At 40.4% G+C, this 72089-nt stretch overlaps 2 protein-coding genes and 1 non-coding gene across 7 annotated transcripts in view; 2 read left to right on the plus strand and 1 right to left on the minus strand.

The window, feature by feature from the left end:
* Nucleotides 1-8015: 8015 nt before the first annotated feature.
* On the minus strand, nucleotides 8016-47015 carry ACTR3B (actin related protein 3B). 5 transcript variants are annotated; one of them, XM_039348645.1, is made up of 13 exons: nucleotides 46813-46943; nucleotides 39518-39718; nucleotides 38087-38142; nucleotides 37465-37589; nucleotides 28046-28156; nucleotides 27303-27398; nucleotides 26040-26147; nucleotides 24533-24676; nucleotides 22736-22909; nucleotides 20046-20138; nucleotides 11993-12118; nucleotides 10789-10872; nucleotides 8016-8518 (listed from the first exon to the last, which is right to left on the minus strand). In XM_039348645.1, exons 5-13 carry the CDS (start codon nucleotides 28136-28138, stop codon nucleotides 8312-8314), a joined length of 1125 nt encoding a protein of 374 aa, XP_039204579.1. In that variant the 5' UTR covers nucleotides 28139-28156; nucleotides 37465-37589; nucleotides 38087-38142; nucleotides 39518-39718; nucleotides 46813-46943; the 3' UTR covers nucleotides 8016-8311. The 5 variants fall into 5 exon arrangements, with proteins under 5 accessions (XP_039204579.1, XP_039204576.1, XP_039204577.1 ...); XM_039348642.1 differs by lacking the exon at nucleotides 39518-39718 and having other exon boundaries at nucleotides 46813-46969; XM_039348643.1 differs by lacking the exon at nucleotides 39518-39718 and having other exon boundaries at nucleotides 8016-8522; nucleotides 46813-46969.
* An 8896-nt stretch (nucleotides 47016-55911) lies between these two features.
* LOC120310335 lies at nucleotides 55912-56018 on the plus strand. The gene has a single exon (XR_005557325.1). It is a non-coding gene; the product is annotated as a U6 spliceosomal RNA (small nuclear RNA).
* Nucleotides 56019-63418: 7400 nt separating this feature from the next.
* Nucleotides 63419-72089, plus strand: part of XRCC2 (X-ray repair cross complementing 2) — a 10851-nt gene continuing 2180 nt past the window's right edge. The window contains exons 1-2 of the mRNA XM_039348647.1: nucleotides 63419-63620; nucleotides 71678-71759. Coding sequence (XP_039204581.1) covers nucleotides 63582-63620; nucleotides 71678-71759 — 121 coding nt within the window. The 5' untranslated portion in view covers nucleotides 63419-63581. The remainder of the gene's footprint in view (nucleotides 63621-71677; nucleotides 71760-72089) is intronic.

Consider the following 72089-nt stretch of genomic DNA (forward strand, 5'->3'; position numbering starts at 1 on the left):
TTCTTTTCATTTATTTAAATACATAAAAATGATATTCATTTCACTAATGTTGTTATTACTACTACTGTTACACATTATAACAATAGGGAAGGGAGCAGACGTTCATCACAAATGTTTGTCAAATTGGAGAGCAAATAACTGCAGAACTCCATCATTAGTGTGATGACGTCACGCAAATGGCACAATTTATGTCATTTGCATTCTTTTCTTCATTCTTTCACAGAAATGACTTCTTTACATATATAGCACCAGTAGCTCACACATGCAGACTGCTATGTCAAGGTCTTCTAAATGAAAATTTGACTATATGATTAATTATTTCACTCAGTTGCAGTCTTATGCGGCAGAAGGGTAGTATCAAAGTTAGTACTGCTTTATACCACTTTGGTAACATGACACTTAGAATAATGTGTCCAGTTTTGGTTACCACGATACAAAAAGAGGATGTTGAGATTCTAAAAAGATCACAGGAAAGAAGAAAGATGCTTATGAGAGAGGAGGCTAAAACATATTAAGAATAGTAATAGGAATTGGGTAGGTCTAGTCTAATGAAGAAAAGGAGAAGAGGTGACATGAAAGCAATCTTCCAATCTTTGAGGCGCTGTCACACAGGAATCAACTTACTCTCCGAGCCCCAGAGAGCAGGAAAACAAGTAACTGATGGAGTTGGATCTCAAAGAGAGATCCAACTTAGAACCAAGGAGAAATTTCCTGACTAGTGAGAACAATTAATCAGTGAATGTGGTTGCCTTCAAAAATTGTGGGTGTTCATCACTGGAGGTTTTTAAGAAGAGATTGGACAGCCATTTGTCCAGAATGGTATAGGATCTCCTGCTTGAGCAGGGGGTTGGACTAGAAGACCTCCAAGGTCCCTTCCAATTCTGTTATTCTGTATTTTGTATTCTGATTAATTGATTCAGCAGACTGCTCAACTCAAAACTAATTGACCTTAAACAAAATAGACCTTTCACAACCATATTCCAAAGCAAGAGTTCGTAGCTTTGTTTCCCACTCTCTAGTGTTATGTAATGCTTTTCAGTTGACAATTAAATTGCAGATTATTTATTCCTGTTTCTGTTGCTCTCCAGAGTGAATCTGAGCCAGCTTTTCGCTTTAGTGCCTTCAGACACTCGTTTGGCACCCCTGTGCTCTTTTTCTAGACAAGAGAGAACAGCGTGATCATAAAGAATGAATTATTTATAGGAGGATCAGCACTTCCCATCACGTCAAAGCTTTGCTAATTGAGTCTAATTGAAACTTTGATGGTGAGACATATGCACCACATTTTTCAAATTTATCACAAAGAACCCCCAGGGTCGTTAAATATTTACCAGTGAGGCAGCCTTGGGGATAGCTAGTATGTGGAAAGCCAATCAGATATTTCTTAAAAATGTCAAATCAGGATGATTAAACAAAAGTTATTATGTGCACATTTTTGGCTGACTCATCCAGTCCTTCCCATTCTTGATTATTGCACATCCTTAGAGTAAAACTGGGTAAGATCAAAATCCCTATGTTCCTGTTCCTTTAACTCTGAATAATAAGGCCACACAGCTTATCTTCACTGCCTTCAGTTCCATTCATCCAGCGATGGGATCCCACAGTAGTAAACAACAGCAATTGTCACTAAGAGCTATACTCAGCTTTAATTATGCAATTCAAGCAACCCAATATAATATATATTAACATTTCAGAATTTCAGAATTTATATCCAATACTGATATAATCTTTTTTAATCTTTAAAGGTTTAACTTACCTAAACTATTACAGTGTTAGCAATTTTTAGTTTATTTACTACCACAGTTCTTGTGTCTGTTTGTGACCCTCAGCTGGGGAAAACAGCACATCATAAAGCAGTGGTTTTCAACCTTCCTAATGCCGCGACCCTTTAATACAGTTCCTCATGTTGTGGTGACCCCCAACCATAAAATTATTTTCGTTGCTACTTCATAACTGTAATTTTGCTACTGTTATGAATCGTAATGTAAATATCTGATATGCAGGATGTATTTTCATTGTTACAAATTGAACATAATTAAAGCATTATATGTAATTATATATTGTGAAATATTTATTTCTAATTACAAATAAATGAAATTTTGTCTTGAAGCATGGTGTAGCATGGGTAACAGTCTTAATATAACAACAGTAAACTACATTGCTACCTTTTGCGACAGTATGCGTAAAAAGCCAACATCAGTGCGAAGGTTGAGATTGCTTCTTTCTCACCAGATCAGAAATTTTCGTGGCAGTCTTTGCAAGAGCACAACGAAAATGGCATGAATGAGAAGTATACAAATCCGTATACTAAGTCAGAATATCAGCAAATAGCCTGAGCCTGCAAAGATGAAGTGAGGAAAGCATCATTCAGATGCTTGACAATTAACTCGTATTTATGACTGTTACAGGGTCCTGGGTTCACGTGAACCCCTTTTGTGACCTTCTGACAAGAAAAATCAGTGGGGAAGCCAGATTCACTTAACAGCTGTGCTAGTAATATAAGAACTACAGCGATTCGCTTAAATGTGGAGAAAAGTTGTAAATATGGGGCAAAACTCACTTAATGAATTTCTCACTTTTGGGCTCAATTGTGGTTGTAAGTTGAGGACTACCTGTATGTACATGGCAGGCACTGCACAGGTCAAGCAGGATGTGTGGGAGTGCATGAGAGGTGCCATGTGGATCAGGAAAGGTGCCCAAGGGCAGATAAGAAGCACATCACGGGTCAGGGAAGGTACACAGGTTGCATGAGCACAACACAGGTTGGGATGGTGCACAAGACTGCAAGGGAGGCATTGCTAAGGTCGGGGGGGTGCAGCAGTGGCCAAGTTTTGGTCTGCTTCCAGTTTTGGTCACCACGATGCAAAAAAGATGTTGAGACTCTAGAACAGACATGTCAAACTCGCAATGTCACATGATGTCGGGCAACATATCGGAATTTTTTCCCCATTGCCGGCAATGGGGTGGGTGCGGTTTTGTGATGCGTCTGGCCCATAGGCCGGCAGTTTGACACCCCTGCTCTAGAAAGACTACAGAGAAGAGCAACAAAGATGATCAAGGGACTGGAGGTTAAAACATACAAAGAACGGTTGCTGGAATTGGGTATATCTAGTTTAATGAAGAGAAGGACGAGGGGGGACATGATAGCAATCTTCCAATATCTCAGGTGTTGCCACAAAGAAGAGGGAGTCAAGCTATTCTCCAAAGCACCTGAAGGCAGGACAAGAAGCAACGGATGGAAACTAATAAAGGAGAGGAGCAACCTAGAACTAAGGAGAATCTTCCTGACACTTAGAACAATTAATCAGTGGAACAACCTACCTCCAGAAGCTGTGAATACTCCAACACTGGAAGTTTTTAAGAAGATAGAAAAATGTGGATTAGACAGCATCACCACCAGATGGATCCGTATTTGGCTGACCAGCCATACTCAGTGTGTGGTCCTCAATGGAACCGCATCTACATGGAGGGAAGTGTGTAGTGGGGTGCCCCAGGGCTGTTCTGGGCCCAGTGCTCTTCAACATCTTCATCAACGATTTGGACGAGGGGATAGATGGGGAAATCATCAAATTTGCAGATGACACCAAGCTGGCAGGAATAGCCAACACTCCAGAAGATAGGCTTAGAATACAAGAGGATCTGGACAGATTTGAACACTGGGAGCTATCTAACAAAATGAAATTCAATGGTGAAAAAAGTAAGGTTCTACATTTAGGCAAGAAAAACCAAATGTACAGGTATAGTATAGGGGGGTACCTTGCTCAATAGTAGTAACTGTGAGAGGGACCTAGAAGTCCTAGTGGACAATCTCTTAAATATGAGCCAGCAGTGTGCTGCAGCTGCCAAAAAGGCCAATACAGTGCTGGGTTACATTAACAGAGGGATGGAATCAAGATCACGTGAAGTATTAATACCACTTTAAAATGCCTTGATAAGGCCACACGTGGAATATTGCATCCAGTTTTGGTCACCATGATGTAAAAAAGATATTGAGACTCTAGAAAGAGTACAGAGAAGAGCAACAAAGATGATTAGGGGACTGGAGGCCAAAACATATAAGGAAAGGCTGCTGGAATTGGGTATGTCTATCTAGTTCAACAAAGAGAAGGAAGAGGTGGGATATGTTAGCAGGGTTCCAATATCTCGGGGCTGCCACAAAGAAGAGGGAGTCAAGCTATTCTCCAAAGCACCTGAAGGCAGGACAAGAAGCAACGGATGGAAACTAATAAAGGAGAGGAGCAACCTAGAACTAAGGAGAATCTTCCTGACACTTAGAACAATTAATCAGTGGAACAACCTACCTCCAGAAGCTGTGAATACTCCAACACTGGAAGTTTTTAAGAAGATAGAAAAATGTGGATTAGACAGCATCACCACCAGATGGATCCGTATTTGGCTGACCAGCCATACTCAGTGTGTGGTCCTCAATGGAACCGCATCTACATGGAGGGAAGTGTGTAGTGGGGTGCCCCAGGGCTGTTCTGGGCCCAGTGCTCTTCAACATCTTCATCAACGATTTGGACGAGGGGATAGATGGGGAAATCATCAAATTTGCAGATGACACCAAGCTGGCAGGAATAGCCAACACTCCAGAAGATAGGCTTAGAATACAAGAGGATCTGGACAGATTTGAACACTGGGAGCTATCTAACAAAATGAAATTCAATGGTGAAAAAAGTAAGGTTCTACATTTAGGCAAGAAAAACCAAATGTACAGGTATAGTATAGGGGGGTACCTTGCTCAATAGTAGTAACTGTGAGAGGGACCTAGAAGTCCTAGTGGACAATCTCTTAAATATGAGCCAGCAGTGTGCTGCAGCTGCCAAAAAGGCCAATACAGTGCTGGGTTACATTAACAGAGGGATGGAATCAAGATCACGTGAAGTATTAATACCACTTTAAAATGCCTTGATAAGGCCACACGTGGAATATTGCATCCAGTTTTGGTCACCATGATGTAAAAAAGATATTGAGACTCTAGAAAGAGTACAGAGAAGAGCAACAAAGATGATTAGGGGACTGGAGGCCAAAACATATAAGGAAAGGCTGCTGGAATTGGGTATGTCTATCTAGTTCAACAAAGAGAAGGAAGAGGTGGGATATGTTAGCAGGGTTCCAATATCTCGGGGCTGCCACAAAGAAGAGGGAATCAAGCTATTCTCCAAAGCTCCTGAAAGCAGGACGAGAAGCAACAGGTGGAAAGTAATCAAGGAGAGAAGCAACCTAGAACTAAGGAGAAACTTCCTGACAGTGAGAACAATTAACCAGTGGAACAACCTGCCTCCAGAAGCGGTGAATGCTCCAACACTGGAAGTTTTTAAGAAGAGACTGGACAGCCATTTGTCTGAAATGGTATAGGGTTTCCTGCCTGAGCAGCGGGTTGGACTAGATCAGGGCTTTTCAATCTTTTCACCCATTGTACCACTTTTAGAATATGGCAGTATCCCAGTACCACCAGTCGCCTAGCAAGGTGTCAAAAATTTGATGACCAAAAAAAAAAAAAGTGATAAAGTACAGGTAGTCCTCGACTTACAACAGTTCGCTTAAAAGTTACAATGGCACTGAAAAAAGTGCCCCCCCCAAGTCACAGCTGAGCAAAACACCTGCCTGCCCACCTGGCGGCGCTCTTCCTCCTGTCCAAGGTTTTCATTGTTGTGAGCATTTCTGTTGAGGATTGGCAGTGGGGGTGGGGTGGGGGGGTGTTTGGTTTTTATTCCCCCCATCTGCTGGGTGGTTGCAGCAGGTTTTGATCACTTCACATGACCCTGGAATACTGTGACCGTCATAAATATGAATCAGTTGCCAAGATCTGAATGTAAATCACAAGACCCTGGAGGGGCTGCAACATTCCAGCTGACTGGCACTTCTTCTGGGCTCAGCAGAGGTGCCAGGATCAGTGCTGCTTTCCAGCTGATTGGTGCTTTTTCAGTGCTCAGCAGAAGCACCAAGATTAGCGCCGAGCTCCAGCTGGAGCCTAGTGCTGATCCTGGTGCTTCTGCTGAGCCCTGACAGCCCTGCAGCTCCAGCCATCTCTCGCTCAGGCTTGTGCGGTGCTGCCACTGGTTCAGCTCATTCCCCTCCCCCACTACTTTTCTAGGATGGTCACATACCACCTTCCAGGTGCCAATGTACCACATCTAGCCCTGAACTAGATGACCTCCAAGGTCCCTTCCTACATTATTATTATTATTATTATTATTATTATTATTATTATTATTATTATTATTATTATTATGTGCTAGGTAAGGAAACAATCTCTGAAACTATGATCCAATGGCTCATGGGTTTTCGACTATTACATAAATATCACTGTATGCGGCCCATGTCTGTATTTCATAATGAAGTAATCACATCTTATAATAATGAAATAATTCTGGGGACAGGTCTTGTACTTGACTAAAGGGTTGGGAAGTTACTACAGAGTTCAAATATTCATTGGATTTTAGTATAATTCAACATTTTGCTTGCTCAGCATCAGTTATTTTGTCCAACCAGATCCAATGAAGGCATGGATGTGTCAAGCTAGCCTAACTGAAAGAAATTGCAAATACATGTTGTAATTGTCCTCTTACAGCCTGATTTATTTAAAAAATAAAAATAAAAATGGATTCCACTAAAGAATCCAGGGACAAAAGATTCTGTCTGCTTTGAACTGCCCAAGACCAGAAATTGGAATAATCTTTTAGCAGAATTTGCTAAGCAGAGGGAAAGAACTAGGTCACTGAACCTGCTGTTTGTACAAATGTGGTGAACGAGTGCTAGCAAATGTTCACTCACAGCAGGTGTGGGCAAAGCACAGTTCCCTTTCACAACACCCAGACTACAGTGGTGGGATTCAAATATGTGAACAACCAGTTCTCTGTCTGGATGTCGCTTCCGGAAGTCCATTCTGGGCCTGGGCAACAAAAAATTAGCTACCAGTTCTGCCGAACTGGTGCGAATTAGCTGAATCCCACCACTGCCAGACTATCTCTGTAATATACTGCCAAAATTCATTGGCAAAATGACTGCATTCCAGCCACAATTTTAGTCGCCAATTTAAAAAAAAAAATGTCAGCACTGGGTTGACTCTTTACTCAAGTGCATTAGGTTCTTCCTGAAATTAATCAAAAAAATCATATTATATCTTCTCCAGCAACATATTGAGAAATTAGCCCCACTCTATAGCAAAATATAGACTATTTTAAATGGAGAAAACATTTAACAAGATAGAATATAACAAGTACAGCTGTTTGTGAACACATTAACTGTTTTTATTTCACCATCAATTCCCATTTTTAAAACTTTTTAAAACAATAACCCCCAAAATCAAATAAATAGCAGTAATAAATCTTACAAATTAATTCCAGAAGCAGAACATGTTCAGCCCAATATAAACATTGCCATTAAAAAAAAAACCGTAACATCTTCAAAGAATGATCTTAGGTTTTATACTAGTGGCAAGGAAGACTTATTATTATATTTATAAGCTGCTCATCTCACTCTCAAATAGCACTGGGTAGCTTGTTAACATGATATTACAGGCCTTACCTAAACACTCAGATCACTTCCAAAAATTGGGCATTATGATACTTGTACTCTTATGCAGAAAAACCAACCACAAACATAATCATGAGTGTAAAACTTTCAAAACCTTTGTATATTGCAAATGTGGGATGTTTTTTTTTTAGTGAAACAAGACACCAATTTTACAATGGCTAAGCTTTCTTCTTGCCAAATTCACTATAACAGTCAAGAATTCTGGGAGTTGATGTCCACCCAGGTTAAAATTGTCAAGGTTGAGAAATACTACAATATAAGGTTAAAACCAATGTCAGATTCAGGAGGAACAAAATCACATTCTGGGTTCTTATCTGGATTTCTGTTCATCTAGGCCAGGGGTCTTCAAACTTGGCCCTTTTACGACTTGTGGACTTCAATTCCCAGAATTCCTCAGCCATCATGCTTGGCTGAGGAATTCTGGAAGTTGAAGTCCACAAGTCGTAAAAGGGCCAAGTTTGAAGACCCCTGATCTAAGCTATTGTTTCTCAACCCTGGCAACTTTTAAGATATCTGGACCACAACTCCCAAAATTCTCCAGCCAGCATGGGAAGTTGCTGTCCACACATCTTAAAATTGCTAAGATTGAGAAACATTGATCTAAACAGTTTCTGCTTTCACCCTTTCTAGCAAAGCGAATGTTATATACTAGAAGCTAACTTGCAGAAAGGAGTTAATTTAACAATCAAGTTGAGTCATTTTTCTCCACTGAGTTCTAGCCGCTCCATTGCTTTGAAGTCCCTGATTCTAATGCACATTCTAGGCATCCACACTACACCAAGTTTTGGTATTTGCACCAAGTCTCTCTCCTCATCAGCAGAAAGTTCGCCATCAGACCCCAGAGTTGCACCATGATGCTGCACTGTGATGATGCTGCACTGTGAATCTTATGACATAATTCCAAAAACAGGATTGTGACGGCAAATGCCAGGACCATATTCCTCGTAGGCTTTCTTGGTGTGACACACGTCAAAGAACTCTGGCTGAGAAAAAAAAAATTAAGGATAGATCAGAAGCTGCTGCACGTGAAAACGTACGATCAAGAAAATGAACCAGTCCAGAGAAAAATTGGTGGTACATGATCACCTTCACAGGTGAATTCACTACACAGGGCAAAGATGGGAATGGCAGTTAATTTTGAAAGAAAGAGACACATATACTTAAGATATTTTTTTACCAAAAGCCCTTTGGACAAGGAACAGAAATTTAAAGAAAGCAATACAGAAAGACTTTGTTCCATTTCTAGCAGACGTTATACTATGATGCAAAGTGACTACATGTATGAAAACTTGCTGAAGTCTACTCTTACACCATGATTTCTCAAAATAGATTAAAATAGTTTATCTCCCATGCCATAACTCTACTAAACAATTAATTCCCACAACACTGTCTTATGCCCTGGAATGTCAAACCATGTAATACTATTATCCTTCTCATCTTTCCTATTACCTATTTCTTTAGCATCTTATGACTATAACACTGTTGTGTGTATCTTACATTTTATGTTGATTGCTTTTATTTAATATCCTATTATGATTTGATTGCTTATTAAGCATCCCATGACCACCCCTGAATATTGTATCTTATGATTTATGATGATTGTATTTTATGATTATGATCATGATTTTTCACTTCTTGCTTGTATGTATATGAGAGCTTATACATCAGAGACAAATTCCTTGTGCGTCTAATCACACTTGATCAATAAAGAATTATGTTCTATTTGTCAAAAGTCCTATCTGACCTACTATTTTTGCTTCTGTTAAGTTAGCACCAGAAAGAGCTGGTTCTGAACTTGGAAGTCTCAGAATCGGCTCGAGGCTATTCCAAATTACAGACTGAAAAGGTGATGCACCTTTCTGAGTTTTTGTGAACTGACTACAGAATTGTAAAAAGTGTTCTATGACAGCAATTCAGTACACTGAGCAGTTAGCCAAGACTCAAGGCTGGAGAACTTTCAGTCAATCAGAATAGAGCTGGAAGGGACTTTAGAGGTCTTCTAGTCCAACTCCCTGCTCAAGCAGAAGACATATATCATTTCAGATAGATGGCTATCCAATTTCTTCTTAAAAACCTCCAGTAATGGAGCATCCACAACCTCTGAAGGCAAGCTGTTCCACTGGTTAATTGTTCTCACTGTTAGGAAGTTTCCCCTTAGTTCCAGGTTGCTTCTCTCCTTGATTAGTTTCCATCCATTGTTTCTTGTCTTGCCTTCTGGTACTTTGGAAAATAGCTTGATTCCCTTCTTCTTTGTGGCAGCCCCTCAAATAGTGGAATTTGAAGCAGAGATGCTGGGGAACAAAGGCAAATATACGTGTCCCAGGATAATGCTGAAGGAACCAATCTGGGTTAGTCACTGGAACCAGAGATTTAGTCTTCCAAGCTTTCAGACTCCTGCTGTAGCCCGTCCTCAGAGAACGTCTCTCTATCAGAATGTCTGCTTTGGGCCATTCTATGCTTCGTATTTATGTGGTCCTGGGCTTTGAAAGCAGCAATTGCCAATTGCAAACATCTTAAAATGTTTAGGATTACTTCTTAAATGCAGATCATCTGAGTTTATACCCTACAAGAAATCCTCAACTTATGACCGGAATTGAGTCCGGAATTATAAGATTGTGGTTGTAAGCCAAGGCATCACATGATCAGTTTCAGAGTTATGACTTTTCTTTTAAGGAAATGTTGCAATCATTAAGTAAATGCCATGATTGTTAAACAAATCTGTTTTTCCCCAACAGACACTTTTTGCTGAAAATTGGAAGTAAAACACTAGAAACAGGCCAAAAAAGTCACCAATCACAGTTATGTGACTGTGAGACACTGCAAAAAGCTACAAAGGTGAGCAGGTTGCCAAGTGCCCAACATACAGATCATGTGATGTGATCACTATAGCTCTAAAAATGAGTCATAGGTAGCTATGGGGAAGTACACTGGATGGTGATTAAGCAACCACTTGTGAGAATTACCTGTACGTTCTTTGGATGTAGACAAATCTAATCAGATAACTTTAGCAGTCCCTAATTCTTTTTTTAATTGAGAAATGTGATTTTTTTTGCCAGATTTTGCCTAACAAAATTTGTTCTCTCCATATTGATCTTATTACAGTAATGCAAGGTGTAAGTCTAACCAGCAATGGAAAAAACAGTGAATTTATTTGCTGGTGGGAACAATAAAGAAACCAATTCCTTGCTTAGGAATCAAACAGATGATGTGCAATTTTCCTGGGACCAGCTGATTTAATAAAAGACATACCGTCGACGCAAGCATAGATCCGCCAAACCAGACGGCATAACGCTGCATGTGATGACTGATCACTTGAACTTCCACAGGTTTCGGCTGCAAAACACAAAACAAAAACAGAATATTATCAGAACACAACACAGGCTGAATTAACCAGGCCTACCAGTTGGAACAGCACACTGTGTTTAATGAGTTATTACGGGAAAAGAGGTTCTGAATAACCATCTGTTCGGAATTAATAAAGCTGGCTCAGATTCCAGCAATGTGGGTTGCAAATCTCTATGGCCCAATACTCAAGATTTGAGCTCTCCATTCCTAATGCAAGAGACTTTATCATTCTACTAGAAAGAATGTAATTATACTTGCCAAATTCAAGCACCCGCCTAAAATATTGTGAGTTCTGCTATTTCTTTTTACACTGTTGCTATAATCCCAGCATGGATATATATGGTCCAGCAAAGAGAAAATATTGATCCTCTTTTCTTTCTTTCTTTCTTTCTTTCTTTCTTTCTTTCTTTCTTTCTTTCTTTCTTTCTTTCTTTCTCTCTCTTTCTTTCTTTCTTTCTTTCTTTCTTTCATTCTTTCTTTCTTTCTTTCTTTCTTTCTTGTCTCCTTCCTTTCTTCCATCCCTTCCTTTCTTAACTTTAGATCTTTCTATTTCTTTCTTTCTTTCTTTTTTCCCTTCCTGTCGTGACTCCTGGCAATTAGCTGGACAAAATCCCTCAGTTTTCTTGGCAAGATTTTCAGATGTGATTTGCCATTGCCTTCTTCTTAGGGCTGAGAAAGAGTGGCTTTGCGTCTAAGGCAGAACTAGAACTCACAGTCTCCCACTTGTTAGCCTGATGCCCTAACTGCCACACCGAAATGACTCTCATTCATCCCCTATTAACCAGAATGAAATCCTTTGAACTAAATTTTTGCAACCAGACCTTTGACTGCCAAAAATCTCACTTTTGTTACAAAATAATAAGCTGAGCTGAAAATGTTCTAGCATTTTCTGGATATTGGACATTTCTTTAAACCTGAAGAATTCAACTGACTATCATCATATAAATAATATAATGTTCTTCTTTGTCAATCATTTCCGAGCAGGATACTGGCCCGAATAAATGCAATTAGCATGTAAAAATGTCATCTGATTTATAGGCCTTGCTAATCAGCTCAGGGCTCTCCCTTTGTTTGTTCAGGCATTTAATGGGAAATAAAATCAATTTACCTTTATTCGACCACCGCTGAGTTCTTCACTGATTTTTAGTCGAGCATCTACTGCTCTTTTCAAGTCCCTCTGTAAACGACGACCAAAATCTCTAAACATTGTAGATCCTCCTGAAAGCACCACATTCTACATGACAAAGAAACATTTTTGGGCTTTAGACAATACAACCAAACTTTTTTTAAAACAATCAGATCTATAGATCTTCTCTCTCTTGGCTATTCCTTAAGGAATAGCAGGACACAAATGTGATAGGTCAGGTGCAGTCATACAGATAGTTCTCAACCTACAACCATTATTGAGCCTGGAATTATATTTGGAAGGTATTGCAGTCATTAAGTGGGTCACTACATGTTAGGCCTAATTTTATGACATTTTTGTGGCAGTTGTTAAGCACATGCCATGGTCTTAAGTGAATCCATTTTACCCCAAGGGCAGTTTTTGCTGAAAACTAAAACAAACATCAGAAACCAGCAAAAAAACATTGAAAACCACAATCATGTGACCAACGACCATAGCAATCAGCTGTAAAAATGAGATGGTTGTCAAGTCTCCAAAATGTGATCACATGACCACAGGGAGGGAGTGTATATGTGGCCACGGGCATCATAATTTCAAAATCAAGTCATAACTATCGTTGGGGGGGATCTATGGTAACTACCAATGATCACTAAGTGACCAGTAGTAAATGAAGGACTTCCTGTATGACATGACTGATCTACTGATGGTCATTCTGCAGGGAGATCAAAAAACTAAGTTGGTGACCATCATCACTGCACAAAGTGCAATCAAATTTTCACAAGCATTTCACTTACGAAAGTTTACACGAGTTTCTAGTGCAAAGATGCCATTTTTTGACACAGATACCTCATGGATGCATCTACCTTCACACTGAGCGTCCACTTACTTTTGACTTGCCTGGGCTGCACTGAAAAGGAATTATCTTGGGCCGCATATAAAATATATAGTATAGTTACTGTATATAAATCATACAATCATATAATTATGTGATTTATATACACTAACTATATTTTACTATAAACTATACCTAACTTAACATTATTATGTGACTTATATACAGTAATTACACTATATATTTTATATGCGGCCCAAGACAATTCTTCAGTATACTTATCTTGGGCTATATTACTAGCTGTCTGTGAGTTGCACAGAATTTTTATCAAATTCTACTCTACAGCAAAGGCAATGAAAACATATAAATGCCCATCATTAGGAGTGAAAGTTAACTCCTGTTAATCTCAGCAAATTTGCTCTCAAGTACAGCCTTCTTACTGCAGCTGAGCAACAGTTGCCCATTCCCAAATCTCTCAAAATTATTTTAATCATAATTTTCCAACTATGTGTGAGGTAACTCTCTTAGCATTCAAGATATAGCTTAAAATAAGGATCTCCATTACAAAATGAATCGAATCAGAAGTGAAAGAAAGCAGCAGCTAGATTGGAAAAGGAACAAATTAATTTAAGCATGGACCAGTGTTTCTCAATTTGGCTACTATAAGATGGTTGGACTTCAACTCCCAGAATTCTCCAGCTAGCTTGTGGGAGTTGAAGCCCACACATCTTAAACTTGTCAAGTTAAGAAACAGTAGTCTAAACCAACAGCTATAAGATCTTAAGTGGGCATCTGAAGATAGGGTGAAAATTAATCAGATATTTTAGAACAAAGAATTCCAAATTTCCATAACTGAGAAGGTCATAGACATTTTATCTCACCTCATAATTTACCTTAGTTTATAGAAGGGTACACATATGTATATTATTTATTATGTTAAATAGATTTAAGGCCCAATCCTTTTCCCTCACATGGCAGATTGCAATAATGAGGGCTAATTAAACCGATATGGATTTTAAGAAAATGGTTGGTTTACTTCTTTCAAATGACTAGAAAGGCTAATGAGAATTAGCCTTTATTAATTCCTTTATCTCAGCTACAGCAATACAGGCAGTCCTCTGCTCATGCTCATGAACCTTAGACCATGGCTGAAAACACGTTACTTACAACCGGTCCTCACATTTACGACTGTTGCAACATCCCCACAGTGACACAAACAAATTCAGGTGCTTGGCAATTGACATGTACTGTATGTATGAAAGTTGCAGCATCCCAGGGTTACGTGATCACTATTTGTAACTTTCCCAACCAGCTTCTGACAAGCAAAGTCAATGGTGGAAGTCGTATTCATTTAACAACTGGGCGATTCATTTAACGCCAGCAGTGATTCACTTAGCAACCATGGTAAAAAGATCACAAAATTGGGCATGACTTAACAACAGAAATTTTGGTTCTAATTGTGGCCATAAGTCAAGGAACATAGAAAATTTCTGCTACCTAATAGCAAATAAATCTAGAATGGTTAATAAGATCAGCCTAAACATTGGAGAAGAGAATCAGAGAATTTATTACAGCATATATAAACCCAGTTGATGATGGAATATGGGAAACTGATGAATTTTGATGCAGAAAATAATCTTCATAACTTCTACATTGAATTGTAAAAATTATTTGAATAATAATGTACTATAAAATTGAAGGTCAGAAATGAAACTTTTAGATGATCCATCCATTATTCATGGAGAAAAGTTTGCCCAGCAGTTAATAATAACAAAAGGGTAATAAAGTAGGTGTTAATGTTAACTAGAAATGCCTATATTGTGTATGGTACAACAAAACTAATTAATCCACAAATACGTTATGGCTAGAAAGCAATAGTAAATACCAATGTAAGGTATACAAAAAGGGCTTTCATTTGAAATTCCTTTTATGAAGGTATTTTAAGACAAAACGGTATTGCTTCATTCATGAAATCAAGAAGGGGTCTTCTTCTTCAGTGGACAAATTGTTTCCAGTTTCCCTTTTTCATTCTTGATTATGATAAAATGTCAAGATACCCAAGAGAAAAAACTGGAGATTATTCCAAAGAAGATGACCCCAGAACACTATAAACATGTGCTCTTTGAGATTGGTTCTTTTCTTGCAGCCATTTCATTACCCAACTAGGTAACATAATCAATGCAAGTACAGGAGCAATCCCCACACTCACTAACACTGATGATGTTAGTAAATTGGATAATAAAACGTCTGCAAGAAAACAACCAAATTCAGAGAGCGCCAAGGACGCCAAAGTTCAACCATGAACGACAAATATTCTCTTCTATTGTTAACACTATAAAATCTTCAGAGTGATTTATAGCCTGCTCCAAATGTCATCTATGGATAGTGATGAATGAGTGTCAACAAAGCTGAACTCTCTTTACTAAGGATTACTTCACTCAATAATCTACTAACTTAAATTTTTTTCATTAGCTACCTTTTGAACATTTGAGCTTTGCTCTTCAGTTTTGGAATTTGTACATTTATGTTTTTAGAATTCAGAAGCCCAGCCCTATTTATTTTTACAACTGACTCCTTTTTTCTAGTGTTCAAGAATTTAACATTTTTTAAAATAATAGTTTTAAAATTATAAATTTGCCTATAGGAGGGACATGGACAGTAGCAAACTACAGTAGATTTGATTAATATAGCTAGAAAGTTTTTAGCAAAGGAAATAATTCTTATATTTTATTTTACTCTTTCTAGCTCAACAAGCATCACAGATTGATAAAGAAATGGCATTTTCAATACAATTTTACTAATAATGATTTTTACTAATCTGAGAACAATTTATTTTTATTGTGATTCTATTTATCTTATTTTTATTTTATTTCCTGCAACCAGGTTATATTCCTAATGCAAACAGCTTTGTTTCATCTGCAATTATTTGATCAAATTTTTAAATTCTTTTTTTTTATGAACTTTATGAGATTGTTTTCTTGCCACAAGGGGGGGCTCCAAGATAAGGAATAACTGCTTGGGGGTTTTCCATTTTGAAATTAAATTTAAATTAAGATAGGCAGACAGAGTTTGAGTTTTAGTATAAACAGTATTTTAAAAAACTTTTAAGAACTGAATGCTTAGAACTAGACTGTAGTCTTCTTTTAAGGGTTTTCATTATATCTGTTTTCTCACACTATTATCTGGAATTTATATATTATATCTATGTATCATTTTTTAAATCTTATTCTTAATTGTACACAGGTAGTCCTTGGCTTACAACCATCCATTTAGTGACCATTCAAAGTTACAACCACCCTAAAAAAATAAGTGACTTATGACTGATATAGATCAAGGACTAACTGTCCCTTGATCCATTGCTTTTTAATGAAAAAAAATTCTGGGTACAATTAAAACAGGATTTTGAAATAAAAATGGATTCTCTTAAAGGTGACTTTATTGATAAATAGGACAACTGAATGGCCAAGTTAGAATATCAGGATAAAGAAATGAAAAAGATCTGTAGGTGGGATACAAGAAGACATCATTAATTCAGAGAAATTGAAAATGCTAAATATTTTGTTTATTTATTAAACTTCTATTCCAAATATATTGGAAGCTAAACTGGAAATAGTGAAATAGAATAGTAAAAAGTACTTTATCAGGGTACCTAAGGATTGGGTGAAAGAAAATCTCAAAAGCGAAATGGAAAACTTGCTCAACACTTATCTTCAATTGGAAGTAAAGAAAACTTTGGACATTAACGAAATCTACAGAATAAATTCATGAAAAAGAAAATTGCACATGATGTGCTTCTCAAGGGAAAAAAAGCAGTAGTGGAATTAAAAGAAGTCATGTTTCCTTAACTCTTAGAAACACAGTAAATGAGATTCTACCAGAAGTATCTCTAGAAAGAAAGAGGAGATTTTCTGACACAACAAGATAGATCAATCCTACTTTATTGTAGGGCTACATTAATAGAATCTTGCAAGTCTAAGGGTAAAAATTTCCCAAAGTCTCTTTTAGCTGCTTGATCCAGTCATAAGTAAGTGAAGGTGGGTTTTTGCTATCTGTGGCCATTAAGCTACTGAGGGCACCTCCCCTTCTTGTCTGGTTGTTTATTTTATTTTATTATTATTTTATTTTATTATTTTATTTTATTTATTTATTAAATTTTTTATTATTTTATTTTATTTATTTATTAAATTTCTATTCCACCCTCTAACAGAATAACAGAATAACAGAGTTGGAAGGGATCTTGGAGATCTTCTAGTCCAACCCCCTGCTTAGGCAGGAAACCCTATACCAGTGGTTCTCAACCTTTCTAATGCCGTGACCCCATAATACAGTCCCCATGTTGTGGTGACCCCCAACCACTTATACATCACCGGGTGCCAGGGGCGTGGCCAAAGGTGAAAAAATGGCAGACAGCCTTGTTTGGCGACCCCCGTGAAATGGTCATTCGACCCCAAATGGGGTCCCAACCCACAGGTTGAGAACCACTGCCCTATACCATTACAGACAAATGGTTGTCCAGTCTCTTCTTGAAAATCTCCAGTGTTGGAGCATATACAACTTCTGGAGGCAGGTTGTTCACTGATAAATTGTTCTAACAGTCAGGAAGTTTCTCCTTAGTTCTAGGTTGCTTCTCTCACTGATTAGTTTCCATTGCTTCTTGTCCTGCCTCAGGTCCTTTGGAGAATAGCTTGACTCCCTCTTCTTCCAGCTTACAATATAGTGGTACCTCAGTACTCATCGTTAATTGGTTCCAGGAAGCACGATGAGTACTAAAAATGATGAGTACCAAACAAATTTTTCCCATAAGGAATAATATAGTGAGTCACAAGCAGCCAACACTGACAAGTTCTAGCTTCTGTGTACCAAACAAACTAAACAAACCAAACACCAGTACCAAATCAACAATGAGTACTGGGACAAAATTTTCATGTCAAAATGTGTTGAGTACCAAATTCAATGAGTTTCAAAGCAGTTGAGCTCTAAGCCAGTGTTTCCCAAACTTGACAATTTTAAGGCATGAGGACTTCAACTCCCAGAATTCCACAGCCAGCGTGGCTGTGGAATTCTGGGAGTTGAAGTCCTCATGCCTTAAAATTGTCAAGTTTGGGAAACACTGCTCTAAGCTATCACTGCATAGCAAAAAGTTTAAAAGAACTTAAAAAATTAAAATTTGAATAAAAAGATTAAAAGTTAAGAACCAAAATGATGGGCAGCCTTAAGGTGAGAATCATCTCTACTCTGTCAGCCAATCGCATTGTATCAGGGCCCAGACCAAGCAGCACAGCCAAGTTTTTAGAGTCTTCCAGAAGGCCAGGAATATAGGGGCAGATCTCACCTCTGATGGGAGAATATTCCAAAGGCTGGGGGCCACAACAAAAAAGGCTCTTCTCCTGGATCTTGCTAGCCAAATTTCTGTGGCTAACGGGATCCACAGTAGGCCCTTTCTGCTGGAATGAGTGGGACGGTTAATACCATTGGGGTAAGGCAATTCTTCAGATACCCTGAACTCACGCTATAAAGGCCTTTGAAGATGATGACCTTGTTTTTTGGCCAACATATCTTCCCCCTTTTCCCCAAGATTATCCATGCATTCCATTACAAAAGGTTTTCTCTTCCCAGGTCAGGAAAGAGACATCACAAAAAAACGTATTTGAACTCTGTTGACACAAAATATAATAGCAGAATCTTCAAGCCTGCCTAAGAATCTTTCTCCTCTTTATACTAAAGAGAATCAAGACAGGGAAATCTTGAGTGTTTATCTCACCCTCTCTACCTAGGCTAAGTAGATATTTACATAGTAGTAATGGATTGCCTTCTTCAAGACTATCTCTATCCTTGGCATCTTTTGTTCAAGCCACTGATGAGCCATTAGAAGAAAAGAATGAAGGAATCCAAAGATAACAGACAGAACTACTATTTCTTCATAAGTGGACTTGATAATTAACATCATGCATCAAATTAAAAGGCTCTCAGCTGATCCTAGTGGTTCAGCAGCCCATTTAAAAGGGAAAAAAATGAAGCTAATAAAGCTAAAAAATAGAGCTATTATATGTCTTTAAGAAAGACATAGGAAAAAAGAGAATGTTAACCTGTTGGGATGTAAGTAATCAAGCAAAAGATAAGTACAATTCAATATAAGTAAGTATAAAATGATCCATAATGGAGCTAATTATCCTAACTTAATATAAAAAATAATTTAGGAAGGCCTTCAAGGCACTTCCTGGTAATTCTAGGACTGTCATAGTTTTTGATTGGCAGAATCCATCGAGGCACAACTTAAATGAAATATGTACCTCCTTACTTGTGTGAAAATGCCAACTAATGTTTAATCACAGCAAGATAACTTAAGGGTGCTAGGATGGCTAAGAAATAAACTAGCCAAGAACGCACAGATATAGTAGACAAGGAAATTTAAATGAATCTTTTCCTGCTAAATTACATTACCATTTTAAATATGTTTATCTCTACAAGGTTTTTTTTAATACAAATAAAAGAAATAAAAATAAAGCTATGTAAGACAAATTCCTTGTGTGTCTAATTGCACTTGACCAAATAAAATATTCTATTCTTTCTACTGTTCTGTTCTATTCTAATTCTATTCGACTCGACAAACATACGCATGGATTTAATTATTAAAAGGTTATTTTTAATAGCTGAAATTTCATGAGATCAGTAAATCTCATATTTTCAGAATTATGAGGCTACCAAAAGTCGGTGGGGATAGGCCATCTCCAGCAACTAGAACTATTTAATATTTTTATAGTATCTTCATTTCATTTTTGCCTATATCAATGGTCACCTGCCATATTTTGTGGGTCATCAGTGCCTCTTGGACCATAAACCAGGAACCATCAAAGTAAAATTACCTTATCAGTGAGATGAGCAGGTTCCAAATTTGTTAAGTATAATAAAACAAATAAAAAATAAATGTGTGATTTTTGTCTACTTCTCCAAGGACTGGTGAACTGTAAAAGCATGAGAAAAGCTGAATCCATAGCTGGACACCTAATAATGTTCAGAAATGTTCAGTGTTGGAATAACACGGAAAATAAAAGCAGCTTTACCAAAAGTATGTTTTCAAGATCGTAACCTATTTCTGTTTATCCCTCTATCTACAAGCTACTAATCAAACCAGCAGGAAGACACACATGGTATGAGACTTGAAATTTCACCTGAATGTCATTTAATAATTCTCTCTCTGTGTACCTTATACAAAGGACGTCGAACATCAATGGGACAGTTCTGTATAACTTCATCCACAACATTCGAAATAGAGTCCATAAAATCTGGATTGGCAAACTAAATAAATAAGAGAGGCAGATAATCAAGTAATGCACATATAGAAAGCACTGGAATTATGAAAACTGGTTTAAACTTATAACAGCCGAAGTTATAACAACTGAAAAAAGTGTGCTGGTAATTCTCATATTATGGCCATTGGTTTAATGACCCTCCAAAGTTACGCTGCAGCTGAAAAATGTGACTTATGACTGGTCCTTGCATTTACGACCGTCACAGCATCCTCACTGTAATGTGATCAAAATTCTGGCACATATATGTACAATAGTTGCAGCATCCTGGTGTCATATGATTGCAATTTGTGACTTTGCCAGTAAGCTTCTGACAAGCAATGTCAATGGGGGAAGTGGATTCACTTTATAACCATGTGATTCATTTAAGAACCATGGCAAAAAGGTCACAAAATCAGGTGCAACTCATTTAACAATATCATCACATAGTGGCAGACATTCTGGTCCCAATTCTTGTCATAGGTCCTTCCTTGGAAGCTGACAAGATCTGTTGTAGGTGAGCAAGAGAAGTGACATGCAACCAATAATAACAAGGAACTGTCAAAGGTGGGGGGGGGACCTTCTCTGGATTCTATTCTGATTTATAAAAACTTACATAGAGCTCCTGAAAAACAAAGCCAGCTGAGTTTGTCAATAACAGCTCTTACACTTTAAATTTAATCAAATGACAGAGTTGGAAGGGACCTTGGAGGTCTTCTAGTCCAATCCCCTGCTCAAGCAGGAAACCCTATACCACAGGTCGGCAACCTGCGGCTCCGGAGCCGCATGCGGCTCTTTGAGCCTTGCCCTGTGGCTCCCAGCCTCCTCTGCCTTTGCAGAGAGAGAGAGAGACAGAGAGAGGCAATTGCGCTTCCCTGCTTCAATCTCTCTCTCTCTCTCTCTCTCTCTCTCTCTCTCTCTCTGTGTGTGTGTGTGTGTGTGTTTGTGTTGTGTGTGTGTGTGTGTGTGTATGTGTAAAAGAGAGTGCACTCACAGTGTTCTCCGAGGAGCTGAAAAGCTTACTGGGTGGAGCTCCTCCCTTTGCTGCATCTCTGCAGGAAGCAGGAAGGGCAGGAGAGAGCTAGTTAGCCCAGCTAGGCTGACTCAGGAATTCTGGGAGTTGAAGTCCATGAGTCATAAAAGAGACGAGGTTGCCTACTCCTGCGCTTGTTGGACAACAGCTTGAAACTTGCCAGGTGAGCAGCAGATAGAAGAGAGGGGGAGAGAAAGAGAGAGAGAGAGATGGAGAGAGGGAGGGAGAGAGAGAGGAAAGAGAGAGAGAGAAAGAAAGAGAGTGGGGGAAGAGGAGTGGTAGACCAAGGGCAGATAGAGAGGGAGGGAGAGAGACAGAGAGAGAGACCCTCTTGACATCTAAAATGAAGATAACACTGCATATATCCTTTTTTAACTTGTGTGTGTATGTGTATGTGTGTGTGTGTGTGTGTGTGTATACACATACATACATACATACATATACATACACACACACACACACACACATACACACACACAAATACCCCCACACACACAAACACACACACCTATAATAAAGGTAAAAAAGGATATATGCAGTGTTATCTTCATTTTAGATATCAAAAGGGTTTTGCAGCTCCCAGTGTTTTGTTTTTGATGGGAAACAGGTCCAAGTGGCTCTTTAAGTGTTTTGGGTTGCCTACCCCTGCCCTATACCGTTTCAGACAAATGGTGGTCCAATCTCTTCTTAAAGAGTTTCTTACGGACAAGATGACCAACCATTTTCTGGTTTTCTTGGATCATCTCAGTTTATGTTTATTATGCTAGCATTCCATCTGCTTTAGTGTTTGTCCTGGATTTTTCATTTTTTAGTGAAGTAGGATTGTTAATAACAGTTGTTTAGCAAGGCCAGCACTTTGTGAGTGCAAAATCAGCCCCAGACACTCTCCACTATTCCTCCCTTGCAAGGCTGCTAGCCAGATGCCCCCTTCTTCCCCAGAGCAACTAACTCATAAGCCTTCCACGTCTGTTTCCCTTGAGCCTTCATTCCCGGCTAGTTTTTCACCTTTCCCCGCACAAAAGGCCCCCGTTGGATGATAAAAGATAGGGCCATACTACATGTGGATCTTAACCGTAGCCATTAATTCTGCTGCTCAAAGAAGAGGTGGCCAAAAGAGATGAACGGCCATCTGTCCAGAATGAACATCATGTCAGAAACAAACAAAAAAAATAATTTGATGCAGTTCTACAGTACTTAAAGCAACTTTTTTTTAAATTTTGGGAACTTTAGAATGGGTGGATTTCAACACCCAGAATTCCTCAGCCAGCCTCCCTTCAATTCTGGGCATGAAGTCCACACATCTTAAACTTACTAAGGTTGAGAACGACTAATCTATATCAAGTGGAAGTTGTGTATTTTCTAACACTGTTAGAAAATAATTTGGCCATAAGTTGGTGCCTTACACCCATGAGTACCATTGCCTTCTTTCCTTCCTGCCTGCCTCCTGCCTGCCTTCCTGCTTTCTTATTACCACCCTTGCAACTACTACTACCTACTGCTGCTGCTGCTGCTGCTGCTGCTGCTGCTGCTGCTGCTGCTGCAATGACTTCTACTATAGCAATCTTGTCTCTTACCTCTGGATGAAAGAAAACCTCCGGCCCAAGGAATCTTTCATAGCCGACATCTATCGTAAATGTGTTTTTATTGATGGCATTGATCCCTGTGTATTGCTTAATCCATTTGTGGGGATCAGCATCATACTTTGCAAATTCTTTTACTATGTCAGGACAAATATAACAGTACTTTTCCTGCAAAGGATAAAATAAAGAAGGAAATTGTCTCACTGGATGAAAGAAGGTAAGATTAAAAGTATAACTTCTTTGGAAATGATCGGCATTCCAACTGCTCATTTGGAGGTTCTATATTGTACAATGTTGAGAAAAAAAATGTTTATTATCAGGACCTGAAAGCCATGAGTAAAAAAAAAAAAATGATCAAGAGACCTGGTGAGCTATGTTGACTTAATGGGATTGGGCAATATTTTGCATTTCAAGGCTGCCCCTTCAAACTGCTGTCGCTCTTTTCCTAAAATCACATGACAATTGCATCATGCAGGGCCTGCTGCATAGGCAAAAGAAGAAATAAAACACTTTTTAAGCCATGAACATCCACATAACATTCAGATATGGATCAGGCAAATTCTCCCTTATTCACCGAATTATAGGGAGGGCTTCTGTCATGGTTCCGGCAGATGAAACTCTTCAAAGAACTGAGGCATTGTTTACCTTAAAGAATCTATATTCAAGTAGCATAGCATCAGCATGTACATAGGCAAAGCCAAAATCTGAATTCCCCTCCCCTGAGCACAGAGTATCAAAGCACAATCCCCTCCTCTAATTAACAGTCATAAATCACATTCTCCAATTAGTTTGAAATGCAGGCTTTCCTTCCAGTTCTTTGACCCACCATTTCTTATCATCTCTTATTTCAAAAAACCTTGGTACTCACACTAGTTACAATATTGTTATGTCTAACTAAACTCCCATGCACATTCTTCCTCCCCCCCCCCAGTATCATCTAATTCTAACTCTAATTCTAAGAGTACAACATAAGAAGGAAAATGGCTGCATCTCCATATATTGTCAAAGCAAGAACATCCAATGTTAGCAGCATTGACAGGCTTACAGCTCAATCCAATTTGCAAGATTCTGTTATTATATCCAATCTCAATCAATGTAGTTTTAGTTTTGATTTCTTGGTCAAGTCCATCTAGTGAGGCTGACATTTATGTTCATTCCCCAGTGTGCTGGGAGCTGAAGTCCAACTATCTTAAAAGTTTTTTATTATTATTATTTAATCCTACCTTTACTATTTTAAAAAATAATTCAAGGTGGCAAAGATACCTAATACTCCTTCCTCCTCTTATATTGCCCACAACAACCCTATGAGGTGGGTTGAGCTGAAAGAGACTGAGTGACCCAAAGACATCCTGCCAGCTTCCATGCCTCAGGTAGGACTAGACTGGTGATTGGCCCAAAGACACCCAGCCAGCTTTCATGCCTAGGGCAGGACTAGGACTCACAGTCTCCAGATTTCTAGCCTTAACTACTAAAAACACTAAGCATTTCCTTGTCTCCAAAGGCAGCCTTCACAGAAGATCCCAGTTCGTAACCAGGCTATTCCAAGGATTTTGGAAGTGTTGGAACTAATTGTTGGAATGCTTCTGTGAAAAACAATCTGTTTTGAGGCTGGAGCAACCTATTCTGGGATTGAGGTATTCTGTGACAGAATGTTTTACAAGTCCCTTGTACCATCATTTTAAAATAAATGGGATATCCAGAAACCATGGGGAGCACACTTTACATTTCACCCATTTCCCCCACAATCTGTTCAGTATTTCTAGAGAATTTAGAGAAATAGAAAGTATTTACCTTTATAGCCTTTGCTGTTTCCAGGGATTGCTCTGGAGGGATCCCCATCTCCCTTTCCCTTAGGAGTTGCTGAATAAAATATGTGATGTCTCTTCCTGCAATGGGGATGTGCTTGATGCAGCTGCCAATTACGTAACCTTCTGCCTTCCAAAGTGGGGGAGAAAGTTACTCAGCTTTAGATGTCCAACAGTATAACCAGTTCAGAATCTGGGGCTGAGTGCATCCTGCTTATCAAATAGTTACAGTAGTCCTTGATTTACAGTTGGAACCAGAATTTCCATTGTTAAGCAAGTGTTGCTGTTAAGTGAATGTAGCTTGCTCCATTGAGCATGTGACCTCAGGACATGGCAACCATCGAAAATACATTCCAGTTGCCAAGTGCCCAGGTTTTGATCAAAAGCCCAGATTTTGATCAGTTAATCATGGAGATGCTGCAACAGTTGTAAGTATGAGCACTGGCTGTAAGTCACTTTTTTCAGCATTCCTGTAGCTTCAAATGGTCACTAAATGAATGGTTATAAGTCAAAACTATCTGTATTACTTAATAGAGCTTTAAAAGCAAAAAAAAAAAAAGTCAAGATGGCACACCACCTTGCAAGAATAGAATAGAATAGAATAGAATAGAATAGAATAGAATAGAATAGAATAGAATAGAATAGAATAGAATATTGAATGGAATGGAATGGAATGGAATAGAATAGAATAGAATAGAATAGAATAGAATAGAATAGAATAGAATAGAATAGAATAGAATAGAATAGAATAGAATAGAATAAGGAACTTTATTGTCACTTTAAATGTACACTAATCAGCATACATTAAAATGAAATTGTGTTGCATTCAGCTCTCAAAAAAATAGCATTATGCATATACCTACACACATATATGATACAGAGAAACATCACATCTAGTCTGAATGTATACATATACATGGTGGGGAAAAAGAATCCTGCAAATTTACAAGATTGATAATAAATTCTATGGTTTCAGGCATGACGCAGAAGCTTCTGGAAGCAGATGTGTTTGCTTTAAACAGCCACACACAGGTGTTGTGTTCATGTCTTCCCAAGTACATCCTCCAAAGCCATTGCACTTAATACATTTCCTCACCTCTTTAGACCTAAAACTTACGTTCTGATGTAACTAGCAGTACCCCAAAACAAAAACAAAAAACTAAGAGCATACAGGTACTCTCTTAACTTATGACCCCAACTGAGACTGGAATTTCCGTCATAAGTCATTGCAGTCAACTTGGACTCAAATTTATGACAATTTTTGTAGCAAACATTAAGTGCATCACTGCACTTGTTAAGCAAATCATGTTAACCAAATCCAGTTTTTCCCAATGGACATTTTTGTTTGCCAAAAATCAGCATAAAAGATTGCAAAATGTGATTGCGTGATTGTAGGACACTGCAATCACTCATCAATGAGAGCTGGTTGCCAAGCTCCCAAATTGTGATCCCATATGATCCTAAGTCGAGGACTATGTGTACATTGTACTTACCACTGGAATGACGTGAGTCACCCCATCACCACTGTCAACAACTGTGCCAGTTAAGGTACGGTTGCCAACTTGTCGTGAAGTCCAGGATGCAGCTAAGGCTAGCACTGCCTGTGAAAAGTAATTTGAAAAAATACGACAGTAATATAGAATTTCTCACCAATTTCCCAAAGAGTTGGTAAATTCCCAGCCTAAGTGGGACTCCATACAATCAATCAATCAATCAATAAATAAATGTCTTTCCTCTTTTTAAAAAAAACCAAAGAAAAGAAAACCTAAAAAACATTTTAATAAAATAACATTAAAAATAAAAGCACTTTCTATGCCTTCTGTAGAATGGCAGACTGGTCTTCCTGAATCAATATTTCCTGGACCAACTTTAAGAGCTGTGGACTTCAATTCCCAGAATTCCTCAGCGAGCATGCCCACTGGGAAATTCTGGGAGGTCTTGCTAAGGTTGAGAAACACTGTCCTAGAATAATGCCTTCCACTTCTACAGATGTTCTCTCTGGTCCCCATGCTAGTTAGTCCACAAACCAAAATAATCACGAGACTATGTCAGATTCCTGGAGCAGTGTCTAGACAGGAAAGGAACAGGGCTGCCTTGATTCAATAAGGCACTATTTGTGGTGGAAGAAGAAACATCTTTCCAAAGAATTGGCCCCAAACATGTTGATAACATTAACTGGAACGAACAGTTTCCCCTACTCTTTGTGAAGCTATGAATGGAAGGAAGGATGGATGGGAGGGAGGGGGAGGGAGGGAGGGGGGAGGGAGGGAGGAAGGAAGGAAGGAAGGAAGGAAGGAAGGCTAAAATTATGCAATAATGCAAAATGGAAAACATTTGGAAAAATAGTTCAATAAAATATTTGCTACAGAGATGAAATATAGTGAGATCACAGCAAAAGCCTTCCTTCCTTCTCCCCTTCCTTCCTTCCTTCCTTCCTTCCTTCCTAAAATCAAATTGACTTTGTAAGAATGACATCGCTTCCTCTTTCTATTTATATAAGATCAGATCTTTAGCAGTAACGTTCTCTATATCAATTACAGAAACTTTTGCTGGGAGGTTTAAAAAAAGTCAAGATGGCACCTGCAACTGCATGATCCAAACTCTGTTCCTTTTTAACAGATGTTGCAACTGCCATATTTATCTTTTGGACACCCTCTTCCAGAACATATTTTGAAAAAAACAGAACTAAATGCCCAGAGAAGCCTCTGTTTCCAGTGCCAAAAGCAGCATCCCAGGAAGAACCAATTTGATTTTACCTGCACAGCAATGTAAAGTCCAGGTATGTTAAATGATTCAAACATAATCTCTGCAAGATATTCTCGGTTTTCAGGTGTGTTCAGTGGAGGTTCAGTCTATTTTCAAAAGACAGAGTTAAATAAAGAAGATACCAATCACATATTTTATCAAGGTTGATAGATAGCATGTGTGTTCACTGAAATTCTCTCTTCTGACAGCTAAAAGTTTGACAAGAATATAGTTAGCAAACTAACAGCTAAATTTTTTGGAATATATTGGCAACAATTAAGCTAGTGTTGAATATTTACTGTCTCTTTTTTGTTTCCTTTATTGCTTAACGTAATATTCTGCTCTATTTATTCTCTCACTCTGGCTCTCCTGACTCTAATAAACTTTTTATAGAGATTCTTAGGATATTATTTTTTGGAAAGGGACAGTGTGTGTGTGTGTCCCTTGGGTAAAATCAGAATTGTGAATCTATTTATCAAATAAATCCTGCTCCAAGCTCCAACCGTTTGTGATGGGGACTTTCCCACTTTTTTTCTTTTAAGTGTGTGCTTATATTACTAATGTCAAAATGTGATATAAATAATGCTTAAACACGATATAGGGCAGGGGTCCTCAACCTTGTCAACTTTAAGACTTGTGGACTTCAACTCCCAGAAAGCTGGCTGAGGAATTCTGGGAAATGAAGTCCACAAGTCTTAAAGTTGGCACGGTTGAGGACCCCTGATATAGGGTACCATTTGCCTGTTGGTCTCACCATTAAAAAATAATGATCTTCTGGTTCTGCTCGAAGATATTTAAAAATAATATGCTCCATGAACCTTTCCATAAGATCCCAGTCTTCCACCATGCCATGTCGGATAGGCCACTGAAAAGAAGGAGAAAGGAACCATAGCATCATTCCATGAACGAAACTGTCATCTCTACCTTGAAGAAACAAAGGTTTCTTCTATCACCCCACTCAATCAGCACCTTGCGCAACATTATAATTTGGATGAGACTTGTGCCTCGGTCTTCAATATGAAAGATAGATGATATACTATGGCCCTGAAAACGAGAAGTTCCTTCACCTTCCTAGGAGTTCAATGGAGGTTTAAAAGAATGGCCTCACTTGGACATAAGACATCCCAGTTAAATCTGAGAAGGGTTTAAGGGGACAGTTCCAGTGCCTTAGACCAGGGGTGGGGAACCTTGGCTCGTTTATGTCTTGTGGACTTCAACTCCTAGAATTCCTGAGCCAGCCATACTTTTTGCTCTCCTAGACCCAAGCTTAGGAAGAATGTCCTGCAAATTTGTTCCATAGCCCAGCTCAAGGAACCCAAAGAAAAGATCAGATTCTATGCATCACTCCCCTTTACATGTCTATGGAGATTCTCAGTCATCCAGGTCAAGGTTGTCCTAAAGGTGCTTTTTTAGGAGGCAACTGGACTTTCTTCTTTTTCTTTGAAGATGTTTTGCTTCTCATCCAAGAAGCTTCTTCAGCTCTGACTGGATGGTGGAGAATGGAAGGATTTATATTTCTCGCAGACAGCTGGGGAATCCTTCCATTCCCCACCATCTAGTCAGAGCTGAAGAAGCTTCTTGGATGAGAAGCAAAACATCTTCAAAGAACAACAAGAAAGTCCAGTTGTCTCCTGAAAAAGCACCTTTGGGACAACCTTTTACATCTTACTAGTTTCTTCCTTCTAATGAATTTGTAACAAACAATACCAGTAGTCCTTGGCTTATAACCACAATTGAGCCCAAAATTTTCATTGTTAAACAAGGCAGTTGATAAATGAGTTTTGCCATATTTTACAACCTTTTTGCCAAGGTTGCGTGAATCAGTGCAGTTGTTAATGAATCAAGTGGTCGTTAAGGAAATCCTGCTCTTCCCGTTGGTTTTGCTTATCAGAAGCCATTTTGGAAGGTTATAAATGGTGATCACATGATCCTGGGACAGTGCAATTGTCATAATAAATACATGCAGTTGCTAAGTGCTTGAATTTTGATCACATCACCATGAGGATGCTGCCACGCTCATAAGCATCAAAAAAAGTCATTAGTCACTTTTTTCAATGCTGTTGTAACTTCAAATTCTTACCCAATTCTCTGCCCAGTCTGTTCCTATTCCTACAAATGGCCTTTGGTTTCCTCAAAAATCTCTTCTGCTGGATCTTCCTTTCAATAAATGCATCTTTATTGTAAGGTTTAGAGAAAGCAAGAGGCAGGGAGATGCAGTAATTTCAAAGGTGCTTTTTCAAAAGGCAGCTAGACTTTGCTTTTTTCCTTGAGAAAATCGCTTTACAAAATGGCTTCCTCAAGGAAAAAAAAACAGTCCAGCTGCTTTTCGAAAAAGCACATTTGAGACAATCATGACCTGGATGACTGAGAATTTGCATAGATACACAAACGCCGGGGCAAAGTAGATCAAAGGAAAACTAAATTTCAGGGAATGGGGAGACTTCCAGTTTTGTGCCTGCAGTGCATAGCCGCACGAGAGCGGACCTCCGCTCCCCACGCTTTCTTCCTGCTTGGGGGACCCTAGATGGTCCGAAGTTGCCCCGGAGAGGTGACCGTGAAGGAGGGTGCCCCGTGGATCACAAAGTGACAGCAATCGCTTCGTTTGATCTGGGGAAAACCCTCCAAACCTGACAGGAGAAGGCTAGCATGAGATCAGCATCTAGCCCAAGGTGCTTGCAGCCGAAAGTCCCAGAGCACGAACCTAAACATCCGTGAACAGCGTGCTTGGAATTGGTGAGAGTATTGATCTTCTATCTACTATCCAAATCCTCGAAAAGATCCCCAAAAGGAAGAAAACCTCCAGAAGTGAAGGGAGGGGACTATATCCCCATTCCCTTAAAGATGGAAGTGGTTAATTAATATAAAAGGAAGAAATATATTAAAATTTGATTTAAAATACATCAGTCTGGACAAATTTAGGAACTAAAAAACTGTCAAGATTATACTCTAAAAATTTTGATGGAATTATAAAAATATATAACAAAAATAACTTTTTAATTGAAAGAAAAACTGAAAAAAGAAATAACTGCTGACATTTAGTGGAGACTCAGCGAATAGAACACTAACAATAAGGACTCAGCAATTGGCAGAGTGCCTAGAAACAAAGAAAAAGTTGTTCCTTTGAATTGCAAATAACCTTGAAGACAGCTGGGAACAAAAGAAGAGCCAGCTATAAGATTAAAAAGTGTTTGAAAGAAAAACAAAACAGAACACCTGGACTGTTACTTAAATCTAAGAACTGTTCATGGAAAAGAAAAACCTTAGCTTTTTGGCTAATCTTTTAGAGGAGAATCTGTAGGAAGGATTTAAAGTGGTTTAACATACTGAACTATAATTTTGACTGACTGATAAATTGACTTTTGAATTAAAATATTGATGAAAGATTATTTGAAGGGGGGAGAAAAACATAGATATCACATTTGTTGTTGTTGTTAATTGCGAAGTCGTGTCCGACCCATCGCGACCCCATGGACAATGTTTCTCCAGGTCTTCCTGTCCTCTACCATCTTCTGGAGTCCATTTAAGTTCTCACCTACTGCTTCAGTGACTCCATCCAGCCATCTCATTCTCTGTCGTCCCCTTCTTCTATTGCCCTCAATCTTTCCCAGCATTAGGCCCTTTTCCAGTGAGTCCTTCCTTCTCATTAGGTGGCCAAAGTATTTGAGTTTCAACTTCAGGATCTGGCCTTCTAAAGAGCAGTCGGGGTTGATCTCTTCTAGGACTGACCGGTTTGAACGCCTTGCAGTCCAAGGGACTCGCAGGAGTCTTCTCCAGCACCATAGTTCAAAGGCCTCAATTCTTTTGCGCTCAGCCTTTCTTATGGTCCAACTTTCACAGCCATACATTGCAACTGGGAAAACCATGGCCTGGACTATACGCACTTTTGTTGGCAGGGTGATGTCTCTGCTTTTTAGAATGCTGTCTAGATTTGCCATAGCTTTCCTCCCCAGGAGCAAGCGTCTTTTAATTTCTTGGCTGCAGCCCCCATCTGAGGTGATCTTGGAGCCCAGAAAAATAAAATCTGTCACTACCTCCATTTCTTCCCCATCTATTTGCCAGGAATTGAGAGGGCCGGATGCCATGATTTTGGTTTTCTTAATGTTGAGTTTCAAGCCAACTTTTGCACTCTCCTTCTTCACCCGCATCAAGAGGCTCTTTAGTTCCTCTTCACTTTCTGCCATTAGAGTGGTATCATCTGCATATCTTAGGTTGTTGATATTTCTCCCGGCAATCTTAATTCCAACTTTTGATTCATCTAGCCCTGCCTTTCTCATGATGTGCTCTGCATATAAGTTAAATAGGCAGGGCGACAGTATACAGCCTTGCCGGACTCCTTTTCCAATTTTGAACCAATCAGTGGTTCCGTGTCCAGTTCTCACTGTTGCTTCTTGACCTGCATATAAGGTTTCTCAAGAGACAAATGAGATGGTCTGGTACTCCCATCTCTTTAAGAACTTGCCACAATTTGTTGTGATCCACACAATCAAAGGCTTTAGCATAGTCAATGAAGCAGAAGTAGATGTTTTTCTGGAACTCCCTAGCTTTCTCCATGATCCAGCGTATGTTGGCAATTTGATCTCTAGTTCCTCTGCCTCTTCAAAATCCTGCCTGTACTTCTGGTAGTTCTCGATCCACATACTGCTGGAGTCTAGCTTGTAGGATTTTAAGCATAACTTTACTAGCATGTGAAATGAGTGCAATGGTGCGATAGTTTGAACATTCTTTGGCATTGCCTTTCTTTGGAATTGGAATGTAAACTGACCTTTTCCAATCCTGTGGCCACTGTTGAGTTTTCCAAATTTGCTGGCAAATTGAGTGTAGCACTTTTACTGCATCGTCTTTTAAGATTTTGAATAGCTCAGCTGGAATACTGTCACCTCCACTAGCTTTGTTGTTGCTCAGATTTTCTAAGGCCCATTTCACTTCACATTCTAGGATGTCTGGTTCGAGGTCAGTGACCATCTCATTGTGGTTATCTGGGATGTTAAGCTCATTCTTGTATAGTTCTTCTGTGTAGTTTTGCCATCTCTTCTTAATCTCTTCTGCCTCTGTTAGGTCTCTGCCATTTTGGTCCTTTATCATGCCCATCTTTGCATGAAACGTTCCCTTCATATCTCCAATTTTCTTGAAGAGATCTCTGGTCCTCCCTATTCTGTTGTTTTCTTCTATTTCTTTGCACTGTTCATTTAAGAAGGCATTCTTATCTCTTCTAGCTACTCTCTGGAATTCTGCATTCAATTGGGTGTATCTTTCTCTTTCTCCTTTGCCTTTCGCTTCCCTTCTTTCCTCAGCTATTTGCAAAGCTTCCTCAGACAGCCATTTTGCTTTCTTGCATTTCTTTTTCTTTGGGATGGTTTTAGTTGCTACCTCTTGTACAATGTTGCGAACTTCCATCCATAGTTCTTCAGGCACTCTGTCTATCAGATCTAATTCCTTAAATCTATTTGTCACCTCTACTGTATATTCATCAGGAATATGATTTAGTTCATACCTGAGTGGCCTAGTGCTTTCCCTACTTTTTTCAATTTAAGCCTAAATTTTGCAACGAGAAGCTCATGATCTGAGCCACAGTCAGCTCCTGGTCTTGTTTTTACTGACTGTATACAGCTTCTCCATCTTTGGCTGCAGAGCACATAGTCAATCTGATTTCTATGTTGACCGTCTGGTGATGTCCATGTGTAGAGCCGTCTCTTGGGTTGTTGGAAAAGAGTGTTTGTTATGACCATCGTATTCTCTTGACAAAATTCTATTAGCCTGTGCCCTGCTTCATTTTGTACTCCAAGGCCAAACTTGCCTGTTATTCCGGTTATCTTTTGGCTTCCTACCTTAGCATTCCAATCCCCCATGATGATAAGGACATCATTTTTTGGTGTTAATTCTATAAGGTGCTGTAGGGCTTCATAAAACTGGTTAATTTCATCCTCTTCAGCACCAGTGGTTGGAGCATAGATTTGGACTATTGTGATATTGAATGGTTTGCCTTGGATTCGAATTGAGATCATTCTGTCATTTTGGGGATTGTATCCCAGTATTGCTTTTCCTATTCTTTTATTGACTATGAAGGCTACTCCATTTCTTCTGAGGGATTCTTGCCCACAGTAGTATACCTGATGGTCATCTGAGTTAAATTCACCCATTCCTGTCCATTTTAGTTCGCTGATTCCTAAGATGTCGATGTTCAGTCTTGTCATCTCTTTTTTGACTACGTCTAGCTTGCCTTGATTCATGGATCTTACATTCCAGGTTCCTATGGAGAAAAAATCTTTACAGCATCGGACTTTCCTTTCACCACTAGATATATCCACAGCTGAGCATCCTTTCGGCTTTGGCCCAGTCGCTTCATTCTTTCTGGCGCTACTAGTACTAGCCCTCTGCTCTTCCCCAGTAGCATATTGGACACCTTCCGACCTGAGGGGCTCATCTTCCAGCGTCATATCTTTTTGCCTTTTAGTACTGTCCATGGGGTTTTCATGGCAAAGATACTGGAGTGGTTTGCCATTTCCTTCTCCAGTGGATCACATTTTGTCAGAACTCTCTGCTATAACCTGTCCATCTTGGGTGGCCCTGCACGGCATAGCTTATAGCTTCATTGAGTTACGCAAGCCCCTTCGCCACGACAAGGCAGTAATCCATAAAGGGGGGATATCACATACATATCAAAAAATGACAGGATGCCACATTCAATATTTTCTCCTAAATGACATAGCCTGGAAAATCAAGGGCTTCCAGAAGCAATACTTCAAGGTAAGATAAATACTTTCCAGGAGGAAATATATGTAATGTTAGGACAAATACAAATGATAATAGACTCAAACCACGAGTAAATCCGAAACAACTCTGATGATTTAAATAAGCATATTTCCAATTAAATTTACAATTTAAAAACACCCAGGAAATAACAACAAAGGAACAAATAAATCAGACAGCAGACTACAAATTAGAAGAGTATGATCAAATTGATGAAACAACAAAGGAAAAGAATTACAATTTGGCACAAACAGGAAAAAAGCTTCAAAGTTCTGATACAACAAGAAAAATGGAATTTATCAGGAGAACCATCAAAGTTTGGGAGACAAAAAGTACGGTATTTATCTTACTTACTTCATCTTTTGTATTCCCAACAACATTTGTAAAAATACAGGAACTGATGGGTAAACAGATTACATCAACTTGGAAAATTATTCAGCAAAAGAAGAAGACTAGAGACAGATACAAGAGATTTGACTCGCCCTACCAGAAGGACTATTATATGAATAAACTTTTGTTTGAATATGGCTAAAAGAACAGAGAATTTTGAACACAAAGGGGCCTTATAACAAGAAGGATAAGAGATTTAAGTAATATAGTATGTTTTATAATATATGAAATGTTAAAATAGTAGGTTGATGTAACTTTTATTAATATATAAGTGAAATATAAACTGATTAAAAAGGATGTTATATCTAGATATTATAAGATAGATAAAAAGTATAGCATTTTTATAATGCATGATATAAAATATTGGGAGGATGTACTTAAATGGGAAAATTTGGACAGAGATGACTAATATGAAGAAATTATGACTGATAAGAATTGGATTGAATATAAGGGAATATAAGCGAACAAAAATTATAAAAATAGGATATATGCTGAACTAATGAGATGATGGTTATGAGAATAATATAAGCTGAAAAAAATGTTATATATAGCAAGATTATTATTATTTGTATAAATATAAAAATGCCTATATCTAATCATTTTTATATTGAAAATATAAGAATTATATTTTGGCTAAGGTTGAAGAAGGGGAATACAAACGGGAGAAAGGAAGATCAAAGAAATGTATCATTAATTAATATATTAATTATGGAATTATAAATTTAATTATTATTGATTGTTAATTAATTATTATTGTCCTTTTTTTCTTGTTAAAATATAAACCAAGACAACACCAGGACAAAACCAGGCACTGAAGATTGTTATAGTTAAAAACTAATGAAATATCTATAAAAAAAATTCAGGGAACGGGGATCAAATAGATGCAATAATTCATAATTCGAAGTGAACTTCAAATAGCCTTCGAGATTGGTTGGGACTACAACTCCCTGATGACTGGGCTAAATGGGAATTCTAGAAGTTGTTTAGTTAGAGTTAAAGCAGGGGGTTTTCACCTGAGATTTTAGGGATCCATGAATTCAAACGGAAAATAAATTATGACTTTATTTTCACCACTCTCTAATTTTCCATCCAATAATGAAACTAGATAACAACTGACAGCCTAAAAACTCCAAAAACATCAGTATCACTCGCTAAAATTATCCGAATTATTCTTTAATATTTGGATAACTATATTTGAGCATCAATGCTTTCCTCTGTAATGTAACCTATATCTATATATTTTATGGCAGGCCTTCAAATATACTTTTCTGGGAAGCTATACATAGCTTTCCACAGTCTCAAAGGATTCTATGGTAGAGAAAGATTAAGGACGCAGAATGTGCCAAAAACTTTACATGGGTTAAAAGAATATCTGCAGAGGAGGGCCAAAACAATCAAGATAGCGGTACGTCAATGTGATTTATATGCATGTAAAGGTAGTTCTTACAACTACCTTACAACTGTAATTAAGCCTGCGATTTCAATCATAAGTCTGACAGTCGTTAAGCAGATCACCATGTGACCATAGCCCATTTTACAATCTTTTTTACAGTGGTCATTAAGAGAGCACAGCAGTTGTAAACACCACAGTCATTAAGTAAACTCATTGTTTGCTATTTTTTTTTTTTTTGCTGGAAACTAGAAATAAGCATCAGTTTCCAGCAAAAGTGTCATAAATTGCAGTCATGTGACCATGCACTTCTGCAATCAGCCATAAGTGCAGGAAAGTTGCTGAGCATCCAAAAATGCAGTCACAAGAACCTGGGAAGGGAAGTACATTGGCACTTTAAATCCAGGTTTGTAAGCAGCCTTCTTTATGTCTGTCAAATGGTCACTAAGTGACTGATCATAAGTCAAGGACTTCCTGCAAAAACGAGCAGGGCTTCAATCATGTGGCCACATCTACCATCTTGATTTATTTGAATCCTTTCTGTGGATATCTGAAATGCAAAGAACTGGCTGTGACCCATTCCTTTGAAAGCTCAATGTATGAGAAGAGCAGGCAGAGGTGGGGGGTGGAGTTAAGCACATCATTAGCTTAGAGCAGCAATTCTCAACCTATGGGTCGTGACCCCATTTGGGGTCAAATGACCATTTCACGAGGGTCGCCAAACAACGCAGTCCGCCATTTTTTCCGCCATTTTTTCCCCTTTTCCTTAGCTGTGCTACTCCCTCTTATTCTATTGGCTTTCGAAAGCCAATAGAATTAGACTCTCTTGAACAGAGTCTAATTCTATTGGCTTTCAAGAGCTAATAGGAATTGTCCAGGCTGTCTCTGCCCTGCTGAGCCCGCCAAAAGCCCCAGTCTGCAAACGGTGCTGCAAGGCGAACATTCTGCAAAGCTTTCCTCCCTGCTGAGCAACTAAAAAGTAAGTAAAAGAGGGCTGGGGATGGGAGGTGGGAGGCTGGTGGGCACAGGGAGGGTTGCTGGTGCGCGTGGGGCCCGGCGGGTGCTTTACCTGCCTTGGGCTGGGCCAGCTGGTGGCCCAGCTGGTGGTCGCCCTGCGCCGTCGCTGCCGTGGCCGCCTGGGAGCGCCTGGGCCTGACTGCCACCGCCCTTAATGGGCGGCGGCCAAGGTAAGGTTAGCGGGACAGCGGCAGACGCAGGGAGAGTTGCTGGCGCGCGTGGGGTCCAGTGGGTGCCTTACCTGCCTTGGGCTGGGCCAGCTGGTGGCCCAGCCAGTGGTCGCCCTGCGCCGTCACTGCCGCGGCCGCCCGGGAGCGCCTGGGCCTGCCTGCCACCGCCCCTTGCATGCGCGGCGCTCCCGGGCAGGAAATACAGGTAGTTCTCGACTTACGACCGGGGTCGCAGCTATAAAAAGGTTGAGAACCACTGGCTTGGAGTCATTACGTTCCCATTACGTCTAAGTCCAACCTCTCTTGAATTCTGTTCTTAATTGGTGCCAATTTAGTACTGAACTTTAACTGATGAGATTCTCAAGTATAGTTTTGAGCAATAAATCTTCTGAAAGTGAAACTCAGCATATGTTCCTGATTCTTTGTGCCCAACATTCCCTTTATTCATTCCAACTTTACCTTTATAGCATAGGTGGGTTTAATGAGAGCTTCATCTCCAATGAAAAAGTCTAGATCATCCACGCCTTGGGCCAGTCTCCTCTGTGCCTGGTCACCTACTTTGGCTGATTCTCTTATTGCAATGCCTAAATGAAAGAGTTGCAAAGCAAATAATCAAGCCTGTTGATACCCTTGCTTTGGGGAACAGTTAAATATTTGCTGTTAGAGAGGTGCTTTGTCCCACAGCCAGATGGCATTTTCAATTCAGAATACAAGCTGCCCAAATGGTACCCCAAGTAAAAAGTCTTTCAAGCTGTATCCATGGTGTCAGGTAAAAAAGGAAGTCACTTGTTCGTCAAGGCAGATCTCTGGCAGCCACATAATAGAGATAGGAAGGAAAGAGGATTTGTCATAGCAACCAGAAAGTGGTTTAATGAGGGCCAGTCTTGGCAAGGAGACCTTTGTCTCTCCAGCTCCATATTAGCCAAGGACACTAATGTAGTAAATACTACTTCACAGAAAGAGACCCACACATCCCACCCTCAACCCCCCCAAGGAAACTCACTAGACAGTGCAGAAGCCAAATGCTCGTCTCTTTCCACTGATGAGCACGTATTTTGAAAACAGAGCACCCTCTACTTACATGATGGGATAATAAATTGTGGTTCAGTATTTCCGGCGTAACCCAGTTTTGTGTACCTAGAATAAGAAGCAATAATCAGAGACTCGGTGTGGTTTAGCCAAGCCAAGTGTATACAAATCAGCTTGTAAATAAATGCATCGTGTTGTGCCAGCTTTTTCTGTATAAAATAAAGACATATTGTGATCAAGAATTTCATGCAGGTAAATGCATAACATTTCGTAAAGCACAAATACGCCTCTTCATCCAAATTGCTGGGTTTCTACACCTGCCCTGGAGAAAGGCAACATAAATAGTAGAAGACTTGGAACAAATGCAAATGTATACAAGACTCCATTTTCAAAATCAATCTGCAACAGGGATGGCCATAAAGAAATCTTATTTCACTTTCACCACTGCTGAAACCTTGAAAGCAGGGGTGTCCAACCTTGGCAACTTTAAGACTTGTGGACTTCAACTTCCATGCTGGCTGAGGAATTCTGGGAGTTGAAGTCCACAAGTCTTAAAGCTGCCAGGGTTGGATACCTCTGCTTTAAAGATATTTTGGTAATGATCAATTGTATATCATTGTTCCAAAGTGTCTGGAAGGAGGGTATCAGAATGCTGATCAACATCTTCTGAGAAGACCTTTCAACAATTGACTAATGCAGTGGTTCTCAACCTGTGGGTCGGGACCCCATTTGGGGTCAAACGACCATTTCACGGGGGCCGCCAAACAAGGCTGTCCGCCATTTTGTTCCCCCTTTTCTTTTTGCCACGCCCCTGGCACCCGGTGATGTATAAGTGGTTGGGGGTCACCACAACATGGGGAACTGTATTATGGGGTCGTGGCATTAGAAAGGTTGAGAACCACTGGACTAATGGAACAGCTTGCCTTCACTGGAGGTTTTTAAGAAGAGATTGGACTCTCTGAAACTGTCTAAAATAATATAGGGACTCCTGCTTGAGCAGGGGACTGGACTAGAAGACCTTTAAACTCTATTCTGATTATTATTACCTATCTTGGTCATCTATAAGCCTAGAGTGCAAAGCAAGTTCAGCAGAAGAGATAGGAAGATCATTACATCTATAGACATCTTTTGTCTCACATACTGCAATCCCCAGCATTTATGTGTATAAATGCATAAAACAATGCATGAGTAACTTAGCAACCTTTTATTTTAGATTAATTGTATATCCTGAATAAATACATAGGAATTACATGAAAGATTTTAAATGGAAAAATAATTCAAAATTTTCCAAAGCTAAGTTTGACAATTGCATATAATTCATCTAGCTCAGGGTTAGGCAACCTTGGCTCTTTTATGACTCATGAACTTCAACTCCCAGAATTCCTGAGCCAGCTATGCTGGCTCAGGAATTCTGGGAGTTGAAGTCCACGAGTCATAAAAGAGCCAAGGTTGCCTACCCCTGACCTAGTTCTACAGCATGTACCTATATTGACTGGCAACAGTTAATCAGTGGAATGGTTTCCTTCCAGAAGTTGTGGGTGCTCCAACACTGGAGGTTTTCAAGAAGATAGGGGACAGTCATTTGCCCAGCATGGGGTCTCCTATTTTAGCAGGGGGTTGGACCGGAAGATCTCCAAGGTTCTCTCCAACTCTCTTATTCTGTCTTCCCTTATAACTTTTAGTCCTAAAGGGGGCAAAGCACAATTTTAAGGATTATTCCTTAAACATTGTTTGCTCTTTATTTAATAAATAGATCAAGTGGAAAAGGATATTTAAAGGACATTTGCTAGAATTTCTGCAGCCCTTAAAACTTCCTTCATAAGAATTATTTTTTCTGTACAAATAAGCATACTTTAGCAGACCAAATTAAAAAACAATCTGGATACTGTTTTCAACCTACAGAGAGGCCGTTCTGGCTATCCATAACCAAGGACTATTTTATAACTATCTATGCAAAGCATATTGTCCATGGGATTTTCATGGCAAAGATACTGGAGTTGAATTGAGGCCTTTGAACTATGGTGCTGGAGAAGACTCCTGCAAATCCCCTGGACTGCAAGGCGATCAAACCGGTCAGTCCTAGAGGAGATCAACCCTGACTGCTCTTTAGAAGGCCAGATCCTGAAGTTGAAACTCAAATACTTTGGCCACCTAATGAGAAGGAAGGACTCAATGGAGAAGGGCCTAATGCTGGGAAAGATTGAGGGCAAGAGAAGAAGGGGACGACAGAGAATGAGGTGGCTGGATGGAGTCACTGAAGCAGTAGGCGTGAGCTTAAATGGACTCCAGAAGATGGTAGAGGACAGGAAGGCCTGGAGGAACGTTGTCCATGGGGTCCCAATGGGTCGGACACGACTTCGCAACTAACAACAATAACAACAATGCAAAGCATGTTCTCAATTGCAGAGCTGTAGTTCTTTTCTCAAAAATAATCAACATTACCTATTTATTTATTTATTTATTTATGCTTTGATTTATTAATACTCTGCTTTTCCAGTCTGAGAGAACTGGAATAATGGAGACCTTGCAAATGAACGGTGTGTACTGTATAGGATTCAGTGTTCAGTCTTCCCCATGAGATAGTATTAATTCAGACCGGCAAAAGCTGGCCCTCAATTCCTAAGCCTTCACGCAAATACTTGTTCTTCAACAGGCAGCATAAGAGATAGAGCTGTTAGAAAAGCAAATAGGGTTAGAAATCTCTAGAATATCTCACCTGTTGACTAGACTGTGAAGTCCCCCCCCCCCAAAAAAGCAACAGCAAAAACTTTCCCATATTTCTGTATGAATAGTTGCAGCCATAAGGCGATCAGACTCAACATAACTCAACACAAACAGGAGACTTTACTTTTAAGAAAATTGTTAGTTTGATTGGTCCTACCTTAGAAATCAAGACACTGTGAGTTCGAATCCCTCACCCAGCTGGCTGGGTGACTTTGATCCAATTATGAGGAGACTGTGAGTTCCACATTAGATATAAAAATCAACTGGGTAACTTGAGTCACTCCCTCTGAGCACAAACCACCTTACAGGATTGTTGTTGTGGGGAAAATGGGATGAGGAAGGAGTATTAAGTAAATTCATTGCCTTGAGTTACTTATGAAGTAATAAAGATGAGATAGGAATGTAATTAAGAAATAAGTAAAAATATTATGACTCTTATATCTCCCCATCAAAATGGTAGATCTTAATTCACTTTATTATGCAACCCTCACCAACCTGCTACCCTCCAAATATCTACAGTTTACAAATACAGATTCACAGCCTCACTGTTAGTCTTAGCCAACTGAATGAAGAATGCAAAAACAGAATGCCTAAAAATGGAATTTTCAAGGCTGCTCCCAACCTCTTTCTTCAAAATGTCAGGTTCTGCTCCGTAGGAACACATTTTGGTTATGCCTGCTTTGCATGCAATGTTCAGAGACGTTTTGGCACCTGAAGTGAAATCAATCTAACATGTCATTACCTCTCTAGAATTAATGTCATTATCTGATATGGTATACAGGACTTTGATCTTGCAATCCAGATATGCTCTGAGAGGTTGTATCAATTTACAGGACAATCCTCAGCAGGTTTCTCAGAAGTCCTAGAAAGTTCATGGAGACCTTCTCTTGAAATACAGATATATTTAGCAATATTGATTCAATTGCAAACTCTACACCAAAAATGAAAAGCCTGCAAGCTGACCAGATTGCTCATCTAACTGTAATTAAATATGGGATTACTAAATTAGGCCTTCGTTAATATATGCAATGCCACCTCAGTCGGATTGAATAACATCAGAGGCATGCCATCTAGGAAGTTTTAAATAGATCAGAATGCCTCCCGACTTTAGGGTCAATGTGTAAGCTGATCTCTAGAACTGCAGAAGAGAAGGATTGATAGAAACTAAAAGGAGAATTGAAACAGGCAGATAGTGTTGTGTTATGCAGCTATTAATAGGTCCACCTAGATTTGGTCTAGTGCAGTGGTTCTCAACCTTTTTAATGCCGCGACCCCCAACCGGTCGTAAGTCGAGGACTACTCAACCGGTCATAAGTCGAGGACTACTCAACTGGTGCAGCACCGTTTGCAGAATGGGACTTTTGGCGGGCTCAGCAGGGCAGAGACAGCCTGGACAATTCCTATTGGCTTTTGAAAGCCAATAGAATTAGACTCTATTCAAGAGAGTCTATTCTATTGGCTTTCAAAAGCCAATAGAATAAAAGGGAGTAGCACAGCTAAGGAAAAGGTGGAAAAAATGGCGGACTGCGTTGTTTGGCGACCCCCGTGAAATGGTCGTTCGACCCCAAATGGGGTCCCGACCCACAGGTTGAGAACCACTGGTCTAGTGGTTAAACCACCAGGCTAGAAACCAGGAGACTAAGAGTTCTAGTCTTCCCAGGTGACTTTGGGCCAATCACCAGAAGACTGTGGGTTTTAGTCCCTCTTTAGGCATGCAAGCCGGCTGCGTGGCTTTGAACCAATTATCAGGAAACTGTGAGTTCTAATCCTGCCTTAGGCATGAAAGCTGGCGGGGTGACTTTGGGCCAATCACCACTGAAAATTGTGAGTTCTAGTTCCACTTTAGGCATGAAAACCAGATGACTTTCAGCCAGCCCACCTTACAGAGTTACTTTTGTTGGGAAAAACAGGAGTATTAATTGTGTCAGTGCCTTGAGTTATTTATAAAAATAAAGACAGGATAAAACAAAATCTAAAACAAAAAAAATCTAAAATAAAACTATCCCAACGATGCTATGGAGTTTAGAAGGAGGACAAGTCCTTAATGAACAATGGATCTATCAATTACCAAAACAATGTTGTACTGCATGACAAAGAGATGCAGATTTATTAGCATCTAACATCCTTACAACCCATCAGGGACACAGACTGATGCAACCACTGTAATTTGGATAGCTGATTATTAGGTACAATAGAAATCAGAAATAGCCCTTTTCTATTTCACTTCTATATTAACAAAGAAAAGATTGTCCATTTACAAGATTATACATATGATGGGCTTGTAGGTACATTTACAACCAAAAGTGAGCAAAGCAGTTGTTAACCAAATTGTGCCCCATTTTATGAATTTTTGCCACAGTTATGAGCAAATCACTGCAGTTGTTAAGTGAATCGTGCAGTCATTAAGCAAATCTGTCTTCCTCTATTGACATTGCTTGTCAGAAGCAAGCAATGGTGAAAATGATAATCCCAGGATCCCAGGATTTTGCAACCATTACAAATTCATGATGGTTGTGAAATGCACAAATTTTGATCATGTGACTGTGGGATTGCTGCAACGGTCATAAGTGTGAGAACTGGTCATAAGTCTATTTTTTCAGTGCAGTGACTTTGAATGCTCATTTAAGGAATGTTTGCAAATCAAGGACTATCTCTGCACTTCTAAAACAAGGATGCACAGCCATCCTTGTATCTTATGAATTCTGATTTGGTTTTCATTGCTTCACTCTTATTATTGTTTCTTTCTCACAATAAGGTGACTTTAAATACATGTTTGTGTTATGGTAATAAAAGAAGAAGGCTCTTAATCACTCTTCTCGACTCTTACCTATAGTTTTGCAAATAATGCCCGGCGTATAATTTAATTCTTTAATTACACTGGGATTTCCTCCCATTGGTTGTCTGAATTAATGTATTAATTAATGTTGATTTCATACATTAAGTTTTGTCTTTTTTCTATGTTTGATCTGTTTCAGGATCAGGATAAAAACATTCACAGATTGTGACAGCATGATGAAGGTTGTGCTGCTTAATGAAATTTTACTTTTTAACGTTACTTCCTCAGAAAAAAAGCAAACTAGGAACCAAAATAAACAGGATTTCCAAATCTTTGAAAAATTTGTCTTTCCCAAATGAGACATGTTTTGAAAATAATCTGTGATATGGTATGAAAGATCAGTCAAGTTACAATGGCACTGGGAAAAGTGGTGTACAACTGGTCCTCACAATATTCCCACATGATCCCATATGATCAAAATTTGGGAATTTGGCAGCTGGCATTTTTGCAGAGTCCAGAGGTCACGCGGTCACCATTTGCAACCTTCCCAACCAACTTCCAACAAGCAAAGTCAATGGGGGGAAGCCGGATGCACGAAACAATTATAATAATTATGGCTTAACAATCATGGCAAAAAGGTCCCAAACTCAGACGCTCAGACACACAACAACCACTTTACTTAGCAATGAAAATTCTAGTCCCAATTATGGCCGTAAGTTGAGGACAGCCAGTTTAGTCTAGTGCAGGGGTCCTCAACCTATGGACACTTAGTCAGCAAGCTGCAGAAATTGCTGGCCAGGGCACGCACGTGTGGGCACACATTTCTCATTCGTGCTAATGCCCATGGCCCTGTTTGTGCATGTGCATGGGTGCAAACAGGAACGCACACCCAGTTCGTGCATGCGCATGGTGCCGGTGCATGCTGCATGCGCGAACGCGGCTGCTAGTACTGCGCCAGTTTGCGTCCGTGTCCACGGGCGCACACACAGTAATTTGGAAGGTGCTTTCCCTTCCGGGCTGCAAGCCTGGAAAGATTGGAAAACTCTGGTCTAGTGGTTAAGGCACCCAGGCTAAAAAGCAGGAAACTGTGAGTTCAAGTCCTGCCTTAGGCATGAAAACCAACTGTGGGTGATCTTGGGCCACTCACTCTCTCTCAGTCCAGCCAACCTCACAGGCCTGTTGTTTGCGGGAAAATAGAAGGAGGAATATATTGGATATATTCGCAGCCTTGAATTATTTGTAAAATTAATAAAGGCAGTATACTAATACATATACATACAGGTAGCCCACAATTTCAGCCATTCGTTTACTGACCATTGGAAGTTACAATGGCATTGAAAAAAGTGATGTATGACCTTTATGCACATTTATGACTACTGCATCATCCCCAGAGTCACATGATTAAAATTTGTACACTGGGAAACTAGCATGTATTTATGACAGTTGCAATAATAATAATAATAATAAAGTTGGAAGGGACCTTGGAGGTCATCTAGTCCAACCCCCTGCTCAGGCGGGCAGGAAACCCGACACCATTTTGGACAGATAGCTGTCCAGTCTCTTCTTAAAAACTTCCAGTGTTGGAGCATTCACCGCTTCTGGAGGCAGGTTGTTCCACTGGTTAATTGTTCTCACTGTCAGGAAGTTTCTCCTTAGTTCTAGGTTGTTTCTCTCCTTGATTAGTTTCCATCCGTTGCTTCTTGTCCTGCCTTCAGGAGCTTTGGAGAATAGCTTGTCCCAGAGTCATGTGCTCAAATCATTGTGACATTCTGACAAAGTCAATGGGGAAGCCAGATTCACTTAACAACTGTGTTACTAGCTAAATAACTGCAGTGATTCATTTAACAACTATAGCAACAAAAGTTCGCAAAATGGGGCAACACTCACAACCGCTGTCTCGCTTAGCAGTAGAAATTCTGAGCTCAATAATAGTCATAAGGAGTACCTATACAGAATGGCAATCTGAGCTAGTTGCCACGACAAGTAGAATCTTTAGCAAAGTAGCTCAGTTCTCAAGTTTTGTTCTCTGAATGTTTGCTGGGAGGAAAAGCTAAAACGGTAGGAAAATTGGCGAAAATATGCAGGCCAGAATCACTCAGGAACTTCGGTTGGGGGTCCCATCAAGCCAAGAGAAGGGAAGGACCCCTTTGGAAGATCTGCAGCTAAGGAACGTAGAGAGCCAAAGGAATGGGACAGAGAACGAATGGAACCCATATGTTAAACAAGTGGAAAATGGAGCTATAAAATGAGGGCTGGTTTTTTTTTTGTGGGGATTCCCAGGGCTTGCAAGAAAGTGTGGCAGAAAGCTAAGAAATAAGAGAGAACTAGTTCAGTGTGAATTTTTAGAGACAGTGACAAAACTGGGAAAGGATGGGAGAAACAGATGCTTAACTGGTTCTTTCTCCTTATATAATCAAGGACGAATGGCTGGCTCTACTTGACTTCTGATAGTTTGAAATTTGTTTGCTTTTTCAGAAGAGGAAAGAACACAGCTATTTGCCCCTTGGTGTGTGTCCTTGCAAAGAAGTCAAGGAGAGGCAATTATGGGCCCCAGGCTTGGAAGGGCAGGGAGAAGTGACTCAAGAAGGGTGCAATCCTCACTAATCTCTGGGGCCTCCAGCTAATTATTTTTAAAAACAACAGAATGAGACTGCTGGGGGGGCTGAGGCGGGATCTGGCATTAGGGGGAAGCTGAGGCACCAGAAAAAAGTTGTCCTTCGGGGAGGCTTCAAAAGACAGGACGGAGCCCTACAACTAGTTCAGGATTGCGAGGGAAAACCGCGTAGAAGCAAAGCACGTGGTTCTTTTTAGCGCAGCCCTCCGTGAGAAGAAGCCTCCACTTGGCACAAGGACCCTCAGCTCTCCTAGTCCAGGCACGGGGTGAGATGAGGAGGTCTGACTTTGGATCTAGAGCAGGGCTGGAAGGAGGTAGAAAGAGCGTCCCTGTCCTGAGATCAAGGAGGAGGGCTGGAGCAGGTGCAGAGAGCCGATATGTCTGGACCGAAAGTAAACCTCCGTCTACCAGGAGAGCAGAGCCAAGGGGCTAGTGCTGGCGGAGGAAAGGGGGCGGAGGGGGTTAGGGAAAGGGCCAAACCGGCCACCTGTTCCGACGCTGAGATGGGAGGAGACGAGCAGGCAGCGGCGATTTGCTCGACCCTACAGGGCAGCCCTGCCCAACCCAGCCAAGCCGCTAGTGCTGCGTGAGGAGGAGGCGATCCCGCGAAGGGCAGCCCGCGCCTTAGCGGCTCTTGCCCTCGGCTTTCGCAGCGCTCACTCACCCGGTGCCGCTGTCTACGACGCAGGGCGGCAGGCGGCTCGCCATGCTCGGCGCTGGGATCCGGGAGGAAGGAACCCGATTCCCGGAGACCGCCGCAGCTACGAGCAGCCCGGCAGCGCCGGGAGCCGCGCGCCTGCGCCCAGCCTCGGTACCCACGTGTGCGGCGTGCCAAGGCTGCCTGGCGGCCATCTTGGGAGGTGGCAGCGCTGGGCAGTTACCCGCCCGCTTCCCAGGGCGAGAAACCCCAGCTGGAGAAAAAAAAATCCGGGCGCCTCGAAAAGCAGGAAATTGCCTGCTAAAAGTCCATGGCGGCTGTTCTTATCGCTTGCCAAAACAACACAACTCATGCTGATTTCCAGATTGTTATATTTATTACAATGCCCTAACCTTAGCGATGTATTGTATATTCTTAGTGTGTTTTATTATTGGAAGGAGAGCAGTTTGGTGTGGCGTTAAAGACATCAGCTAGAAACCAGGAGACCCCGAGTCCACCCTGTGCACAAAGGCAAAAGAGTCATTTTCTCTCAGTCCTAGAGCAGGAAGAAGACGAGGAGGGAAAGCCAACCCCAGAAATTGTGGCCAGGGAAACCGCATGGTCTTATTTCTTTTTTTAAAAAAAGTTTTATTATTTTTTTTTACATAATCACCTTAATATTTGGTAAAAATGTCTATATTTAAGTGTTATTTATCTAAATAATAAGGGTCTTATTTCTGAAGTGACTAAGAAGATGATTAACTTTAAATGCTTATTGTTGCATTGCTTTTATATGTTGTTTAGCATTGCTTTGAGTTAAGTGTGCTTAATGAATTAATTAACAGTTTGAAATCCCAATGCAAGCTGCTAAGTACAGGTAGTCCTCGACTTACGTCCACAATTGAGCCCAAAATTTCTGTTGTTAAGTGAGAGATGTTAAATGAGTTTTGCTGCATTTTATGACTTCCCACAGTTGTTAAGTGAGCCACTGAAGTTGATAAGTTAGTAATCCAGTTATTAAGTGAATCTGGCTTCCCCATTGACTTTGCTTGTCAGAAGGTTGCAAAAGGCGATCACGTGACCTTGGGTCATAAATATGGAACCAGCTTTGTCAAGCATCTGAATTTTGATCACATGATCAAGGGGTGCTGCAAAGGTCATAACTATGAAAAACTGTCATAAGTCACATTTTTTCAGTGCTGTTGTAACTTTGGCCGCTAAACAAACTATTGTTAAGTTGAGGCGGCACTCAGAGCTCTCTCTGGGCACGCACACCACCGCTGGCAGCAGCTTGCGCAGGTTATTAGGCTGCTGCCGCCGCCCAGAGCAGCAACCCCACCCAGCACAAAGGAGGCGAAGCAGCCAGCTAGCAAGCTCGAGTAGAGGTGGTAGAGCACACCCACACCCAGCAAGCCAAAGACCACCCCGAGCAGGGAAAGCTGGATCCCCATCGGCGCCATGGCCCCCCAGTCCCAGCTAGGATTGTGTGCCTCCTCCCATCTATGCTGGGCCTCTTGCCCACTGCCCCACCCTCCAGAGACCCCCTGGATCTCCCCAACCCTGCCCGGTCGCACAGGTGTGCCCCCCATGAGCAACATCGAGGTGGCCATGCCCACCCCAGCCACGCCCACTCAATCTGCTGTGACAAAACCGCAGCCATGCCCACCCAGTGGGCCATGCCCCCATGCCCCCCCGAGGGCACCACAATGCTAATGCAGCCCTGGCACTAAGCGATAAATAAGTGGGTTTTGGGTTGCGGTTTAGGCACTTGGTCTCTAAAAGATTCGCCATCACTGATCTATATTGTAGCTGACCTTCAGATTCCAAAATACTTTCACATCCATATCAGGAATTCAGTGTCAGCGGTGTCCACTTTGGAAGTGGATCTGGACAGACTTGAACACTGGGCGCTATCTAACAAAATGAAATTCAATGGTGAAAAAAGTAAGATTCTACATTTAGGCAAGAAAAACCAAATGCACAGGTATAGTATAGGGCAGTGGTTCTCAACCTTTCTAATGCCGTGACCCCATAATACAGTTCCCCATGTTGTGGTGACCCCCAAGTGGGTGTGCCCACCAATAAGAGAGAGTAGGACAGCTAGGGAAAAGGGAAAAAATGGCGGACAGCGTGGGTTGGCGACCCCCGTGAAATGGTCGTTCGACCCCAAATGGGGTCCCGGCCCACAGGTTGAGAACCACTGGTATAGGGGGTACCTTGCTCAATAGTAGTAACTGTGAGAAGGAGTCCTAGAGGACAATCACCTAAATATGAGCCAGCAATGTACTGCAGCTGCCAAAAACGCCAACACAGTGCTAGACTGCATTAACAGAGGGATAGAATCAAGATCACGCAAAGTATTAATACCACTCTACAATACCTTGGTAAGGCCACATTTGGAATACTGCATCCAGTTTTGGTCACCGCGCTGTAAAAAAGATGTTGGGACTCTAGAACAGTGGTTCTCAACCTGTGGGTCGGGACCCCATTTGGGGTCGAACGACCATTTCACGGGGGTCGCCAAACAACGCAGTCCGCCATTTTTTTTCCCCTTTTCCTTAGCTGTGCTACTCCCTTTTATTCTATTGGCTTTTGAAAGCCAATAGAATAGACTTTCTTGAATAGAGTCTAATTCTATTGGCTTTTAAAAGCCAATAGGAATTGTCCAGGCTGTCTCTGCCCTGCTGAGCCCGCCAAAAGTCCCATTCTGCAAACGGTGCTGCACCAGTTGAGTAGTCCTCGACTTATGACCGTTTGAATAGTCCTCGACTTACGACCAGTTGGGGGTCACGGCATTAAAAAGGTTGAGAACCACTGCTCTAGAAAGAGTACAGAGAAGAGCAACGAAGATGATTGGGGTCTGGAGCAGTGGTTCTCAACCTTTTTAATGCCGCGACCCCCAACCGATCGTAAGTCGAGGACTACCCAACCGGTTGTAAGTCGAGGACTACCCAACCGGTCGTAAGTCGAGGACTTTCCCTGCCCAGGAGCGCCGTGCATGTGTGGTGCCGCCCCCTGCACCGACCGAGGCGTAGCTGGCAAGTGGCAGAGACAGAGCAGGCCGACCACTGGCTGGGCCACCAGCTGGCCCAACCAAAGGGAGGTAAGGCACCCACCGGGCCCCACGCGCGCGAGCAACCCTCCCTGCACCCACCGACCTCCCACCCCTGGCCCTCTTTTACTTACATTTTTAGTAGTTGCTCAGCAGGGAAGGGTGGAAATTTCCAGACAGCTCACCTTCACTACAGACAACTTGCAGCACCGTTTGCAGAATGGGACTTTTGGCGGGCTCAGCAGGGCAGAGACAGCCTGGACAATTCCTATTGGCTTTTGAAAGCCAATAGAATTAGACTCTATTCAAGAGAGTCTATTCTATTGGCTTTCAAAAGCCAATAGAATAAAAGGGAGTAGCACAGCTAAGGAAAAGGGGGGGAAATGGCGGACTGCGTTGTTTGGCGACCCCCATGAAATGGTCGTTTGACCCCAAATGGGGTCACAAGCCACGGGTTGAGAACCGCTGGACTGGAGGCTAAAGCATATGCAGGAGAAGAAGCAATGGGTGGAAACTAATCAAGGAGAGACGCAACCTAGAACTAAGGAGAAACTTCCTGAGTTAGAACAATTAATCAATGGAACAACCTGCCTCCAGAAGCGGTGAATGCTCCAACACTGGAAATTTTTAAGAAGAGACTGGACAACCATTTGTCTGAAATGGTATATGGTTTCCTGCCTGAGCAGGGGGTTGGACTAGATGACTTCCAAGGTCCCTTCCAAGTTTTATTATTATTATGGATCATCGCACAGTCAGCCAGATATTCAGACTGGATTTGGCATTTTGTCTACCTTTCGAGTCCTTACCCAGGACCTGGGATAGGCAGATGTGGATGTTTGATGGTATTACAGATATCGTCGCAGGATGGAAGCAGTTCCTAGTAAGGCCGCCTTTTGCAGTTGACTAATAACGAATTTGTCAATGCCAATGGTGTTCAAGTGGTGCTCCAGTTGTTTTGGGATTGCATCCAAGGCGCCTATTATTATTGATACTACCCTTGCTTGCTTTTGCCACAGTCTTTCTATTTCTATTTGTAGGTCTTTGTATTTTGTTATCTTCTCCAGTTCTTTCTCGTCTATTCTGCTGTCTCCAGGCACTGCCACATCCACTATCCAGACTTTTTTGTCTTTCTTATCGACAATTGTTAAGTCTGGGGTGTTATGTTGCAGGTGCTTGTCTGTTTGAATTCTGAAGTCCCAGAGCAGTTTAATTTTATCATTTTCTATGACTTTCTCTATTTTATGATCCCACCAGTTTTTGCTTACAGGCAAATGATATTTTTTGCAGATCTTCCAATGCACCATTGTTGCTACTTTGTCATGCCGCTGCTTGTAGTCAGTCTGTGCAATCTTCTTGCAACAGCTTACCAAGTGGTCCACTGTTTCTTCAGCTTCTTTGCATAGGCGGCACTTACTGTCTGTTGCTGTCTTCTCAATTTTGACTTTATATGCATTTGTCCTTAAGACTTGGTCTTGTGCAGCCAGAATTAGTCCCTCGGTCTCTTTCTTCAATTTTCCTGCTCTTAGCCATTGCCAGGTCTTGTTAATATCTGCTTTCCCAGCTATTTTTTTAATGTATTGGCCATGTAGTGCTTTGTCTTCCCATGCCTCTATTCTGTTCTTCATTTGGTCTTTCTTGTAGGCCAGTTTGTTCTCTCCAGTAGTCAGTAAGCCTTCCTGATATACTAATTTCAGTGCATCTTCATCATTGTTCTTCAGATATTCTTCCAAAGCCATTTTTTCTTCTTCAACCATCTGATGTACTTGTAGCATTCCACGCCCACCTATTTGCCTTGGTAGATAAAGTCTGTCAATGTCACTGCGTGGATGAAGGGCATGATTCACTGTCATTATTTTTCTGGTCTGCCTATCCATTGCTTTTAGTTCTGCTTGAGTCCAGTCCACTATTCCAGCTGTGTACCTAATGACTGGGATTGCCCAGGTGTTGATTGCCTTTATGGTATTTCCTCCATTGAGTTTGGACTTTAAGATCTTCTTCACTCTCTTGATGTATTCACCTCTAATCTTTTTCTTGACTTCAGTGTGCTTGATGTTGTCAGCTTGAAGGATACCCAAGTATTTGTAGTAATCTTCCCCATCCAGACTCTTAATGTTATTTTTGTGGGGCATCTTGATTCCTTCAGTTTTCACTACTTTTCCTTGTTTGATAGTAAGTGTGGCACATTTGTCCAAACCAAACTCCATAACAATATCTTGGCTATATATACGGACAGTGTTGAGCAGCGATTCTATTTCAGATGATGTTTTTCCATACAGCTTCAGATCATCCATGTAAAGGAGATGGGATAGTCTGGTAGATGTTTTTGATGTTTGATAGCCATGTCCTGAGTTATTCAGTATTGTTGACAGAGGAAACAGTGCAATAACAAATAGTAATGGTGACAATGAATCTCCTTGAAATATTCCTCTCTTGATATTAACCTCTCCCAGTCTCTCACCATTGATCTGCAACTGTGTCTTCCATTGTGCCATCGATCTTTGCACAAATTTTCTGATGTTTCTACTGACTCCTGTTATTTCTAGGCACTTTATTATCCAATCATGTGGCAGAGAGTCAAATGCCTTTTTGTAGTCAATCCATGCCACATTCAGGTTGGTCTTCCTTCTCTTGCAGTTTTCCAAGATCATTTTGTCTATTAGGAGTTGATCTTTTGTTCCTCTGCTATTGGGGCGGTTTCCTTTCTGCTCAGGTGGAAAGAGATTGTTTTCAACTAGATGCTGTTGTACTGCATCAGCTACCACACCAGTTAGTAATTTGAAAGTTGTTGGTAAGCAGGTAATTGGCCTGTAGTTGCCTGGTGTTGCCCCTTTTGCTGGATTTTTCATTATTAGGTAGGTTTTCCCAGTTGTTAGCCACTTTTCAATTTCTCCTCCTTGTAGTATATTGTTGAACTGCTTGGCAATGAGTGGATGTATAAGAGTTAGATGTTTCAATCAAAACCCATGCAGTTCATCTTCACCTGGTGCTGACCAATTTTTGATCTTCCTTGCTCTTTTTTCTACCATTTTTGTTGTTATTACTAGTTCTTTCATTTCAACTTCTGTTTTATTTGCATCCACCTCTTTTAACCAAGCCGCATCCTTGTTGTATTTCTTTGGGTTATCCCATATCTGCTTCCAGAACTGCACTGTTTCTTCCTTGTCAGGTACTGACTGAATCATTGCAGTTTCTCCATTAATGGATTGGTAGAAACGTTTCTGATTGGATTGAAATTGGAGGTTCTGCCTATAGTTTGCAATTTGAGCTTCATATCTACTGATTTTCCTGACTATAGCTGTTATTTGTTGCTTTATTATTTCCAGTGCTTCCTCGATCTTCCTTGTTTCAAAGTGGTATTTCTTGATTAGGTATTCTTTGGTCTTCTTGTTCTTCAGCTTCTTTTCTTTCATCTGTTCTAGCTTGCTTGCATGTGATCTTAACTTGCTGATCTTATTTTCTAGTCTAACCTTCCATTTTTGTGGTGCACTGTTTGTTTGTTTTTCTTCTTTGTTGATTTTGCATCCCAGGTATTCAGTTATAACTGCAGCTGTGTTGTACATTAGTTGGTTTGTTTCTTGCAGTGAATTGGTACTTATACTTGATATTGCAGTATTTGCATCTTTTAATGCTTGTGCTAGCTGTTTCTTTGGAACAAGTTTCAATGCAGGCAGCCTTATTCTGTTGTTTTTGTGCTGTTCTAGATGGTCAGTTATTCTTTGTTTCAATTCTTTTATTTCTTTAGTTAGAGGGTTTTGTTCTTCCCGAGGAAGAGGTGCCTGGTTTCCAAATGAGAACAGTTGTATATCTCTGCTGGATTCCTTCACTGCCAACTCCCCCTGGTTTGCCTCTACATTCTGAATTGCTTCTGGTAAGGCTTTGATTTCTTGCCCTGGGTAAACCTTTGCAATTCGTCCAATTCTGTTTCTGTGAATATTTTATTTCGTATTATAAATCTGCGTTGATCTGCTAGTCTCTGTTCTGTTATTTCTGATTCTGGATGTTGTTCTTTCCAGAACTGGTGCATTCGTTTTAGATATCCTCTTCTTGTTGGACTTGATCTGTAGTAACAGATCATTATTTCTTTGTTTTCCATCACTGTGTATCTGCGACGGGTAAACACCTTTTCTTCCAGTAGTTCTGCAGCTGCTGGCCCTGGTTGCTCAGCCAACAGTCCTGAGTCCTGTAACCCATTTTTCACCAGATATCCAGGAACTCCAATATCTAGCGTGGACCTTGTTAACCCGGACGACATCCGAGCCAGTATGGCATTCTGAAATTTACGTCTCACCATATTTTTTATGGGAGAGACACTCTTTGTCTGATTCCTCTGATGAGACCTGTCCAGTATGGTTGAACCTCTGGCATAGCTCTCATCTTCCTCAGAGTACACAAGCCCACAACCACGTCACTGGGGGTTATTATTATTATTATTATTTGGAAAATCAGCATAGATATCCGGAGGCCTCTGGAAATGAGTTACTTGCAATCTGAGAAAGTGGGAGTTTCCCACACAGGAGATGAACATGTAATAGAAATGGAATTTCATTGGATCTAAATATTGCAAAAGACGGGGAATACCAAGGAGTAGTTATATAAGAAGATTTATGGAGAAAATATAATGGGGATGCAGAGCTATGATTTTTTCTTTTGAAACAGTCCTTACTGCTAAAGCAAAGAACAGCTAAGCTGCTCCATATTTTGCAAGCTGGGCTTTTTAGGGGACAGAAAACAGCTGGATCGGGCTGTATGAATCATTGAAATTACAGCTTGGAAATGATAAAAGGCTAGATTATTTGGAGCAGTCAGGAAGCACTCCAGAGGGGTCAATAAAGTCAAGATCCCATCACACACTTCATAACTTCAATCATGCATTTGTGGTTATTTTGGATCAACCCAATTCTTATTTTCATAATACTGGGGCTAAGATTTGAATCTGAGAAGAGCTGTATGTGTGATATAGATCTTTGTATTAATATGTCAGACCCTGGCAACCAATCTATCTGAAAATGTTTAAATGATAATATCTCTGTTGATTTATCCATTTGATAAATATTAAACAGAGAGAGGACGAAAAAGGAATGACCTCAGGACAGAGGAAGTTTACACAAAGAAAATTTACAAATTAAGTGGGCAGCATCTGTAAATTCTATAGTTCTAGAATGGACAGTAAAATTGAAAGGGAAAAAAAACAAGTCTAGAAGAAGGAAGTGGGAATTTACCTATGTCCACATTGTCTCTGTGAAAACTGCAAGGACACACCCATGAAGTCCCCAAGAATTAAGAGATTTTACTTAATTCTGCTCCACCACCTCCAGAATATTGAACTTCTCCAGGTAAAGTTCTGCTGAAGCTGATTCCTCCTTCTTCATCCAGATGTGACATAATCTAAGGAAAACCACAGGCCAGTGCCAATATTTTTGTATAAGTCCAGGTTAAAAATAGATAGCCCTCGATTTACAACCATTCATTTTATGGCCACTTGAGATTACAATAAGGTTAAAAAAAGACCAGTTCTCACACTTACGTCTTAACACTTAAGGCAATTGCCACACACCCCATTGCCTTGTGATTGCAATTAGGGCATTTGCTAACCTGCTTCCATTTACAATTGGTTGTGGTGTCCTGAGGTCATTCGCTTAATGAAAGCGGTAAATCCCTGCCTTAATTCCTACCAGGGACGAATGGTTACAAAAACTGATGGAGTTAGCAGAGATGGCCAAATTGACTGTGCTGATAAAAGAAAAGAACACAAGTACTTTTGTTTCTACTTGGAAACCACTTCTGGACTTTGTGCTTGAGGTGGAAAAAAATGATATCATGATTTTGGGTTTTACCGATTTGCTGATACAGAAATGGCTAGTGCATACTGCTATGGAAAGGTAAAAAGTTGAGATTTGATTTTAATGTCTGATTTTACTGCAACAGAGAGAGTCAGAAGTCAATGCTTTTTGTTTCTTCCCCTCCCCATTCTTCACACTTTTTTTGTTTTCCTTTTTTTTACTGTTGTCCCCCTTCTATTTACTTTTGTATTTTCATATTTTATATTATAAAACTAATAATAAAAAAAGAAAGCCATGCTCGCTTCGGCAGCACGTATACTAAAATTGGAACGATACAGAGAAGATTAGCATAGCCCCTGTGAAAGGATGACACGCAAATTCGTGAAGCGTTCCATATTTTTAACTTACAGCCCAAATGTTGGAGATGTGGAAATTTAGATGCAACTTGTTTTCATATCTGGTGGACCTGTAGAGATATTAAAGCCTTTTGGATTAAAATTTGGTGGAATAATCAAAAGATTTTTAAGAGAAAGATAAAGTTTACTCCACAATTATTTATGTTGGGTATTATTGTAGATTTTGATGTTAAAGAAATTAATTTGATGTTGAACCTTATAATAGCTGCAAGATTATTGGTGGGGCAATATTGGAAGAAAAACTCACTGCCTACTTTGGAAGAATGGATACTTAAGGTGTGTAATTTAGCAGAAATGGCGAAAATCTCCGCCTATTCACAAGAAAGATACATTATGGTTTGGAGAAGATGGATTGATTATATTCAAAAGAAATATAAAAACTGAAAAGTATTATCTTGCTTTTGAGTAGATTTTAGATAATTATTAATAGCTTTAATTATATTATTACTTTTGTTTTAATTTGTTAATATTTGTTTTGAGAAGGAGTTAAAGTGTGTTATGGTTTTGATTGATAGTATAGTTGGTTTATATTAGTTAGATTATGTTTGTTTATTTGTTACCCTGTAATCAGCTCTGGGAAGTGGGGGAGGGGGGAAGGGGGAGGGGTCGGGGGGTTATATTGTAATACATTTGAAAAACTTTTAATAAAAAAAAAAGCGGTAAATCCCTTAACAGCCATTGCAATAAAAGTCATAAAAAATGTCTGATACAATTTATGACCGCAAAACTGTTGTGGTTGTAAGTTAAGGACTACCTGTGTACCTACTTCTTCACTTTCATGATAACTACTGAGAAATGTACCTAATGGCTAAACTGGACAACAAGTTGAACATAGGTGATCTTTAAAAAAGAGCATTTGCCATAATTAATAATAGCAGTTAAATAGGACTTGCTGTAAGAGGGCAAGCAGAACTAGAGTAACTGATTACACAATTCAATTTATCTTCTTGGACCTCTCCTTTAAAAGAAACTATGTACAGGTAATCCATGACTTACAATCTTTCATTTAGTGACCAAAGTTACAAACAGTATTGAAAAAAGTGACTTAAAACTAGTACACTTAAAACCGTTGCAGCATCCCATGACCATCTTATCAGGATTCGGGCACTTGACAAACCCACATGTATTTACGATGGTAGGACTGTCCTGAGGTCATGTGATCCATCATTGATGACCTTCCCACCTGGCTTCCAACAAGCCAAGCCAATGGGGGAAGCCAGATTCGCTTAACGAATGCATGATTCAATTAACAACTGCAGTGATTTTCTTAACAAGCATGGCAAAAAAGATCATAAAATTGGGCCCAACTTAACAACTTGTTTAGCCTTGCTTAGTAATGGAAACTGTGGTCCCAATTGTAGTCATAGGTTGGGGACTATCCATAGAGTGATGGTTGACTCCTGGGCACAACCTTGTAGTTTTCTTGGCTGTAATTTATATAGCACTTTTTTAAGCCGAAAGTTAGTGTTTGATCCCCGTGGTTCATATGCTACAATTAGGAGTGTGTACAGAGTGCGGTTAAAAAAAGATGGTGAATTTTTATGCAACACTCATAAATACAATCAGATCTTTGATTAAATCATTGCAACTGTCACTTTGACTTTTTGACCAGACTGTGCCGAAATCTTGGGCCACAATGTGTCTCTTTTTCTCACCCTCTCTCCCTTGTTTTGCGTTAATGTTGATAAACCCTAAATAATTGATTACAAAAAGAATTCTGGAGTAGCATTCGTTTTACATCAAGCACAAAACCATTTTGCAAATGGACTCAGGCAACAGTCCAAAACAACCATCAAAAAGTCTATTGAATATTGGAGAGAGAATCTTACCCTATAATAGATTGGAAAATATAAATTATAAGTGGAAAGACAATAGTTTTAACTGGAACATTTTACGTTTTGCCCTATTTTATAATCTTTTTGGCTACCGTTGTTAAGTGAATCACTGCAGTTGTTAAGTGAATCATGCAGTCATTAAGAAAATCTGGCTTTCCCCTTTGACTTTGCTGGTCGGAAGCTGGCTGGGATGGTTACCAGGCAACCGTCATAAATACATGCCATTGGTCACGCATCCAAATTTTGAGCCGTGGAACCATTGGAAGGCTTGCAGCAATTTTAAGTGTGAGAACTAGTCATAAGTTGCTTTTTGCTGTTGTAACTTTGAATGATCACTAAATGAATAGTTGTAAGTCGAGGATTACCTATAATGTGAGTTTGGGTCATATGTATTTGAGAGTGGAAAGTCTTTGAATATAAGATAATAATGAAACTAGCTTGTTTAATTTTCTTTATCAATATTAATTTTTTATACACAGGTTCCAGGAGGCTAATAATACTGTTGATTGTCATATGGCAGGAGTCTTCAAAGTTGGCAACTTTAAGACGTGTGGACTTCAACTCCCAGAATTCCTCAGCCAACCAGGCTGGCTGAAGAATTCTGGGAATTGAAGTCCACAAATCTTAAAGTTGCCAACTTTGAAGACCCCTGTCCTATGGTGTATCTGAGGTGGTCCTGGAGGGTGTTATGCAGTTGCAACTGCCCTATTGGCTTTTTGACCCCTTGTTAGATATCCCTGGGTTAGTCAAAACAAAGACAATAAAGGAATCATGTATTACAAAAACAATATGTGAAATGCAATGCTTGTTATAGTAAAGCCATATATACACATACATAGGGAGTCCCTGACTTATGCCCAGTTGCTTAGCAACCAGTTGATGTTAGGACAGACGTCTCTAGGGCTGTGGCTACTTATGACCCGGAATCAGAGTTTTGACACCCAGGGCACCAGATTAGGTCATGTGATTTCATTTTGGGTGTTGCCAACCGGCCTGCATTTGGCATGGTTCAATAGTGATTTGTTTAACAATCAGCACAACATCCAACAGTAATTCCAGGCTAAATTTCAGTTGTAATTCAAGGACCACCTATGTTCACATGACCTATTCATATTGTTTACTCAATTAGCCCAATTTTCCAGATGGTCATGTGAACATTTTCCACCAAGTCATAAACCAGCCTAATGAGTTGGCTTAAAAGTGGTGGTCTATTTTATGATCCGAACTATGTTGTCTAAACACCAGCCAGTAGCTGAAAATGGCCCTTACAATCATGTTGATCAGATTTTGCAGCCCAATGAAAACTAGGCTAATATGGTTTTCCTCTGCCCACATCAGCTTTTAAGCACATAACACCCCTTTTTTCTGCGTTTTCTTTGATCTGCAGCAACTTGGATGAATCAGTTTGCCGAAGCAGCATATTTCTCAAGCCCTGTAGTTGGTAGCACTTGTTACAAAAACACATATTTGGCAGGAGAACCCCTGAGAGGCAGAAACAAAAGACTCTTATGACCTGGTACAATTGATTTTCTGTCCCATATAGCAGATAATAAATGTGAGCCTGGCTCAGTTCTGACAGGGGAAAGGTATTGATCTAATACATGTCTTCTTTTTTAACTACCACAATCCATTAAGAGCTTGTTTTTGAAGACAGCACTGGAGAAGTGCTGAATCTAACTAACATCACCGTTCATTTTGGTTTTCTCCCTCAAAACACTGATGAACTTCCAAATACTGGATACGGGTAATCCATGACTTACAACCACAACTGACCCAAAAATTTCCATTACTAAGGGGGGCAGTTGTTAAGTGAGCTTTCCCCCGTTTTATGAATTTTTTGGTCATACTTGTTAAGCAAATCACTGCAGGTGTTAAGGGAATTCTGTGATGATTAAATGACTCTGGCTTCCCCCATTGAGTTTGCTTATTGGAAGTTGGTTGGGAAAGTTACACATGGCGATCTCATGATGTCACAATGCTGTAACCATCCTAAATATATTCCAGTTGTCAAGTGCTCAAATCTTGATCATGTGACCATAGGGATGCCACAACGGTTGTAAGTGTAAAAACCGGTCATAAGTAACATTTTTAAATGCCGTTGTAACTTCGAACTGTCACTAAACGGTTCTAAGTCAAAAGCTACTTGTACATTTTATTGCATATTAGCCATTGCCAGGTAAGCATTCTGCTTTACTAGGTAGAGCAGACAAGAAACATGTCCAGATGAGCTAATTCTACTTTATTATGAAGCTATATTAACAGAATCTTGCAAGTTTGTGAATAGAATAGAATAGAACAGAACAGAACAGAACAGAACAGAATAGAATAGAATAGAATAGAATAGAATAGAATAGAATAGAATCTGGAAGGGACCTTGGAAGTCTTCTAGTCCAGCCCCCCCCCCCCCGTCCATTTAAGCAGGAGAACCTATTGAAGGTACTTCTCTTTACAGCCCTCAAACCAGGAAAGGTTTATTCTGAGTCTCTTGTTCAGCACCTATGCAGCACCTCCTCTGAATTATTCGGAAGAACTGCAGTGCTCTACAGCAGACATGTCAAACACAAGGCCTGGGAGCCAGATGCGGCCCGCGAAGTGGTTTCATGTGGCCCACGAAGCCATCCTGGAAACAGTAAAGCAACGGCCCCCGCTGCTTTGGCCCTGGCCCAGGCCAGCCAGGAGCCAACGTACAATTTTGTGGTGGCCATCTATGCTGAAATGCATTCAGTCTTAGCTCCACAAGGCAGTCTGGAACCAGCGAGGAACCAGCCCCTGTCACATTGGCCCTGCCCCCGGGTGCATGCTGGGGAGGTGTCACCCTTTATGAGGAATGAAGAAATGCACCATCGCCTGTAAGTGGCCAGCAAATGGCTCTCGCCTACTTCACATACCCAGCTTGGGGTTTCGGCAGGCTCTTCCAGTGGACCATGCCTTGGCGCTTGCCCCAGTCCCAGCCCCTTCTGCCAGAGACCCTCAGATCTGTCCCACTCCCAGGCCCCCACAGGCACCCTTGACGTGAACAATGTAGAGCTGGCCATGCTCATCCAGTAGACCACACCCACTCCATCCATACCCACCAAGTAGGCCGCACCCACCCTGGCCACACCTACCCGGCCCCCCAAGGGCAACCGTAATGCTGATGCGGCCCTCAATGAAATTGAGTTTGACACCCCTGTTCTAGAGGGTACTACTTACTATTGGCATACAATACAAACTGAAAGAGAGAGAGAAGAGAGAGAGAATGGAAAGAGAGAGAGAGAGAAAAAAAGAAAGGAAAGAAAAAGAAAGAGAAAGAAAGAAAGAAAAAGAAAGAAAGAGTTTATTCTAGCATCACAAGGCAAACATCACAAAGACTTCTGGTTTTGCAGCTCATCAGAGGTGTCTGGAGAATGTTTCAAAATGGCAGCCACAACTGTAATCAAAGCACTATCATTTTATGTACATAATGCATGTTTAAAAAGACAGTGCTTTGATCTCATGGTCTCATAGCCATTATCCTGACTTTTTTTAACAGCCTTGCTGATGTCAGACACAAATGGATAAATTACAGGGTTAGTATTGACATGTATCTCAATGCATGTTTCATCATTGACCCCTTCCTTGCCCTTCAGTCCTATAGCTGCTTCTGCTGACAATTGATCTGTTGTCATATCTTTGTGTTTTATTGCTTCTGCCTGATATATGAACCACTCAGTTGACAAACAAAGAGTTTTGGTTAAGATTTTTAGTCTGAAAGTTATGGCTGGGCTCGCTCAACATAAATAATGAATTACTGCACCGTGCAAACCCAGCCATGTGAGTAGATGCTGCTGCAAAGGGTCAGGTAAACAAAAATAAAATAAGGGCTAATTGGGAAACCATGCTTAATTAAACTTAGGAGTCAGCTTTGCATGCAAATGCAGCTCATTGTTGGCTCTTAAAATACATAGCTGATTCTGACTCTGAAAGCAGAAACATGACACAAGAGAAATTATCAGCTCTGGGCACAATTGCAATGATCCTTTTCAAATTTCATTAAGGCATGATGGTGGTATAGATTGTGCACTATTTTAGAATAGTAGAGAGTTTGCAGGGAAAGCATGAAAAAGTCAAGATGGCCACCGTAACTGCATGTTCAAAGCACCGCCCCTTTTCTACATATGTTGTAGACCTGTACTCCAAAGGTTACTGGTAACCAGTACAGCTGGCCCAGCAGAGATATGTATGAAAATAAATGGATACACCCTCAATTGCCCACACTCTGAATTCCAGAGCAGCCACATGAATTGAGTTGATTCTGAGTGATCTTCAAGGGAAGCCCCCTATGCAGCACATTGTAATACAAGTAGTTCTTAACTTACAGTCACAATTCAGATCAGAAGTTCCATCCCAGTGGTACCTCAATACTCATCATTAATTTGTCCTGGGAGATGCGATGAATACCAAACAAATTTTTCCCATAAGGAATAACATAGTGAGCCACAAGGCAGTCAACATTGACAAGTTCTAGCTTGTGCATTGAGCAAAAAACAAATGATGAGTACTGGAACAAAATTTTCATATCAAAATGCATTGAGTATCAAATTTGATGAGTCTCAAAGCAGTTGAGTACCAATGTACCACTGTAAGGTATTTTTTAAGTAAGTTGTGTCCACTTTTATGACCTTTTTTGCCATGTTAAGTGAATCACATAGTTGTTAAGTGAATCTGGATTGCCCTATTGGCTTGTTGAAAGCTGACTAAGAAAGTAGCAAATAGTGATCACATCACAATTACATGCCAATTTCCAAGTGCCTGAATTTTGCCCATGTGACTGAAGGGATGCTGCAATGGTTGTTAAGTATGAGGACTGGTTATAAGACACTTCTTTCAGCATAGTTGTAACTTTGAACTGTTGCTAAACTAATAGTTGTATGTGAAGTCACATGTGAACTGATTAAGATATAAGTGACCATGACAGAGTATTTCCAGGAAAGAACAAAACTGATACATGTTGGCTGGGAAATTCTAGGAGTTAAATGTTTGCACATCTTAAAAGTTGTTAGGTTTGAAAAGCACTGATCAAAAGGTCCATTGGCTAGATTTGTAGCACCAAAATCCTACCAACAATTCCATCCTTGCTAAGAAATCTGTGTTCAATGCAGTTGATGATGTCTTTAAAAACTTAAAAAAAAAAAAAAAGGCCATGTAAGAAGGAGTGCATCAGCCTTGGGGAAACAAGATTGATTTACAAGAACAGAAAATGTGAAAGTATGTTGCAGATATTACAAGTATATATTGCACTAAATGCTGTAGTGTAGTGTACTGTACAAGTATAGTACAGTACACTACAGTACAGCATTTAGTGCAATATTCTTTATCTCTCGATGTCGTCTGGGCTGCCAAATGTACACAACCACGAGGGGGCAGCAGAGATACACAACCATTAGTAGCTCTTGGCTGCCGCCTAACAAAACTTGCAGCAAAAGAGACGAGATGAAAATCTCTACCCAATGCAAAGCGCTATGAACTGCACGGGGGCGCAAGAGAGCCGGAGTGCGCATTGCGCATGTGCAGAGCAGAATTTCGTGGCCGTCAGGCAGAGAGCCCTAATCAAGATCCTTCTGGCAAAGCGGCCTTGAGGAGCGGAATGCGCCTGCTCGAATGGCGGGATGACGCATGCGCGCTGGAGGCGTTGAGGTCGGGTGGTCAGTGACCACTTCGGTAGGGGTGCTTTTGCGCGCTCCCGACCTGAGCGATGACCAACGGGCTGTCGAAGTCGGAGTCGGGTGCCCAGGTGAGGCAGGTACCGGTTGGCCGGCTCCTGCGCGGGAAGGGGAGGAGACTGAGACCGTTTCCTAATGGAGGAGTGGTATACTGCTCCAGATAATGGAGGCTCCACTGTGATCTTGCTGTGAAAGATTCACCTCCTTTCGCCCTTCCTCACTTATCTCCAGTGTCCCTTTTTGTTCTTGTTGCATGGACATGTGGCCCTAAAACCGTCCATTTGCTTTAAATCAGCTTTCCATCCAGAAAGATTGGCCTTCTAGTTTCATCGGGGTAGTTGGGGATTATGGGAAATGAAGTCAGCGGAGTGCTTCTCAACCTCAGCAACTTTAAGCTGGATGGATTTCAACTCCCAGAATTCCCTAGCAATGCTGGCTGGGGAATTCTGGGAGTTGAAGTCCACGCAACTTAACGTTGCTAAAACTGAGAAATTCTGCTTTAAAATATCTGCCTGCAGTACAGGATGCAAAGTGCATGGAAATTATACAAACACAGAGCTGCAAAAGATGTGTGGACATTAATAAAGGCAGCTATGGAAAAGGTAACAGAACAGTTGTAAAGCTGTTGGTACAAAGTTTGTGTCTTCCTCTTATGTGCCATTCAAACAACCCAAAGAACAGAAGAAGAGGGACTTAAACTGGATAAAACCTTGCTAAATCCATCCAGGTTGGAAAAAACCCTAAAGCTTTTTACCCAACAATATGTGAGCTGATTTCACTCTGCATCAGATAGCAGGCTGGCTTTAAGAGCTTTAAGAAATCAACAATTTGTCTGTGGATGTCTGTCATTTAGTTGTGTCCCCAATTTTTTTTATTTTTCTGCTTTGCAACTCACAAAGTTTATTAAAGTTTGGTTTCATTGTTTTTTTTTTTACAACTCTTGAGACAGCTGAAAAACTTTTTTATGTGCCATGAATTATGACAAACCTCAAGGGTTGGCCCTTGAGGTTATAATAGTTGTTAAAATGGTCGACAAGTTTTCTGTTAGGTTGCCTATTTTCCTAATTTAATCTAGCACTCAGAACCCCTTCTCAAATATAAAGTGACAATAATGGAAAGCAAAAGTGATGTTGCCTAGAACTCTTTGCAGCAAAAGTGAGATTAAAAGATCTCAGATAAGAAGGTGGAATTTTTTATTCTGCAGTTTATTCAGCCAGCAGAGTTTTTAAAAATCTGTTTTTAGAGTGTGATCAAAAGTACAACCTTTTATGAAGATTAATATTTAATATTGCTTGAAACTGTGGTGACAATAGTTGGCTTTGGTATGGCTTCTGTCTTTTTATTTATTTCTTTTAGCTGGCTCTTCCAGGATGTTAGTGCACACAGCATGATGCTAAATCACTGCACTTAACTTTCCCTTAAAAACCAGAGCGTAAACATGAATGCAAAACACAGGTGCATTAGTGTTTAAATTATTATAATAATTTGCATCGGCACTTAAGGACTTCCTGTTCTTTCTCTGTCAAAATACCCAAGCCCTTATAGGGCAATTGCCCATAATAGTGGAGTTCTACAATTTAGTCCACAATAAATAGCAAGAATGACTTGCAAAGTAGTTAGAAAAACAGAAACTAAGCAATTTTTAAAAAAAAAATTACCAAGGCAAACTGTCAGTCATTTGATTGTAGCTGCTTGTTAACTTTGTCTGGAATTGGGAAGATCAGCAAAATCTACCTTGGTTAGTGCTTTATAGCAGGCTTTTCAACCTTTTCACCCATTGTACCACTTTTAGGATAAGGCAATATCCAAGTACCACCAGCCGCCCAGAAAGGTGTCAAAAACTTCACCAACAAAAAAAAGGAAAAAAATGATAAAGTCAGGTAGCCCTCGACTTACAACAATTCACTTAGTGACTGTTAAAAGTTACAAAGGCACTGAAAAAAGAAAATTATGACCATTTTTCACAGTGCTGTTGCAGCATCCTCAGGGTCATGTGATTTACATTCAGATGCTTGGCAACTGATTCATACTTATGACGGTCACAGTGTCCCAGGGTCATGTGATCACCTTTTGCAACTTTTTGACAAGCGAAGTCAATGGCCAGGGGGCGTGGCCAGCTCATCACTCAGGTTGCGGGGTGCCTGTGGGGGGGATCTGTGAATCTCTGGTGGAGAGGGTGGGAGAGGCATGGTCACCTTCCTTTCCTCCCTCTCTCCCTCCCATTGTCCCTTCCTTTCTTTCTTTCCTCTTTGTCTCTTCCTCCTTCCCTCCCTCCCTTCCCTCCCTTCCATTGTCCCTCCCTTCCTTCTTTTCTTCCCTCCCTCCCTCTTTGTCCTTCCCTATCTCTTCCTTCCTTCCTTCCCTCCCTTTGTCCCTTCCTCCTTCCCTCCCTCCCTTCCCTTCCCTTCCATTGTCCCTCCCTTCCTTCCCTCCTTTTGTCCCTTCCTCCTTCCCTCCCTTCCTTCCATTGTCCCTCCCTTCCTTCCCTCCCTCTTTGTCCCTTCCCTCCCTCCCTTCCATTGTCCCTTCCTTCCCTCCCTTTGTCCCTTCCTCCTTCCCTCCCTTCCTTCCATTGTCCCTCCCTTCCTTTTCCTTCCTTCCCTCCCTCTTTGTCCCTTCCTCCTTCTCTCCCTCCCTTCCCTTCCATTGTCCCTCCCTTCCTTCCCTCCTTTTGTCCCTTCCTCCTTCCCTCCCTCCCTTCCTTCCTTCCCTTCCTCTTTGTCCCTTCCCTCCCTCCCTTCCATTGTCCCTTCCTTCCTCCCTTTGTCCCTTCCTCCTTCCCTCCCTTCCTTCCATTGTCCCTCCCTTCCTTCCCTCCCTCTTTGTCCCTTCCTCCTTCTCTCCCTCCCTTCCCTTCCATTGTCCCTCCCTTCCTTCCCTCCTTTTGTCCCTTCCTCCTTCCCTCCCTCCCTTCCTTCCTTCCCTTCCTCTTTGTCCCTTCCCTCCCTCCCTTCCATTGTCCCTTCCTTCCTCCCTTTGTCCCTTCCTCCTTCCCTCCCTTCCTTCCATTGTCCCTCCCTTCCTTCCCTCCCTCTTTGTCCCTTCCTCCTTCTCTCCCTCCTTTCCTTCCCTTTGTCCTTTCCTCCTTCCCTACCTCCCTTCCATTGTCTCTCCCTCCCTCCCTTCTTTCTTTCCTTCCCTCCCTCCCTTTGTCCCTCCTTCCCTATCTTCCTTCCATTGTCCCTCCCTCCCTTCCTTTCTTCCCTCCCTCCCTCTTTGTCCCTTTCTCCTTCCCTATCTCCCTTCCATTGTCCCTCCCTCCCTTCCTTCCCTCCCTTTGTCCCTTCCTCCTTCCTCCCTCCCTTCCTTCCCTCCCTCTTTGTCCCTTCCCTCCCTCCCTTCCATTGTCCCTCCCTTCCTTCCTGCCCTCCCTTTGTCCCTGCTTTATAGAACACCACCAGGAAACCTCAGAGCTGTATTCTAGATTGGAAAATTTAAAAACATCCTGGAAAAAAGATAATGAGGAACCATGTCTACATTACCAAAAGAATTACATGGATATAGAATAAGCAAAAACTAAGCTCAATTCAAGAGCATTTTTTTTAAAAAAATGCTGGTATTTTAGAGCCTCCGAATCTTATTTGTAACTAGCCACCTGATCTTTTAATCTTTTAATTGGAGATATAATGTAATATTGTAAATTTGGGTCTTACATGGACAGAATATGCATTTTGAATGAAGGCAAAATATAAGTGTCCCAGGATAATGTTGCTGGATCCAGTCTGAGTCAGTCAACGGGACGTCCTCCAAGCTTTTGGATTCATGCTGGAGCCCATCCTCAGGAATGTACCTTTCTCCAGAATGTGCATTCTTTCACCAAGTTATTCCCATTCTATGGCCTGTCCAACCTTTTTGGAGACAAAGGTTGAGAAGACTGATTTATTTGTTAGCTGAATTTTTTCTGTCCTAAGGTTCAATATTTTCCTTTGTCAAAATTCTTTCTGTGGAAATTGAAAGTGGAAAGCTGCAATAAAAAATAATTACACCGTTGCTCTAAAGTACAAAAGGTTTTCATCACTGATCCTCCCATAGAGAAGCGAACGGCAAGAGCTGAAACTTAATTATTTGATATTTGCTTTTTAAAAAGTCATTACTAAAATAAATTAAACTTCAGCAAAAATAAACTCGGCGACATGATTATGGATCAAAAATATTACACAGATGTGTAACAACTTGCCATGTGATGGGAACATGTCCATTTCTATCTTTTTGAATCTCAGGAGATATGAAATATTAAAACAAAGCATCCCATTAAATTGAGAGACTTGTCCACCTAACACAGTGGTTCTCAACCTGTGGGTCGGGACCCCATTTGGGGTCGAACGACCATTTCACGGGGGTCGCCAAACAACGCAGCCCGCCATTTTTTCCCCCCTTTTCCTTAGCTGTGCTGCTCCCTTTTATTCTATTGGCTTTTGAAAGCCAATAGAATAGACTCTCTTGAATAGAGTCTAATTCTATTGGCTTTCAAAAGCCAATAGGAATTGTCCAGGCTGTCTCTGCCCTGCTGAGCCCGCCAAAAGTCCCATTCTGCAAACGGTGCTGCACCAGTTGAGTAGTCCTCGACTTACGACCGGTTGAGTAGTCCTCGACTTACGACCGGTTGGGGGTTGCGGTATTAAAAAGGTTGAGAACCACTGACCTGACACAAAAATCCATATTGCATTAGCTCCCTGGGTGTGTTTTCCAAGGATTTCTTGTTAAATGCCATGAAGCTTACGGTCCAAAATAAATGGGCCATTTTGTCTGCAAAGCCAGGGTGTTAGAAAAATGGATACTTAAAAATCATTTGACCTTCAGTTGCATATATGACTGTGCTTGTTGCCAAATGCCTAAATATTGCCTTCATTTGGAACGGTTGTGTATCTTGCAGATCTGCAACTTCCAGAAAGAGTTGGAGGACTGGTTATCATTCACAACAAGCTACCATTTGAGCTTGGGGTTGCAATAATTTGTGTCTGATGGCTAATGGAAGACGGTGCAATTTCATCTTGAAATATTGATTTGTAGTTAGACAGTTAATTTCCCATATTTAGACAGTTAATTTGATTAGCATCACCATAAAAGACCCAACAAGTTTTCAAGTATTTGAGTTCTCCAAGACTTTATCCTCAGAAAGAAAGTTGCAAACAAAAAACAAGATATGTCCAGAAAACAAAGAAAATAGGCCATGAATTCTGCTTTTCAAATTCAATTTTGTCTACATTTTTCACCTTAATATGTATTTAAAGACCCTGAAAGGATTAGTAGCAGTTTGAAAAATCAGAAATGTTTTTCTTTTGAATTTGTTTGGCTCTGATGAAAGTGAACAAGTTACACTGAAGTTCAGATAAATTGGAAGGATGTTTCAGTAGTATCTTGGTATTCAACTGCTATGAAACTCATCAAATTTGATATTCAGTGCATTTTGATGTGAAAACTTTGTCCCAGTACTCATTGTTTGTTTGTACCCAGCACAAGCTAAAACTTGTCAGTGTTGGCTGCCTTGTGACTCATTATGAGAAAAACTTGTTTAATACTCATCATTTTTGGTACCCATCGCAACCTCCCGGAATCAATTAACGATGAGTACCAAAGTACCACTGTATTTTTTAAACGCCTGCATGTCTAGGAAAAGAAAAGTCACTTGGGACATGTCTCTGCCCTTGAAACAATTTGTAATTTACAAGTGCAGCTGAAGTTGGTGGTTCCACTATTTTAGAAGTTTTGTTTATTCTGCAGATTATGCTCTTTTCTGGTCCAAGGGAAATTAGCAGCCATGCGTACCTTTATAGTTTGTGGAATTAGTTCCCTTAATGGGGAGATAATGGGATTTCCCTTGAAAATTAATGGGAAACTGAATGTTGCAATCAGCCTCAAGATTAAGGAGAAAAGAACACATACATCGGCAGCTGAAGCTGTCTCTCTTGCTCCAGGATTTCTGGAGAATAATATAATGTAGTGGACTTTAATCCTGGCATTGCTGTTCATCAGGGACTGGGAGCTGACAATTATACTTATAGATTTAAGAGGGAATAGAGCAACAGCTCTGCTATCTACAGATAGTCCTTGGTTTACAACAGTTCATTTAGTGACTGAAGTTACGACACTAAAAATAATTGACTTATGACCATTTTTCACACTTAGAACTGATGCAGTGTCCCCACAATCACGTGATCAAAATTCAGACGATGGGCAACCTCATATTTATGATGGTTGCAGTGTCCCGGGGTCATGTGATCCCCTTTTGTGACCTGACAAGCTAAGTCAATGGGGAAGTCAGATTCACTTAACAATCATGTTACTAATTTAACAACTGCAGCGATCCATTTAAGATCTTTGGCAAGAGAGATCCTAAAATGGGATAAAATTCATTTAATAACTGTCTCACTTAGCAATAGAAATTTTGGGGTCAACTTTGGTTGTAAGCCGAGGACTACCTGTTCGGGTCAGGTACTTAACATAATCAATAAACTTTAAGCTAAGCACCTCCAAGACAAACTTAAGAACTGGTTGTGTCAGGGAAATTTGATGGCAGAAGGTAAAGGCACTACTGGTCCTACAGCACTTAGTTGAAAAATATTCAACCGACAATGTGGTATTACTGCATGCTACCATTACAGCTCTTAAGGCAACTTTTGATTCTGTATCCTGGACCAAATTATGGGAGAATCTGGAAGCCCATTCATTCCCAACTGATGGTATTCGAGTTCATTTTAGTCTTTTTGCCTAATGTACAATTTAAAACATTCTCCAATTTAGAAGTTGTTTTATCTTCCAAGATTAGGAAAATACTGGAGTTTTATATTACCAGGAAGCTGGATTAAAGGAGAAATGCTGGTGGCCTTTCTTTACGGCCCAATACTTCCTATAAAACCTAGTTTTACCATTAACATTTCAAAATAGGAAATTAGGAAAGGTCTTTCCAGAAAGAACCTGTGATTCTGGCTAAATGTTGTGTCTTCCTTAAGATCGCTGTTATTCTGGCACTTTCTATATACTTGATCTCCTCAATACAATATAATGATGCTAGTTTTAAAACCATTAAATTGTCTTTAAATTGCAGTAGCAAGTCTTGTACTTGCTTTGGGCAATTTTAGTAAAATGAAGAAATAAGATAAACTTATATGTTAGGAAACACTGATTACAGGTAATCCTCAACTTGCAACTGTTTATTTGGCTGTCATTTGAAGTTGCAACAGACTGCCCCAAAAGATATTTAAAACCTAACTCTGGATTTCTGATAGCCGCTGCCAAATACTCTTCGCAATCATGTGGCTGCATTTGGCACTTGGCATCCAGCCTGCATTTATGTCATTTGCAGCATCCCTTGGTCATTTTATCATAATTTACAAAGTTTTGGATTTACTTAATAGTTTTTGGCAAAAATGCCCATACTGAAAAATGGATTTGCTTAACAATCACCGCAAAAAAAAAATGCATAAAATCAATTAGTCACATGGGTCAGTTGTCAATGCTGCTAACATTGGAAGTTCTTGCTTTGACAACAAATGGAAATGCAGCCATTTTTCTCTATTGCTTTTAGAGTTAGTTGATGCTGAGAGGGGGAATGTGGATGAGAGCCCAGCTAGTCATAATAATAATAACTCAACCGTGGGAACCCAAGGTCATTGGGCTCAGAGTTGATAGAGTTTTGGTGGGCTGGAGAGTTGGGGAGAAAGCCCGTGCTTCAAGCTAATTGGGGAACATGATTTATGACAGTTTATTGGAGGAGGGAATTGTGCTTTGTTACTTTGTATCCAGGGGAAGGGAATGTAATTTTTGGTTTCAACTATGTAGTGCCAATACTTTCTTGAATAAAAGATTCTTTAAAGTAAACAATGCCTCGAAGCTCTTTTGAAGAGTTTCATCTGTTGGAACCATGACATCAGCCATGTCACTACAACTATAATGGGCATCTCCATTACAGTTGTGAGTCAAGGACTACCTGTTATAAAAAACATAATTTTCTGTGAACAGGTCGTTGAAGCATGTCTGGAATTTTAAAATTAATTATATACATATACAATGTAGACACTTAAGTTACTGTGAAATCACTGAATTCATATTATCTTAGTACAAAAGTCTGCAAATTTAGTGCATTGACATATTTATGGTATCTAACGACTTGCCTTTTTTTTTTTCAAAGCTGATTGCCCGTCTTGAGGGTCGAAGTTCTCTGAAAACTCTTGAACCATGCCTGTTTCCTGAGGAAGGATATCCCATTTATGGTTTGGAAAAAAAATATTATATACTTTTCCTGGCAAATATGCTCCTTTGCATATTCAGCCAATGTATACTATTTGAGATACAGGTAATTGTCAACTTACAACCACAATTGAGCCCAAAATTTCTGTGGTTAAGTGAGTTTACGACCTCTCTTGCCATAGTTGTTAAGTAAATCACTGCAGTTGTTAGTATTGTGATTGTTAAGTGAATTTGGCTTCTCCATTGACTTTGCTTGGCAGAGGGTTGCAAAACGTCATTGCTTGACCTTGGAACCCTGCAAAGGTCATAAATGTGAGTCAGTTGCAAGTGTCTGAATTTTGTGACCATGGGGT

The sequence above is a fragment of the Crotalus tigris genome, unplaced genomic scaffold (genome assembly GCF_016545835.1).
Source record: "Crotalus tigris isolate CLP2741 ecotype Arizona unplaced genomic scaffold, ASM1654583v1 scf7180000018165.1400786, whole genome shotgun sequence".
NCBI lineage: Eukaryota > Metazoa > Chordata > Lepidosauria > Squamata > Viperidae > Crotalus > Crotalus tigris.

Bases quoted from the DNA above. Each gene is read 5' to 3' on its own strand.
- ACTR3B (XM_039348642.1), bottom strand. From the start codon at position 46,856: ATGGCGAGCCGCCTGCCGCCCTGCGTCGTAGACAGCGGCACCGG. The intron at 28,157-37,464 runs GTAAAGTTGGAA...CCTTCTTTTCAG, and splicing joins AACCCACCTATGCTATAAAG to TGGCCTATCCGACATGGCAT. The intron at 22,910-24,532 runs GTAAATACTTTC...TATCCTTTGCAG, and splicing joins AAACAGCAAAGGCTATAAAG to GAAAAGTACTGTTATATTTG.